The 60594-nt window shown below is 54.4% G+C and overlaps 3 protein-coding genes across 5 annotated transcripts in view; 2 read left to right on the top strand and 1 right to left on the bottom strand.

Moving 5' to 3' along the window:
* The window catches only part of LOC119922233 (HLA class II histocompatibility antigen, DM alpha chain), a 17401-nt gene extending 14912 nt beyond the window's left edge, over positions 1 to 2489 (bottom strand). Inside the window, exon 1 of the mRNA XM_038742194.1 lies at positions 2405 to 2489. Within this exon, the coding sequence (XP_038598122.1) occupies positions 2405 to 2489 (85 nt within the window). The remainder of the gene's footprint in view (positions 1 to 2404) is intronic.
* A 13670-nt stretch (positions 2490 to 16159) lies between these two features.
* BRD2 (bromodomain containing 2) lies at positions 16160 to 32993 on the top strand. Of its 3 annotated transcripts, none has more exons than XM_038742218.1 (12): positions 16160 to 16337; positions 19399 to 19702; positions 20305 to 20442; positions 21642 to 21780; positions 23203 to 23423; positions 23517 to 23933; positions 27076 to 27204; positions 27297 to 27566; positions 29020 to 29228; positions 29554 to 29927; positions 32593 to 32715; positions 32791 to 32993. In XM_038742218.1, exons 1-12 carry the CDS (start codon positions 16309 to 16311, stop codon positions 32922 to 32924), a joined length of 2487 nt encoding a protein of 828 aa, XP_038598146.1. In that variant the 5' UTR covers positions 16160 to 16308; the 3' UTR covers positions 32925 to 32993. The 3 variants fall into 3 exon arrangements, with proteins under 3 accessions (XP_038598146.1, XP_038598145.1, XP_038598147.1); XM_038742217.1 differs by having other exon boundaries at positions 28981 to 29228; XM_038742219.1 differs by lacking the exons at positions 16160 to 16337; positions 19399 to 19702 and adding an exon at positions 19981 to 20076 and having other exon boundaries at positions 28981 to 29228.
* Positions 32994 to 51510: 18517 nt separating this feature from the next.
* DAXX (death domain associated protein) overlaps positions 51511 to 60594 on the top strand; it is a 19912-nt gene continuing 10828 nt past the window's right edge. The window contains exons 1-3 of the mRNA XM_038742193.1: positions 51511 to 51563; positions 53918 to 54164; positions 59772 to 60594. The exon at positions 59772 to 60594 is cut by the window's right edge and continues 6 nt beyond it. Coding sequence (XP_038598121.1) covers positions 53934 to 54164; positions 59772 to 60594 — 1054 coding nt within the window. The 5' untranslated portion in view covers positions 51511 to 51563; positions 53918 to 53933. The remainder of the gene's footprint in view (positions 51564 to 53917; positions 54165 to 59771) is intronic.

Below are 60594 nucleotides of genomic sequence, written 5' to 3'. Positions count from 1 at the left end.
GGGCTCACAGTCCCGTGCTCTTTCCCTGTATAGATGTTTGTACATATTTATTACTCTATTTATTTTACTTGTACATATTTATTCTATTTATTTTATTTGGTTAATATGTTTTGTTTTGTTGTCTGTCTCCCCCTTCTAGACCGTGAGCCCGCTGTTGGGTAGGGACCGTCTCTAGATGATGCCAACTTGGACTTCCCAAGCGCTTAGTACAGTGCTCAGCACACAGTAGGCGCTCAATAAATAGGATAGAATGAATGAATGAATGAATGAATGAATGAATGAATGAATGAATGAATGAATGAATCATACGAAGGTTGCTGGGCAACGCACTGGAGATTTTTGAGGAGGGGAGGGACAGGCCCAGGGCGTTTCTGTACCATTGTCCTGAGCACTGGGCACTGTACTGAGCGCCGGGCACCGCACTGAGCGCTGGGCACTGTACTGAGCGCTGGGCACTGCGCTAAAGGCTGGGCACTGTACTGAGCGCTGGGCACCGCGATAAAGGCTGGGCACGGTACTGAGCGCTGGGCACCGTGCTAAAGGCTGGACACTGTACTGAGCGCTGGGCACCGTGCTAAAGGCTGGGCACTGTACTGAGCGCCGGGCACCTCACTGAGCGCTGGGCACAGTACTGAGCGCTGGGCACTGCGCTAAAGGCTGGGCACTGTACTGAGCGCTGGGCACTGCGCTAAAGGCTGGGCACTGTACTGCGCGCCGGGCACTGTCCTGAGCGCCGGACACTGTACTGAACGCCGGGCACTGCACTGGGCGCCGGGCACTGTCCTGAACGCTGGACACTGTACTGAATGCCGGACACTGTACTGAGCGCTGGACACTATACTGAGCGCCGGGTACTGTGCTGAACGCCGGGCACTGTACTGAGCGCCGGACACTATACTGAGCGCCGGGCACTGTGCTGAACCCCGGGCACTGTACTGAGCGCCGGACACTATACTGAGCGCCGGGCACTGTGCTGAACCCCGGGCACTGCCCTGGGCGACGGGCGCTGTCCTGAACGCTTGACACTGTACTGAATGCCGGACACTGTGGTAAACGCTGGGCACTACACCGGGCGCCGGGCGCTGTCCTGAGCGCCGGACACTGCACTGAATGCCGGGCACTGTTCTGAGCGCTGGGCACTGTACTGAACGCCGGGCACTGTACTGAGCGCCGGACACCGTACTGAGCGCCGGGCACTGAACAGGGCGCTGGGCACTGTGCTAAACGCCAGACACTGCACTGGGCGCCGGGCGCTGTACTGAGCGCCGGACATTGTACTGAGCGCCGGACACTGTCCTGAGCGCCGGGCACTGTCCTGAGCGCCGGACATTGCACTGAACGCCGGGCACTGTACTGAGTGCCGGGCACTGAACAGAGCGCTGGGCACTGTGCTAAACGCCAGACACTGCACTGGGCGCCGGGCGCTGTCCTGAGCGCCGGACCCTGTACTGAATGCCGGGCACTGTACAGAGCGCTAGGCGCTGTGCTAAACGCCGGACACTGCTCTGGGCGCCGGGCGCTGTCCTGAACGTTGGACACTGTACTGAATGCCGGGCACGGTACTGAGCGCCGGACACTATACTGAACGCTGGGCACTGTACTGAGCGCCGGGCACTGTACGGAGCGCTGGGCACTGTGCTAACGCCAGACACCGCACTGGGCGCCGGGGACCGTCCTGAGCGCAAAAACACTGTACTGAACGCCGGGCACTGTGCTGAGCGCCGGGCACTGTACGGAGCGCCGGGCACTGTACAGAGCGCCGGGCACTGTACTGAGCGCCGGGCACTGTGCTAAACGCCGGACACTGCATTGGGCGCCGGGTACTGTACAGAGCGCTGGGCACGGTACTGAATGCCGGGCACTGTGCTGAGTGCCGGACACTATACTGAGCGCCGGGCACTATACTGAGCGCCGGGCACTGTCTTGGGTGCCGGGCACTGTCCTGAGCGCCGGGCACTGTACTGAATGCCGGACACGGTGCTAAACGCCGGGCACTGCACTGGGCGCCGGGCGCTGTGCTGAGCGCTGGACACTGTACTGAATGCTAGGCACTGTACTGAGCGCCGGACACTGTACTGAGCGCCGGGCACTGTACAGAGCGCCGGGCACTGTGCTGAGCGCCGGACACTATACTGAGCGCCGGACACTGTGCTGAGCGCCGGGCACTATACTGAGCGCCGGGCACTGTGCTGAACCCCGGGCACTGTGCTAAACGCCGGGTGCTGTCCTGAGCGCCGGGCACTGTCCTGAGCGCCGGGCACTGTCCTGGGTGCCGGACACTATACTGAGCGCCGGGCACTGTACTGAGCGCCGGGCACTGTCCTGAACGCCGGACACTATACTGAGCGCCGGGCACTGTACTGAGCGCAGCTTCTGGGGGGAGGAAAGGGGGGGGGGGGGTTACCTTGCGGTCCGGACCCCCAGGCCGAGGTCAGCGGGGGCGGCAGGAGGAGGAGGAGGAGGCGGAGGAGGCGGAGAAGGGGCAGCATGGCCGGACAGGACAGGACGGGCCCCCCGCGGCGCCCCCCAAAACCGCTCACCCCAACTTCACACCTCGCCCCGGCCCCCGCTCACCCAGCCAATCACCGAGCGGGCTTTCCCAGGATTAGCCAATAGGATCCCGCCCTCTCGACCGCGTCATCGGTCGCCGGGTAGAAGGCCCTCCCGGGGAGCCGCTCGGCTGACTTAGGCTCGTGGGATCGGCCAATAGGATCCCGCCCTTTCCATGTGCGTCATCGGTCGCCGGGTAGAACTCCACGCCCGGGGAGCCGCTCGGCTACCTTAGGCTCGTGGGATCGGCCAATAGGATTCCGTTCTTTCCGTGCGCGTCATCGGTAGCCGGGTAGAACTCCCTGCCCGTGGATTGGGTAACTTCAGCCAATAGGAGCTCGCCCCGGCCCCCGCTCACCCAGCCAATCACCGACTGGAGTTTCCCAGGATTAGCCAATAGGATCCCACCCTCTCGGTCGCGTCATCGGTCGCCGGGTAGAAGGCCCCGCCCGGGGAGCCGCTCGGCCAACTTAGGCTCGTGGGGTCGGCCAACAGGATCCCGCCCTTTCCGGGCGCGTCATCGGTCGCCGGGTAGAACTACCCGCCCGGGGAGCCGCTTGGCGAACTTAGGCTCCTGGGGATCGGCCAATAGGATTTCGCCGTCTCCGGCGCGTCATCGGTAGCCGGGTAGAACTCCCTGCCGGTGGAGCCGTTTGGGGAACTTCAGCCAGTAGGATCCCGCCATTTCAGGGCGCGTCATCGGTCGCCGGGTAGAACTCCCCGCCCGGTTAGCCGCTTGGGGAATTTAGGCTGTCAGGAATCAGCCAATAGGATCCCGTCATTTCAGGGCGCGTCATCGGTCGCCGGGTAGAACTCCCCGCCCGAGGAGCCGCTCTCTGAGCCTCAGTTACCTCATCTGTAAAATGGGGATTAAGACTGTGAGCCCCACGTGGGACAACCTGATCACCTTGTATCCCCCCAGCGCTTAGATCAGTGCTTTGCACATAGTAAGCGCTTAATAAATGCTATTATTATTATTAACTTAGGCTCCTGGAGATCAGCCAATAGAATTCCGCCCTTTCCAGACGCGTCATCGGTCGCCGGGTAGAACTCCCCGCCCGTGGAGCCGCATGGGGAACTTAGGCTCCTGGGAATCGGCCAATAGGATCCCGCCCTTTTCAGGCGCGTCATCGGTCGCCGGGTAGAACTCCCTGCCCGGGGAGCCGCTTAGGGAATTTGGGCTCTCAGGGATCAGCCAATAGGATCCCGTCATTTCAGGCCGCGTCATCGGTCGCCGGGTAGAACTCCCCGCCCGGGGAGCCGCTTGGGGTACTTAGGCTCTCGGGGATGAGCCAATAGGATCCCGCCATTTCAGGACGCGTCACCGGTTGCCGGGTAGAACTCCCCTCCCTAGGAGCGGCTCTCTCAGCCTCAGTTACCTCATCTGTAAAATGGGGATTAAGACTGTGAGCCCCACGTGGGACAACCTGATCACCTTGTATCCCCCCAGAGCTTAGATCAGTGCTTTGCACATAGTAAGCGATTAATAAATGCTAGTATTATCATTATTATTATTATTAACTTAGGCTCCTGGGGATCAGCCAATAGTATTCCGCCCTTTCCTTACGCGTCTTCGGTCACCGGGTAGAACTCCCCGCCCGATGAACCGCTCTCTGGGCCTCAGTTACCTCATCTGTAAAATGGGGATTAAGACTGTGGGCCCCCGTGGGACAGCCTGATCACCCTGTATCCCCCAAGCACTTGGAACAGTGCTTTTCACATAGTAAGTGCTTAATAAATGCAATTATTATTATTATTATCAGCCAATAGGATTCCGTCTTTTCCTGACGCGTCATCGGTCGCCGGGTAGAACTCCCCACCCGAGAAGCCGCTTGGGGAATTTAGGCTCCAGGGGATCAGCCAATAGGATTCCGCCCTTCCTGCGCGTCATCAGTCGCCAGGTAGAAGGCCCCGCTGGGGGAGCCGCTATAGGTTGTCTCGGTGACGGAGTAGCCGCGATGGAAGGACGGGGGTGATGACTCCCCCTGGCGGCGACGCCGCGGAACGACAATCCATTCAGGCAGTCCTATTTGCTGAGCGCTCACTGCGTGCGGAACACTGTGCTAAGCGCTTGGGACAGTCATTTAGCTAGGCTTCCGTGTCCGGGTCCCTTCGCCTCGCAACGCCCCGCCGCTCCCTACTGTGCACCTCTCCCAAGCCCCTGCTCACTCAGCCAATCACCGAGCGGCCTTTCCCAGCATCAGCCAATAGGATCCCTCCTTTTCGTTGCGCGTCATCAGTCGCCGGGTAGAACGCCCCGCGTGGTTGCTGTGGGGGAGCCCCTTTGGGGTTTAGGCTGTCTGGGCGACAAAGAGTGCTCCCTCTGGCGGCGACACCGCGGAACGACAATGCATTCAGGCAATCCTATTTATTAATCAATCAATCAATCAATCAATCAATCAATCGTATTTATTGAGCGCTTACTATGTGCAGAGCACTGTACTAAGCGCTTGGGAAGTACAAGTTGGCAACATATAGAGACAGTCCCTACCCAACAGTGGGCTCACAGTCTAAAAGGGGGAGACAGAGAACAAAAACCAAAGATACTAACAAAATAAAATAAATAGAATAGATATGTACAGGAAAAATAAATAAATAGAGTAATAAATATGTACAAACACATATACATATATACAGGTGCTGTGGGGAAGGGAAGGAGGTAAGATGGGGGGATGGAGAGGGGGACGAGGGGGAGAGGAAGGAAGGGGCTCAGTCTGGGAAGGCCTCCTGGAGGAGGTGAGCTCTCAGTAGGGCCTTGAAGGGAGGAATGATGGCATTTATTAAGCGCTTACTATGTGCAAAGCACTGTTCTAAGCGCTGGGGAGGTTACAAGGTGGTCAGGTTGTTCCACGGGGGGCTCACCATCTTAATCCCCATTTTACAGATGAGGTCACTGAGGCATATGTATATAGGTTTGTACATATGTATTACTCTATTTTACTTGTACATATTTATTTAATTTATTTTATTTTGTGAATATGTTTTGTTTTGTTGTCTGTCTCCCCCTTCTAGACTGTGAGCCCACTGTTGGGTAGGGACCGTCTCTAGATGTTGCCAACTTGGACTTCCCAAGCGCTTAGTCCAGTGCTCTGCACACAGTAAGCGCTCAATAAATACGATTGAATGAATGAATAATAGAAATACCTTATTATTATCATTATATAGCTGGATTATTGGGAATTTGTCGGGGAAGGCGTCCTGGAGGAGGTATTTCAGGAGTCTTGATTCAATCAGATTATTCTTAATTCTTTCATTCAATTCAATCGTACTTATTGAAGGCTTCCTGTGTGCAGAGCACTTAACCAATACGCTAATAATAATGATAATATAGCATTTGTTAAGCGCTTACTATGTGCCAAGCACTGTTCTAAGCACTGGAGCCAAGCCCTTGGGGCAGGACAAGGCAACAATAAACACACACATTCCCTGATTTTACAGTCTAGAGGCCTAATCTAGGTTTTCTTCTCTGTCTTTTCTTATTTCTCCCAAATAACCACGTGTTAAACACACTACTTGACACCTTGGAAGCGCTTAATAAATACCTCAAAGATGGGGAGGACGACTATTTGGGGGTGAGGGAGGAGTTCCAGTTGAGGATGGGGAAAGGTGGGATTCGGCAGATTCCCAGCAGGAAAATGGTCCAGTTGAAGTTTGAGAGAGCTGAGGCCTGGTGGATTAAATAACGACGGGATAATTATAATAACGATGATAATAATAATAATGATTATTATTAGATTATTATTAGACTGTGAGCCCACTGTTGGGTAGGAACCGTCTCTATATGTTGCCAACTTGGACTTCCCAAGCGCTTAGTCCAGTGCTCTGCACACAGTAAGCGCTCAATAAATCCGATTGATTGATTAATGATAGCATTTATTAAGCGCTTACTATGTGCAAAGCGCTGTTCTAAGCGCTGATGGCATTAATTAAGCGTTTACTATGTGCCAAGCACTGTTCTTAGCGCTGGGGAGGTTACGAGGTGATGAGGTTGTCCCCCGTGGGGCTCACAGTCTTCATCCCCATTTTCCAGAGGAGGTCACTGAGGCCCAGAGAAGTGAAGTGACTTGCCCAAAGTCACCCAGGTGGCAATAACAATAATAATGATGGTATTTGTTAAGCGCTTCCTAAGTGCCAAGCACTGTTCTAAGCACTGGGGAGGTTACAAGGTGATCAGCTTGTCCCACAGAGGGGCTCACAGTTTTAATCCCCATTTTCCAGATGAGGGAACTGAGGCCCAGAGAAGCGAAGTGACTGGGCCAAAGTCACCCAGCTGACAGTTGGCGGAGCCGGGATTTGAACCCAGGACCTCGGACTCCAAAGCCCGGCCTCTTTCCGCTGAACCACACTGGTTCTGGGCAGAGCTGCGACCGGGTGGATTTATGGGGAGAGCTGGGATCCGGTGTATATATGGATATATTTATTATTCTATTGATTTGATTAATGATGTGCATGTATCAAGCGCTTAGTACAGGGCTCTGCACGCCGTAAGCGCTCAATAAATACGGTTGAATGAATGAATGAATTTATAATTCCATTTATTTATAGTGATGCTACTGAGGCCTGTCTACTTGTTTTGTCGTCTGCCTCCCCCCTTCTAGATGGCGAGCCCGTTGAGGGCAGGGATTGTCTCGCTTTATGGCTGAATTGTAGTCGCCAAGCGCTCAGTACAGTGCTCCGCCCACAGTAAGCGCTCAATAAATAGGATTGACCGAATGAATGAATCTGGCGGGTTTGCAGGGAGAGCTGTGATCTGGGGGATTTGCAGTGGGGGAGGACGAGGCCGGGGGAAGAGGCGTCATAACAGCATTAATAATAACAATAATTATAATATTCAATTCATTCAATCGTATTTATTGAGCACTCGCTGCGGGCAGAGCACTGTACTGAGCCCTTGGAAAATACAACACAGTATTACTTGTACATATCTATTCTATTTATTTTATTTTGTTTGGTTTTGTTCTCTGTCTCCCCCTTTTCGACTGTGAGCCCACTGTTGGGTAGGGACCGTCTCTATATGTTGCCAATTTGTACTTCCCAAGCGCTTAGTACAGTGCTCTGCACATAGTAAGCGCTCAATAAATATGATTGATTGATTGATAAAATAAATACAATAAATAGAGACAAATCCCGTCTACAACGGGCTCACAGTCTGGAAGCCAACTCGTACTTCCCAAGCGCTTAGTACAGTGCTCCGCACACAGTGAGTGCTCAATAAATACGATTGATGATGATGATGGAAGGAGGGAGACAGGCCTCTAATCGAGGACAGAGGCAACAGTGGCCTCAATATAAATAAATGAAATTATAGATATTGAGAAGCAGCGTGGCTCAGTGGAAAGAGCCCGGGCTTTGGAGTCCGAGGTCACGGGTTCAAATCCAGCCTCTGCCGATTGTTGGCTGTGTGACTTTTGTTAACAATCATCATCAATCGTATTTATTGAGCGCTGACTATGCGCAGAGCACCGTACTAAGCGCTTGGGAAGTGCAAATTGGCAACATACGGAGACAGTCCCTACCCAACAGTGGGCTCACAGTCTAAAAGGGGGAGACGGAGAACAAAACCAAACATACTAACAAAATAAAATAAATAGAATAGATATGTACAAGCAAAATAAATAAATAAATAAATAAATAAATAAATATGTACAAACATATATACATATATACAGGTGCTGTGGGGAAGGGAAGGAGGTAACAATGTGCATCTAGCTTTACTTCTATTTATTGTGACAATTTGACACCTGTCCACATGTGTTGTTTTGTTGTCTGTCTCCCCCTTCTAGACTGGGAGCCCGTTGTTGGGTAGGGACCCTCTCTATATGTTGCCAATTTGTACTTCCTAAGCGCTCAGTACAGTGCTCTGCACACAGTAAGCGCTCAATAAATACGATTGAATGAATGAATTGAATGGAAGTCACTTCACTCTCCATCCCTCATCTACCTCCTTCCCTTCCCCACAGCACCTGTTTATATGTGTATATGTTTGTACATATTTATTACTCTAGTTATTTATTTAATTTACTTGTACATATCTATTCTATTTATTTTATTTTGTTAGTATGTTTGGTTTTGTTCTCCGTCTCCCCCTTTTAGACTGTGAGCCCGCTGTTGGGTAGGGACCGTCTCTAGATGTTGCCAACTTGGACTATCCGAGCGCTTAGCACAGTGCTCTGCACACAGTAAGCGCTCAATAAATACGATTGATGATGTTGCCAACTTGGACTTCCCAAGCGCTCAGTACAGTGCTCTGCACACAGGAAGCGCTCAATAAATACGATTGAATGAATGAACTGAATGAAAGTCACTTCACTCTCCATCCCTCATCTACCTCCTTCCCTTCCCCACAACACCTGTTTATATGTATATATTTGTACAAATTTATTACTCTAGTTATTTATTTATTTTACTTGTACATATCTATTCTATTTATTTTATTTTGTTAGTATGTTTGGTTTTGTTCTCTGTCCTCCCCTTTTAGACTGTGAGCCCACTGTTGGGTAGGGCCTGTCTCTAGATGTTGCCAACTTGTACTTCCCAAGCGCTCAGCACAGTGCTCTGCACACAGTAAGCGCTCAATAAATATGATTGATGATGTTGCCAACTTGGACTTCCCAAGCGCTCAATACAGTGCTCTGCACACAGTAAGCGCTCAATAAATACGATTGAATGAACTGAATGAAAGTCACTTCACTCTCTATCCCTCATCTACCTCCTTCCCTTCCCCACAGCACCTGTTCATATGTATATATGTTTGTACGTATTTATTACTCTATTAATTAATTTATTTATTTTAGTTGTACCTATCTATTCTATTTATTTTATTTTGTTAGTATGTTTGGTTTTGTTCTCCGTCTCCCCCTTTTAGACTGTGAGCCCACTGTTGGGCAGGGACCGTCTCTATGTGTTGCCAACTTGTACTTCCCAAGCGCTTAGCACAGTGCTCTGCACACAGTAAGCGCTCAATAAATACGATTGATTGATTGATTGATTGATCGGCCCGGTGGGAAACGGGATCAGGAGCGGCAGCGGGGCCCACTGGAAAGAGCCCGGACCTGGGATCTAATCCCGGCTTCACCCCCGGCTGCTCTGGAACCTCGGGGAAGTCATTTCGCTTGATAATATTACTATTATTAATAAGAATAATGAAGTGAATGAAGTCACTTTGCTGCCCATAAATACCAAAATAATTATTTATTAGTGACTATGATTGAATGTTTTGGCTGAACTTGACAAATACCACAATTATTATTACTAAGAAATACTTTTGAATGTATGTCTTTACTGCGCTGAAAAAATTTCCTACTGGGAGCTCACCTCCTCCTGGAGGCCTTCCCAGACTGAACCCCCTTTTTCCTCTCCTCCTCCCCATACCCTCCGCCCTACCTCCTCCCCACTGCACCTGTATATATATATATATATATATATATATATATATGTGTGTGTGTGTGTGTATAGATTTATTACTCTGTTTATTTTACTTGTACATATTTACCATTCTATTTATTTTGTTAATGATGTGCATCCAACTTTAATTCTATTTATTCTGACGATTTTGACTCCTACCTGTTTTGTTTTGTTGTCTGTCTTCCCCTTCTAGACTATGAGCCTAGTACAAGCGCTTAGTACAGTGCTCTGCACACAGTAAGCGCTCAATAAATACGATTGAAGGAATGAATGAATGAGCCCCTTGAGGGTATGTTGCCAACTTGTACTTCCCGAGCGCTTAGTACACTGCTCTGCACACAGTAAGCGCTCAATAAATACGGTTGAATGAATTTCCACCATTATCATTATTAATAAATACGACTGAACAAACACCCCACTTATTGTAAATAATAACAAAAACGATTGGATGAATGAAAATTTTTGCTGCGCTTAATACATACCCCAATTTGAACAAACACCACACTTACTGTGAATAATAATAAAAACGATTGGATGAATGAAAATTTTTGCTACGCTTAATACATACCCCATTATTATTATATTATTAAGCACGCCTGTATGAATGCTTTTGCCGCACTGAACACCCCAATTATTATTATTATTACTAATAAGTAGGCCTGGATGAATGAATATTTTTGCTGCGCTTAACAAATTCCCTAATTATTTTTTCTTATTAAATACTGAGTAAATGAATTTTTTGCCTGCGCGTAAGTCCACGAGCATTATTTTTAATTATGATTAAATACGATGGGATAAGTGAATCTTTTTGCGTTATTATAATGATTACACACGATTGGATGAGTCAATGTTTTTGATTTATTATTCTGGTCCACGATCATTATTTTTAATGATGATTAAATACGATGGGATAAGTGAATCTTTTTGCTTTATTATAATGATTACACACGATCGGATGAGTCAATGTTTTTGATTTATTATTCTGATCCAATAGAGGCCTGAAGGGGTCAGTTTTTGCCGTGCAATGAGGCGTTGTAAACTGCAGGGGTCGCTGTTGCACCGCCGCGCCCGTCCACTCGGGCGCCACTGCGCCTGCGCGCCTCTCCCGCTCCCCCTCCCTTTCCACCACGAGCGTACGCATGCGCACACGCGCTGTGACCCACCCGCCTCCAGACCGGCCCGTTAGTGCGCCTGCGCGCCGCTCTTCCACGCCCCTTTCACTGCCACAGCGGACATGCGCATGCGCACATACGCTCTCGCCCACCCGCCGCCAGGCCTGTCCGCTCGTGCGCGTGCGCACAAACGCTCTCGCCCACCCGCCGCCAGGCCTGTCCGCTCGTGCGCCTGCGCAGATACGCTCTCGCTCACCCACCGCCAGGCCTACCCGCTTGTGCGCCTGCGCGCCTCTTTCCCGCTCCTTCTCCAGCACAGGTGTAAGCGCATACACACACAGACATATATACATATATGTGTAAATAAATATACATACATACATGTATATATGCTATATATACATATAGACTATATATGTACACATATAGACTATATATGTACACATATATACTGTATATACACATATACAGTATATATATACGCAAATATATATAATCGCGCCCATCCCTTGCCAGGCCAGCCCCCTCCCCTTCCACCACGAATTCACTCATCCATTCTCCCCCTTCTAGACTGTGAGCCCGCTGTTGGGTAGGGGCCGTCTCTCTATGTTGCCAACATGCACTTCCCAAGCGGTTAGTCCAGTGCTCTGCACATAGTAAGCGCTCAATCAATACGACTGATGATGATGATGACAGTAAGCGCTCAATAAATACGACTGAATGAATGAATGAGTTCTCACCCACCCTCCGTCGGGGTCACCCGCCCGTGCGCCTGCGCGCCTCTCCCTCCCCCCGCGTTCCTCACGGGCGCGCACGCGCGCACACTTTCATTCATTCCCCCCGTCAGGCCGCTTGTGCGCCTGCGCGCCGCTCTCCCTTCCACCACGAGCGCACGCGCGCAAACGCAACATACAGCCCCGCTTTCGCCCATCCCCCGCCAGGCCTGCCCGCTTGTGCGCCTGCGCGCCTTTCCCCCGCCCCTTCCACCGCGGCCGCACGCGCAACCCCTCGCCCAGGCATTCACGCGCCTGCGCGGCGCTCTCCCGCTCCCCCTCCCCTTCCACCCCGGGCGTGCGCACACACACGCACACACACTCGCCCCCACCACAGGCCTGCCCACTGGTGCGCCTGCGCGGCGCTCTCCCGCTCCCCTCTCCCCTTCCACTAGGGGCGCCCGCACTGCCCCCCTCGAGGCCCGCCCGCACGCCTGCGCACCACCCCCTCCCACGCGCGCGCCCCGGGCCGCCGCGCCTGCGCGTTCAGGGGGCTGCGGCAGCTAGGGTCATCCCAGACCCCGCCCCCCTTTCAGGTCCGGCCTCGCGCATCCGGGGAACGCGCGCGCGCGCCCGGATGGGGGGGGGAGCGGAGGAGCACGTGACGCCCGCGGACCAATGGGGAGCGTGCTGACGTGTCCGCGCGGCCCGGCCGCGAGCCAGGAAGGGCGGGGCCGCGCCCGTCCCCCCCCCTCCCCTCCCCCCACCCCTGCAGCTTCCGGGAGGGGGGGGCGACACCCCGGGTTGCACCACAACCCCTCCCCCGCACCGAGGGGAGCAGCGAGGCCCGGGGGGTTCCTTGAAACAGGTGAGCGCCCCCCAAGTCGCGGGGGGGGGGGGTCGGGGGCGTCCATCACATAGTCAGCCAGTGGGGCTGCGGCGAGGGGGACGCGGGCGTCCATCACATAGTTTCTTAGCCCGTGGGGGGGGGCGTCGAGGGAGTTGGGGGCGTCCATCACATAGCGTCTTAGCCACTGGGGGGCGTCCATCACGTAGCCCCTTAATTGGGGGGGCGCCCATCACATAGCCAATTAGCCAGTGGGGCGGGCCGACAGGGGCGTCCATTACATAGGCTTTTAGTGGAGGGGTTTAGCGAGGGGGAGGGTCGTCCAAGTGGCTTGTGGCGTCCATCGCGTAGCCTCTTATATAGCGAGGGGAGGGTCGTAAAGAGGGTTGAGGGGCGGCCACCCCATAGCGTCCTGGCTCATGGGGGTTCAGCGGGGGGCGTCCATTATGTACTCTCTTAGCCAATGGGGGGGCTGGGGCGTCCATCACGCAGCCGCCTATTTAAGGGGCGGCCCGCGTTGGAAACAGGGGGCGCCATCCCAACGGCTTCCGACCAATGGGGTTGCACAGAAAGGGCGGGAATGGGGGGGCCCCCCTTTGGCGGTGAGGGGGCGTCTAAACCCCCGCCTCTCGACCAATGGGAGGGCTTGGGGGGACCCCCCCCCACCAGGGTCCGGCCCTTCGGGGAACAAGCGCGGGGACACAGGTGAGAATCGGGGTGACTTTGTGGGGGGGGGGTCCGTTGTGTTGTATTGGACTCTCCCATGTGCTCAGTACAGTGCTCTGCACGAGGTGAGCGTCCAGTAAGTATGGTGCAATTGGGGGAGATCCCCTTCCTGGCAAAGAATGGGTTCATTGTTGCATTTTAGTCCCTCAAGCGCTCAGTACAGCGTTCTGCACGCTGATACGCTTCAGGGAGGGGGTTTTCTTGTTGGCAAAGACTGTTTATTGTTGTAGTCACTGAGGCATCTACTACAGAGTTCTGGACGCCGTGAGGGCCCAGTAAAAACGAAGCAATCGGGGAGGGGCTGCTGACTCGCAAAGAATGTGTTCATTGTTGTGTTTTAGTCTCCCCAGCGCTCAGTACAGTGTCCTGCACGCAGTGAATGGCCAGTAAATGTGCTACATGGATGGTTGGGCGGTTCCTTGCTGGCAAAGAACGCCCTTATTGGATTTTAGGCCCCTCATTGCAGTGTTTTGGAGGCCTAGTAAATACTATGCAATACGAGGGGGGGAAGGTCCTCTGTTGGAAAAGAATGTTTATTGTTATTTTAGTCCCCCAAACGCTCAGTACGTTGCTGTGCACGTAGGGAGCGTCCAGTAACCTGGAATGGGGGGGGGGAATCCATTGTTGGCCTTTGATGTGTCTTCTTTATTGCCGCATTGGCCTCACCCAATCGCTCAGTACAGTGCTTTGCACGTAGTAAACGCCCAGCAGATACGCCCGAGTTGGAAGGGGGGGGTCCTGGTGGTTTAGTCCCCCACCCGCCCACTTTTTGACCCCCGTTTTTGGGCCCGCATTGATCACGTGGCCCGAGGTTGTGGGGGGGCTTCATAGTGAGCGCTTACTGTGTTCAAAGCACTGTACTGAGCACTTGGCTGCGTGTCTTGGGGCCTGGTTTTGGTGATGGGGGGCGACATGGGGGGGTCCCCGCCCCCCAAAACCTGGTTGGGGGGGAGGGAAAGACTCAACAAGGGGGATGGGCAATTGATAGGACGCCCCTTTGGGGGCTTTTCTAAGCGCCCCCACCCCAATTTCCGGGCCCGGGAGGGCCTAAGTGAGGAAGGGGAGTGAATGGGGCTACTATTTTGGTGGGGGGGTCTCCGCTTTGTGCAGCTCCAATGCAGCATTTTGGGTGTCGCAGCAGCTGCGGGCGGTGACTCAGGCGTGGGAGGGAGGGAGGCCAGGCCCCCCCAGCCTGCGTTGGCGTGGTTTTCCAGAATTCCCGAGGAGTTGGGGGAGGAGTGCCAGTGTATATCCCGGCGCCCCCACCCCTTTTCCCACCTTGGCTGTTTCCCCCCCCCCCCTTGTTGCCCAAGATGCCGCGTCACGGGGGGCAAGGCCCGGCCCGCGGCCATCTTAGCTCCCCCTTGCACCGCCTCAGAGGGGGAGAATAGCAACCATAACAATGGTTTTTAGGCAACAACTGTGTGCGAAGCGCTGTTCTCGTATGGGGAGGGATCCCCAATCCCCCCCATCCCTCAATGGAGGCCTTCCTGGAGGGGGTGGGGAAGATGGGGGCGAGGTGGCTAACGCCCCTCCCTCCCTCCTGGGCGGTGGGGTTGGATTTGGGGGGGAAGGGGCGGGAGGAGGGGAGGGGTCAAGGAAGAAGGTGGGGGGGAGAGGGCAGAAGGACACCATGGCCCCCATTTTGGGGGGCCCAGGCCGACTGCTGAGGACCAGGCCCGCTTTGGTCAAGCACTTCCGGTGGTGAGGGCGTTGGGGGCTGCGGGCGCGGGGCCCCTTCAGGGGTGCCATTTTTAAGAATTGACCGTTTGGACCGTCTACCGTGTGGGGGGCGGTGTACTAAACGCCCACAGTGGGGGGGGGCGAGGAGGACGACCGCCATTTTTGAGGGGAGTCTTGTTGTCGTGAGGGGAAGGGGAAGGCGTTGGCTTGGGGGGGAAAACGGCGTTGCAGCGGGCGGGAAGAGCTTGGGGGTCTGCCTAGCCGGGGCGATGGCGGGGACGGGAGGGTTTATTTGTCATTTAGGCGTGTTTTTCTCCCTCCCCTCAGGGAGGCCTTGGGTTCTAAGATGGCGCCGTCTCCTTCCTCCCCCCCTCGCAGGGCGGCGCCGCCGAGGAGACCCGCCAACCGCCGCGGCGCGAGGCCGCCGCCCAATGGGGGAGCCGCGGTTGGCCCGGCCCGCCCGGCCTCCGCCAATGGGCGGGCGGGGGCGCGGGCGGCCAATGGGCGGCCGCCGCGGGTGACGTCACCGGCGCGGCCGGCCAATGGGGCGCCGGCGCGCGGCGCGGGCGCTCCCCGCGCGGCCCAATGGGCGGGGCGCGGGCGCGCGCGCGCGGGGACGCTCGGCGCCGGCCCCGCCCCCCGCGGGCGTATATAAAGGGCCGGCGCGGCGCTCGGCGGCGCCATTTCGCGCCGGAGCGGAGCCGTGTGTAGAGCGGCGGGGAGCAGCGGGCGGCGGCCGCCATTCCGATCCGCCTCCATCCGACCCGAAATGGGCCCCGCGGCGGCCCGGGACCGGCCCCGGCGGGGACGGGACACCCCCTAGGTCCCCCGGTTGCCCCCCGTTTGGCCCCGGCCCCTTGGGCGGGGCGCCGGCGGACGAATCCCCCCCCCCATCCCGCCCCCTCCCCCCCCCCCCCGTCAAGTTGGGTATCCAAGATGGAGGCGGCGCCGTCGGCCTGAGCCGCCACCGGCCGGCGCCATCCGTCGCCATCCGACCCCGAGGCGGAGCCGGACGCCGCCGGGACCGGCCCCGGAGGACGCGGGGGACCCCGCCCCACCCGCCTCGACTTATATTGGGGGCCCCCCCGCCCCCGGCCCGCCCCCGGCCCGCCCCCGCGGCCCAGCCGTCTAAGGGGCCTAGGCTGGCCCGGGGGGCGCATCCTCGGCCCCGCCGGACCCCCGACCCGGGGGATGCGGGGCCGGAGCTACGGGTGACGACGACGACCACCACGGAAGAAGAGGAGGCGACGACGGGGCGTCCTCCACAGCCACCATGCTGCAGAACGTGAACCCGCACGGCAAGTAGGTACCCGGCCGGGGCGCCCCCCCCTCTTTGGTCGCCGTGGCAACCGCCCCCGCATCCTTCATCCCAGCCGGGGGGCCCTGGAGGCCCGGATTCCCACGCCCCAGCTCGGGGAGGGGGGCTCAATCAATCCGTATTTATTGAGCGCCTACTGCGTGCAGAGCGCCGTAGTAAGCGGTTGGGAAGTGCAAGTTGGCAACATAGTCACCATCATCATCATCATTAGTCGTATTTATTGAGCGCCTACTGTGTGCAGAGCGCCGTAGTAAGCGGTTGGGAAGTGCAAGTTGGCAACATAGTCATCATCATCATTAGTCGTATTTATTGAGCGCCTACTGTGTGCAGAGCACTGTAGTAAGCGCTTGGGAAGTACAAGTTGGCAAGATGGTCATCATCAGTCGTATTTATTGAGCGCCTACTGTGTGCAGAGCACCGTACTAAGCGCTTGGGAAGTACAAGTTGGTAGCTTATAGAGATAGTCATCATCGTCGTCAATCGTATTTATTGAGTGCTTACTGTGTGCAGAGCACCGTACTAAGCGCTTGGGAAGTACAAGTTGGCAACATGTGGAGATAGTCATCATCATCAATCGTATTTGAGCGCTTACTGTGTGTAGAGCACCGTACTAAGCGCTTGGGAAGTACAAGTTGGCAGCATATAGAGACGGTCATCATCAATCGTATTTATTGAGCGCTTATTGTGTGCAGAGCACCGTACTAAGCGCTTGGGAAGTCCAAGTTGGCAACATATAGAGACAGTCATCATCATCATCAGTCGTATTTATTGAGCGCTTACTGTGTGCAGAGCACCGTAGTAAGCGATTGGAAGTACACGTTGGCAACATATACAGTCATCATCAATAATCGTATTTATTGAGCGCTAATTGTGTGCAGAGCACCGTACTAAGCGCTTGGGAAGTACAAGTTGGCAACAGATAGAGACAGTCATCATCATCATCAGTCGTATTTATTGAGCGCTTACTGTGTGCAGAGCACCGTACTAAGCGCTTGGGAGGTACAAGGTGGCACCATATAGAGACAGTCCCTACCCAACGGTGGGCTCACATTCAGTCGGCTGTATTTATTGAGCGCCCCTTTGCACTGGGAAGGACCAACCGGCCGCAGGCCGGCATTCATTCATTCATTCGTTTAGTCGTAGTGATTGCTTACTGTGCGCTTGGGAAGGACCAAAGCGGCCACAGGCGGACATTCATTCATTCGTTCAGTCGTAGTGAGCGCTTACACTGGGCTAAGCGCCTGGGATGGACCCACCGGCCACAGATGGGCATTCATTCGTTCAGTCGTAGTGAGCGCTTCCTGTGCGCTTGAGAAGGTCCAACCGGCCGCAGGCGGGCATTCATTCGTTCGTTCAGTCATAGTGAGCGCTTACGCTGGACTAAGCGCCTGTTTGGGAAGCACTACAACAGGCGGGCATCAATCGTGGAGAGCGCTTCCTGTGTGCAGAGCACTGGGCTAAGCGCCCGGGAAGGACCAACCGTCAACGGACGGGCATTCATTCGTTCACCCGTAGTGAGCGCCTACTGCGTGCAGAGCACTGGGCTAAAGGCTTGGGAAGTACCAATCGGCAAGGTAGTCATTCATTCATTCTTATTTATTGAGCGCTTACCGTGGTGAGCAATCAATCGTATTTATTGAGCGCTTACTATGTGCAGAGCACTGTACTAAGCGCTTGGGAAGTACAAATTGGCAACACATAGAGACAGTCCCTACCCAACAGCGGGCTCACAGTCTTAGCACCTGGCTAAGCGCTTGGAAAGTGCAATTCGGCGATAGATAAGGAGTCGTTCGTTATTCCACCGTATTGGTTGAGCGCTCACTGCGTGCAGAGCACTGGACTAAACGCTGGGCAAGTACCAATCGGCGACAGACTGTCATTCGTTCAATCAATCGTGTTGCGCTTACCATTGACCCGTTCTCTGTACCTTCTTAAGCACTCAGTACAGTGTCGGGTATGCAGTTTGTGGTGAAGAATGTTGCCAATTTGTATTTCCGAGCGCTTAGTACAGTGCTCTGCACATAGCACTCAATAAATACGATTGATGATGAAGAATGATAATGATGATGATGGTATCTGTTAGGCGTTTATTGCGTGCCAGGCACTGTTCTAAGCAATGAATTTGTTCGTCCTGCCGTTATTGATTGAGTGCCTGCTGAACCAACAGAGCAGCGTACTGAGCGCCCAGTCCACTCGACCTTGACCCGGTTCGGGGGTTTTCAGGGACATCGGCACCTGCCCCTCCCCCCGCCTCCGTGTGTGGCCGAATTGTACTTCCCAGTCGCTCAGTACAGTGCTTGGAATCAATCAATCAATCGTATTTATTGAGCGCTTACTATGTGCAGAGAGCACTGTACTAAGCGCTTGGGAAGTACAAATTGGCATCACATAGAGACAGTCCCTACCCAACAGTGGGCTCACAGTCTAAAAGGGGGAGACAGAGAACAGAACCAAACATACCAACAAAATAAGTAGGATAGAAATGTACAAGTAAAATAAATAAATAGAGTACACATCAAGTGCTCAGTAAATACGATTGAATGAATGAATGTTTTTTTTTTTCTTTCCCGGAGGGGAGGCGTGACCTTCTCTCAAATTAGTCCGTTTCATCGGATTTACCGGGCGTTCGCCGTGTGCAAGGCACTGTAGTAAGCGCTTGGAACAGCAGTTCTCATTCATTCAGTCTTTTAGTGGTGTTTATAGATCGCTTATCGCGTTTAGAACATTGCACCAAAGGCTTGGAAAGTATAATTCGGCAACAGAGGCAATTCCTAGTGGGGTGTTAGGAGCGGGGGAGACAAGCGTCCAAACAAGTAAACAGGCGTTGTTGTAAATGGGATGGCGGGGGTCCCATCTCCATCGGGGCGGGGGGCTCGTTCTAATGCTTTCTCTCCACTCGCTCGGGGTCCCCTCCCCTTCCCAGTTGCCCTGAGGTGGTGTCGCCACGGCAACCGCCAGCGGTCCTCCCATCTCCATCCCCGTGGGTGCATCCGGGGGTCAGCCCCGCCCCCCCATCACTGAGTCCGGGGTCTCCCCCACCCCCAGGATCCCCAGCGAGGGCAACCCGGGCCTCCTGGCCCTGGGCCCCGAGGCGGCGGCCCCCGGCAAGCGCATCCGCAAGCCGTCGCTGCTGTACGAGGGCTTCGAGAGCCCCACCATGGCGGCGGTGCCCGCCCTGCACCTGCTGCCCGCCAACCCGCTGCCGCCCGAGGTGTCCAACCCCAAGAAGCCCGGCCGGCTCACCAACCAGCTGCAGTACCTGCACAAGGTGGTCATGAAGGCCCTGTGGAAGCACCAGTTCGCCTGGCCCTTCCGGCAGCCCGTGGACGCCGTCAAGCTGGGCCTTCCGGTGAGTGCCCCCCCCTCCCCATCCCGCCCCCGAAGACCCCCCACCCCCGAACCCCCCCCGGGCAGGGACGGGGACGCTGCCGCGTGTGTGACTGAGTGCGGGGTGCCGGGGGAGGGCGCGGGGAGCCTAGAGCAGCCGCTGCGGCCCCGGGAGGACCCTCCCCCAGCCCGGGCAGTCGGGGAACCCGGCTCAGACCCCCCAAGTCCCCGGCCCCCTCGCCCTAACGTGTTGTCACCTGGCTCCCTTTTGCAGATACCCGCCCCTGGTTAGGAGAGGACCACGGTGGCCAAAATCCCTAGCTCCTCCTCTTCTTCCTTATCCTCCTCCTCCTCCTCCTCCTCCCCCTCCTCACACACGGATAGCAGGCCCCGGAGGTAATGCCCCCCCGCCCCGGAAAACGACGGGATGGGGAGAGCCACGGGGGTGGGACGAGGACCCCTTCCCGGCGGGGCGGGGGGAAGGGATGGGGCCGCAGCCCGGGGACCCCCTCCCCGGCGGAGGCAGAGCAGGGTGTGAGTGTGGGGCGGGATGGTGGGCTTCTGGGGGGGGGGGGGGGGTTGGCTTGACGTCTCACGGCGCCCCTTCCTTCCTCCCCCCCCTAGGACTACCACAAGATCATCAAGCAGCCAATGGACATGGGCACCATCAAGCGGAGGCTGGAGAACGGCTACTATTGGGAGGCCACGGAGTGCATGCAGGACTTCAACACGATGTTCACCAACTGCTACATCTACAACAAGGTGAGGCGCGGGGGTGGGGGCCGCCGGGGCCTACCATCCGTCCATCCTTCCCCCCCCCCGTCCGCCGGGGCGACGGCCGCCAGGCCCCCGTAGGCCCCCTCGGCTCGCCCGGACCGAGCCACGTGACCGCCGTGGGTCGCTTCTTCTGTAAATTGGGTGGCAAGATTCACAGCGGCGGTACTTGTCGAGCACTTACTACGTGCCCAGCACCGTCCTAAACCCCAGGGTAGATACGAGGTCATCAGGTTGTCCCAGGTGAGGCCCAGAGGCTTCATCCCCATTTGACAGAGGGAACTGAGGCCCAGAAAAGCTAAGCGACCTGCCCAAAGACACACAGCTGGCGAGCGGCGGAGCAGGGATTAGAACCCGCGGCCTCTGACTCCCGAATCCGGGCCCTTGCCACTGAGCCACGTTGCTTCTTAGCTGCCTTACTTCCTCTTCCTTCACTCTGGGTCCCTGAGAGAGCACGATTGTACCTGGTGCCCCCCAATAATAAAAAAAAGTGACAACGGGGGTAAGGATGATGAGGTTGTTAGTAAGAATTATAGTAACAGTGGCATCAGTTGAGCGCTGGGTATTTGTATTAAGGTGGATGCAGGGCAGTTGTGCCAGTTGTGGTGAGGAGAGCCCGGGCCTGGGCCCCAAAGATCATGGGTTCCGATCCCGGCTCTGCCGCTTCCCTGCAGTGTGACCTTGGACCGGTTGCTTCACTTCTCTGGGCCTCAGTGACCTCCTCTGGAAAATGGGGATGGAGACTGAGCCCCACTGGGGACTGTTTCCAACCCTCCACCTCTGTGGGACTTAGTGCTTGGCAGCCAGTGCTTAGCAAGTATTAGAAGCCCCCACCTTACGTGGGGCTCGCGGCTTTAATCCCTATTTCGCAGATGGGGTAACTGAGGCCCAGAGAAAGGAAGTCACCCAGCAGAGCCGGGGATTAAAATCCGGGTCCTTCTGATGTCCGGGCTCTGGCCACTGGGCTACAAGCAGCGTTTAGCACAGTGCCTGGCACGTAGTAAGTGCTGAAGAAACACCGTAGTTAATCAGGCCACGCTGCTTTTCAACCCAGGCCCCTGCTTGGCACCGTCCCAGTGCCAAGGCCGATGGGTTGGCATCGTTGGGGTGGGATTCGGGGGGGGGGTTGGCGGCAGGCGGGATCCTGCCCCCTCTTTAAGGGGTCTCTCCTCGCCCGTCCCCCGCAGCCCACGGACGACATCGTGCTGATGGCTCAGACTTTGGAGAAGATCTTCCTGCAGAAGGTGGCCCTGATGCCCCCCGAGGAGCAGGAGCTGGTGGTCACCGTCCCCAAGAACAGCCACAAGAAGGGGGCCAAGCTGGCTGGTACGTCCCGGGGTCGGGGGGCGGTGAGGTGAGCGCCTGCCGTGCGCAGAGCACTGTACCGAGCACTGGGAAGAGCCGGTGGAAAGAGCAGAAGGACCTGACTTAATCGGGCTTCTTCCAACTTGGCCGCGTGACCTTGGACGAGTCACTTCTCTGGGCCTCAGCCACCTCACCCGGAAAACGGAGGTGAAGACCTGGGACCGTCCAACCCGATTATCTTGAATCGGCCTGGCGCGTACTAAGCGCTTAACTAGTACCACTGCCGCTGTTCTCTGGGCCTCGGTTGGCCTTATCTGGAAAACGGGGATTAAGACGGGGAGCCCGTGTGGGATCGGGACTCTGTCTCCACCCCAGCGCTTGGTACAGCGCTGGGCACGCCATGAGCGCGTAACAAAGCACCACTGTCGCCTTTCCTATAACACGTTCCCCACCCCACGGTGAGTTTGCAGCCTAGAGAGGGAGGCAGATGTTCACGTGAAGGGAAAAACTGCATTATTGTCGTAAAGTTGCGTTACCGCTGCTAGAACGAGAACATTCTGTGCCCACAATGAGGTTACAATCCACAGAGGGAGATGGACACTGTTGTCAGTAAATCTCGTGTTATTGTAACAGATTCTCTGTCCTCAACGAGGTTACACTTCAAGCAGGCAGGCGGCTACTAGTGAAAATAAAAAAGGCACCCATTGTTATCTTCATGGCAGGACCGTCTTCTTCTCACAGTGGCCTTGTAGTCTAGAGAGGGAGGTGGACTAGCGTAAATAAGTTTTTTTTGTGTCAGCGTTGTAACTGGGTACGTTTTCCTCCCGCAGGGAGGGTACAGAGGGAGACCTATTAGTGTAAATAAATTGTGTATCCGTAAGAACAAGCACAGTTTCTACCTGCAGGGAGGTTGCAGTCTGGAGAGGTAGATCATCATCATCATCATCAATCGTATTTATTGAGCGCTTACTATGTGCAGAGCACTGTACTAAGCGCTTGGGAAGTACAAATTGGCAACACATAGAGACAGTCCCTACCCAACAGTGGGCTCACAGTCTAAAAGGGGGAGACAGAGAACAAAACCAAACGTACTAACAAGATAAAAAAAATAGAATAGATGTGTACAAATTAGAGTTAAAAAAAATACGTACAAACATATATACAGGTGCTGTGGGGAAGGGAGGGAGGTAAGGTGGGGGGATGGAGAGGGGGGCGAGGGGGAGAGGAGGGAAGGGGCTCAGTCTGGGAAGGCCTCCTGGAGGAGGTGAGCTCTCAGCAGGGCCTTGAAGGGAGGAAGAGAGCTAGCTTGGCGGATGGGCAGAGGGAGGGCATTCCAGGGATGACGTGGTCAATAGATTGTCAATTATTCCGGCCCCCGGGGAAGGGGGTGGGTATCAATACATGAGCGAGCGAAGGACACTGACGTCCCGCCGTCCCCCCCAGCCCTGCAGGGGAGCCTGGCGTCCCTCCACCAGGTCCCCGCGGTGTCGTCCATGTCGCACCCGCCGGCCCTGTACCCGCCCGCGGCGCCGGAGCTGCCCACCACGGTCCTCAACATCCCCCACCCGTCGGTCATCGCCTCGCCCCTCCTCAAGTCCCTGCACCCGGCCGGCCCCCCGCTCCTGGCCGTGGCGGCCGCGCCGCCCGCCCAGCCCCTCGCCAAGGTGAGCAGCCTCCCGCTCCGGGGGGGGACGGGCACGGGTGGGGGGCGGACGACGGCCCCGGGGCTGACCGCCCTCCCTCCGTCCGTCCGGCAGAAGAAGGGGGTGAAGCGGAAAGCGGACACGACGACGCCCACGCCCACGGCCATCCTGGCCCCCGAGTCCCCGGCGGGCTCCCCGGCGGCCCCCCCGGCGGCGGCGGCCTCGGCGGCGGCGGCGGCGGGGGGTCCGGAGCCCAAGGCGGCCCGGCTGCCCCCGGCCCGGCGCGAGAGCGGCCGCCCCATCAAGCCTCCGCGCAAGGACCTGCCCGACTCGCAGCAGCAGCACCAGAGCTCCAAGAAGGGCAAGCTGTCGGAGCAGCTGAAGCACTGCAACGCCATCCTCAAGGAGCTGCTGTCCAAGAAGCACGCCGCCTACGCCTGGCCCTTCTACAAGCCCGTGGACGCCTCCGCCCTGGGCCTCCACGACTACCACGACATCATCAAGCACCCCATGGACCTCAGCACCGTCAAGGTAACGGCCGGCCCCCCCGAGCCCCCTCGGGGGCCTCGCCCTCCTCGTCTGTGAAAGGGGAAGGCGCCGGGGTAGGCACAATCAATCAATCAGTCAATCATATTTATTGAGCGCTTACTGTGTGCAGAGCACTGTACCAAGCACTTGAGAAGTCCAAGTCGGCAACATCCAGAGACAGTCCCTACCCAACAGCGGGCTCACAGTCTAAAAGGGGGAGACAGAGAACAAAACCAAACACACTAACAAAGTAAAATAAATAGAATAGATATGTACAAGTAAAATAAATAAATAGAGTAATAAATACGTACAAACATATATACAGGCAGTGTAAAGAGCAATGCTACTAGCTGCTGCAGCAGTTCTGCTCCATTAAATGCCCCATACCTGGGTGGAGTTGGAGTCCAAACCAGTGCCTGCCTGCTGAGTCTGGAGTTGAGGGGGAAGAACAGCCGGAGAGGAAATAAAAAAAAAAAAGTGGGATAGCTGGAGCAGGATGTAATTTGATAATAATAATAATAATGGCATTTATTAAGCGCTTACTATGTGCAAAGCACTGTTCTAAGCGCTGAATCTTTCTACAACCCCTCTCCCCTTCCCCCCCAGCCTCCCTTCTGCAATATTCAGGCTTGCCTTAGGGCTGTTACCAGTGTCTGCCCTAGAAAATAGTGTATTCATTCATTCATTCATTCATTCAATCGTATTTATTGAGCGCTCGCTGTGTGCAGAGCACTGTACTAAGCACTTGGGAAGTACAGTACTAAGCACTTGGGAGGCACAAGAGAAGCGGGGCTCACGGGGACGTCGGGAGTTCGAATCCCGGCTCCGCCGGCCGTGTGACTGGGGGCGAGTCGCTTGCCTCGGTTCATCGGTCAGCGTGGCTCTGTGAGGAAGAGCCTGGGCTTTGGAGTCAGAGGTCATGGGTTCAAATCCCGGCTCCGCCACGTGTCCGCCGTGTGACCTTGGGCAAGTCACTTCACTTCTCTGATCCTGAGTTACCTCATCTGTAAAATGAGGGTTAAGACTGTGAGCCCCACGTGGGACAGCCTGATCACCTTGTATCCCCCAGTGCTTAGGACAGGGCTTTGCACATAGTAAGCGCTTAACAAATGCCATCATCATCATCATCATCATCATCGGGCAAATGGGGCCGTGACTGTGAGCCCAATGTTGGGTAGGGACTGTCTCTCTATGTTGCCAATTTGTGCTTCCCAAGTGCTTACTACAGTGGTCTGCATACAGTAAGCGCTCAATAAATATGATTGATTGACAAAGACCGGGGTCCCAAGCGCTTAGTACAGTGCTCTGCACATAGTAAGCGTTCAATAAATATGATTGATTGACAAAGACCGGGGTCCCAAGTGCTTAGTACAGTGCTCTGCACATAGTAAGCGCTCAATAAATATGATTGATTGACAAAGACCGGGGTCCCAAGCGCTTAGTACAGTGCTCTGCACACAGTAAGCGCTCAATAAATATGATTGATTGACAAAGACCGGGGTCCCAAGCGCTTAGTACAGTGCTCTGCACATAGTAAGCGCTCAATAAATATGATTGACAAAGACCGGGGTCCCAAGCGCTTAGTACAGTGCTCTGCACATAGTAAGCGCTCAATAAATATGATTGACAAAGACCGGGATCCCCAAGGGGGACAACTTGATGACCTTGTAAATAATAATGACGACACCGTCTATTAAGCACTTACTAGGTTTTAAGGGCTGGGGAGGTTACAAGTCGATCAGGTTGTCCCACGTGGGGCTCACAATCATAAACCCCACTTTACAGATGAAGTAACTGAGGCGTAGAGAAGTTTAGCGACTTGGCCAGAGTCACACAGCTGACGAGTGGCGGAGCCGGGATTTGAACTCGTATCCACTGTAGCACTTCGAACGGCGCTCAGCACGTAGCACCTAATGTACCATCGTTGTTTTCATTGTGTCTGCCGTGTGACCCTGGCCAAGTCATTTCGCTTCCCTGCACCTCATTTATCTCGTCTGTCAAATGGGGATTGAGACTGAGCCCCATGCGGTCCAACCTGACTTGCTTGTATCCACCCCAGCGCTTAGAACAGTGCTCGAACATAGACAGCGCTTAACAAATACCAGTATCCTTGTCCCCCATGGGGCTCACACTCTTAATCCCCGTTGGGAAGATGAGGAAACTGAGGCTCAGAGAATAATTATAACAGTGGCGGTGAAGCGCTTATTATGGGCCGGGCACTGTATTAAGTACTTGGGGTGATGGAGCAAATCGGGTTGGACGCGGGCCCTGTCCTGCCCGGGGCTCACAGGCTCGTTCCCCACTTGACAGATGAGGGAAACCGAGTCGAGAGAACCGAAGTGACCCGCCCAAGGTCACGCAGCAGACACCTGGTAGAGTTGGGATTAGAACCCGGACCCAACCCGGGGTTGGACATAGTCTGCGTCCCACGTGGGCCCGTAGCTTTAATCCCCATTCGTTCAGCCGGTTGTGCTTATTAAACGCCGACTGCGTGCCGAGCACTGCGCTAAGCGGTGGGGAAAGTACAATCCAACAATACAGGAGGATTCGCAGGCAAGAGAGGGGACACTGAGGCACGGGGAGCGAAGCGACTTGCCCAGGGTCACGCGGAGGGAAAGTAGCAGGGGCCCGGATTAGAAACCCGTGACTTTGGGCCTCTCGGGCCTGTGATTTAGCCATTAGGTAGTGGGGGTTGCACTCTTAGCTGTTGAGCACTTCATCATCATCATCATCAATCGTATTTATTGAGCGCTTACTGTGTGCAGAGCACCGGACTAAGCGCTTGGGAAGTACAAGTTGGCAACATATACAGCCCCTACCCAACAGTGGGCTTACAGTCCTTGACGGCTAAGCGCTCGGGAGAGCAGTTATTATCGAGTAAGTCGTATTTGTGACTTACCGGTAAAGATGCCCATCCTCCCCCTCTCTAGACTGTAACCCCGTCGCGGGCGGGGAACGCGTCCCGTTATTCCCTGCCGCATTTATCGAGCGCTTTCTGCGCGCAGGGCGCCGTACCGAGCGCTTGGGAAGCAAAACGGATGACATTGCTGCGGTTTGATCGCCTCCCAAGCGCTCCGCGCCCCGAGCGCTCAACACATAGGGCTGAATGAATGAACCGAGCGTGTCTCCCTCCCCCCCTTTGCAGCGGAAGATGGAGAACCGGGACTATCGCGACGCCCAGGAGTTCGCGGCGGACGTGCGGCTCATGTTCTCCAACTGCTACAAGTACAACCCCCCCGACCACGACGTGGTGGCCATGGCCCGCAAGCTCCAAGTAGGCCGGGGGCCGGCGGGGCCGGGCGGGGGGCCGGGGGCGTCCGGGCCCGGGCCCTGACCCGTCCCCCCCGTCCCCGTCCCTCCCTTTAGGACGTGTTCGAATTCCGCTACGCCAAGATGCCGGACGAGCCGCCGGAGGGGGGCCCGCTGGGGCCGGGGGGCGGGGGGCCGGGCCCCGGCCTGCCCAAGTCCTCGTCCGACTCGTCCAGCGACGAGAGCAGCAGCGACAGCTCCTCGGACGACGACGGGGACGACGACGGGGAGGACGACGACGAGGACGACGACGAGGACGACGACGAGAGCGAGAGCTCGGACTCGGAGGAGGAGAGGGCCAACAGGCTCGCCGAGCTGCAGGAACAGGTGATCCGCGCTGACCGCGGACGCAGCGGGGGTGCGGGGGAAACCGAGGCCGCCCTGGGGGGGATTAGAACCCGGGTCCGGGCTCATTCAGTCGTATTTATTGAGCGCTTACTGTGTGCAGAGCGCTGGACTAAGGCGACGTATAGAGGCGGCCCCTACCCACTAGGCCACGTGCTTGGCCTGCTTGGCCGAGGGTCTTGGGTGTGACCCCGCAGTTGTGGGCACGTTCAATCAATCGTATTTATTGAGCGCTTACTACGTGCAGAGCACTGTACTAAGCGCTTGGGAAGTACAAGTTGGCAACACACAGAGACGGTCCCTACCCAACAGTGGGCTCACAGTCACACACCAGTTGTGCGGTTGTCTAGCGGTTTTTGTCCAACCCTCAGTCCACGCCAGGTACTCAACTAGAAGCAGCGTGGCTCAGTGGAAAGAGCCCGGGCTTGGGGGGTCATGGGTTCTAATCCCACCTCTGCCTCTTGTCACCATCAATCGTATTTATTGAGCGCTTACTGTGTGCAGAGCACTGTACTAAGCGCTTGTCAGCAGTGTCACTTCACACAGGAAAACAAAAATGTGGCTCAGTGGAAAGAGCACAGGCTTGGGGGGCGGAGGTCGTGGGTTCTAATCCTACCTCTGCCCCTTGTCGTCATCAGTCGTATTTATTGAGCGCTTACTGGGTGCAGAGCACTGTACTGAGCGCTTATCAGCTTGTCAGCTGTGTCACTTCACACAGACAGGAAAACAAAAAGGTGGCTCCGTGGGACGGAGGTCGTGGGTTCTAATCCCACCTCTGCCCCTTGTCATCCTCAGTCGTATTTATTGAGCGCTTACTGTGTGCAGAGCACTGTACTAAGCGCTTGTCAGCTGTGTCACTTCACACAGACAGGAAAGCAAAAAAGTGGCTCCGTGGAAAGAGCCCGGGCTTGGGGGGCGGAGGTCGTGGGTTCTAATCCCACCTCTGCCCCTTGTCAGCCGTGTCACTTCACACAGACAGGAAAACAAAAACGTGGCTCCGTGGGAAGAGCCCGGGCTTTGGAGTCAGAGGTCGTGGGTTCAAATCGTGGCTCCGCCAGTCGTCAGCTGTGTGACTTTGGGCGAGTCGCTTCACTCCTCTGGGCCTCGGCGACCTCATATTGACAGTGAGCCCCACCTGGGGCCATCTGCTGACCTTGGGCTTAAAAATAACGCTGGGGACGTAGTGAGCGCTTAGTAAATAGCATTATTATTATTGTGCGCAAGTGGAGGATTGTCGGTCTCTCCATCCCACCCGGGTCCCCGTTTGACAGCCGGAGGGAAACCGAGGCCCAGCGAAGCGGCCGCGGCCCAGGTGGCGGGGCCGGGATTAGAACCCGGGTCCGGCGTGACTCCCCACCCCCCCCCCCCCCGACCCCCCACCCCCCTCCGTCCCCAGCTCCGAGCTGTGCACGAGCAGCTGGCCGCCCTGTCCCAGGGTCCCATCTCCAAACCCAAGCGCAAGCGGGAGAGGAGGGAGAAGAAGAAGCGGCGGAAGGGCGACCGCCACCGGGGCCGGGCCGGGGGAGACGAGGACGGCAAGGGGGCCCGCCCGCCCCGCACCCCGCAGCCCAAGAAGGCCTCCAAGAGAGGGGGCGGGCCGGGGGCCGCCGGGGCCCTCGGCTTCGGGCCCCCCGGGGCCAACAAGTGAGTACCCCGCCCGTCTCCCGAAGCGCTCCGTAAATGGCACTGCCTGGGGTGCGAGGTGGGGAGGGGCGGGATCCTCGCCCAAGTGCTCAATAAGTAGGGGGTATATAGAAGCGCTCAGTAAGTACCCCCAACGGGGCGGGCTGCCCGCTCCCCCAATTGCTGTGCCTGGAGTAGGTGCTCAAATAGCGCACCGATGGGGCGGGGGGCTCCCCGGGGCGCCCAGTACGGCACAGAAGCGCTCCTTCCGTGCCACCGATGGGTCGGGCGGGTGGTCGCGTCCCTTGGGGCCCCGCTGACCTTTCCCTCGGTCCTCGGCCGGCAGGCCCCCCAAGAAGTCGAAGGCGCCGCCCCTCCCCGCGGGCCCGGGGTCGTCGTCGTCGTCGTCGGGGTCGTCCTCGGGGGCCCCGGCGGGGCCGGCGGGGGGCCCGGGCTACGACTCGGAGGAGGAGGAGGAGAGCCGGCCCATGAGCTACGACGAGAAGCGGCAGCTGAGCCTGGACATCAACAAGCTGCCCGGGGAGAAGCTGGGCCGGGTGGTGCACATCATCCAGGCCCGCGAGCCCTCCCTCCGCGACTCCAACCCCGAGGAGATCGAGATCGACTTCGAGACCCTCAAGCCCTCCACCCTGCGCGAGCTGGAGGGCTACGTCCTGTCCTGCCTGCGCAAGAAGCCCCGCAAGCCCTACAGCGAGTCCGGTGAGACGGCGGGGGGGGGGTCACGGGGGGCCCGGGAGAACGGGGGGCCACCCTCGGGAGGGTGGAGCGAGGGGTCACCGGCCTTGGGAGAAATGGGCCGTTGGCGGGGCGGCGGGGGGGAGGTCACCGAGTCTGGGGTCGGCTGAGGGGAGTGGGGTTGGGAGGGGTCACTAGGCCCAGGGTAGTAGGAATAATAATAATAATAATGGCATTTATAATAATAATAATGACGGTGGTCGGCTGAGGGAAGTGGGGCGTGAGGGGTCACTACGCCCAGGGTAGTAGGAGTAATAACGATGGCATTTATAATAATGATAATGATGGTGGTCGGCTGAGGGAAGTGGGGCGTGAGGGGTCACTACGCCCAGGGTAGTAGGAGTAATAACGATGGCATTTAGAATAATGATAATGATGGTGGTCGGCTGAGGGAAGTGGGGCGTGAGGGGTCACTACGCCCAGGGTAGTAGGAGTAATAACGATGGCATTTATAATAATGATAATGATGGTGGTCGGCTGAGGGAAGTGAGGTGTGAGGGGTCACTAGGCCCAGGGTAGTAGGAATAACAATGATGACATTTGTAATAATAATAATGATGATGATGGAGGTCAGCTGAGGTAAGTGAGGGGTCACTAGGCCCAGGGTAGTAGGAATAATAACGATGGCGTTTATAATAATAATAGTAATGACGGTGGTCAGCTGAGGGAAGTGGGGTGTGAGGGGTCGCTAGGCCCGGGGTAGTAGGAATAATAATAATGACATTTATAAAAATTATAATAATAATAATGACAGTGGTCAGCTGAGGGAAGTGGGGTGTGAGGGGTCACTAGGCCCAGGGTAGTAGGAATAATAGTGACATTTATAAAAATTATAATAATAATAATTACGGTGGTCAGTTGAGGGAAGGGGGGTATGAGGGGTCTCTAGGCCCAGGGTAGTAGGAGTAATAATGATGGCATTTATAATAATTATAATAATAATAATGATGGTGGTCAGCTGAGGGAAGTGGGGCTTGAGGGGTCACTAGACCCAGGGTAGTAGGAATGATAATCATTGTGGCATTTATAATAATAGTAATAATGATGGTGGTCAGCTGAGGGAAATGGTATGAGGGGTCACTAGGCCCAGGGTAGTAGGAGTAATAATGATGACATTTATAATAATAACGATGGTGGTCGGCTGAGGGAAAGTGGGGTGTGAGGGGTCACTAGGCCCAAGGTAGTAGGAATAATAATCATTATGGCATTTATAATAATAATAATAATAATAATAATAATGACGGCAGTTAGATGAGGGAAGTGGGGTGTGAGGGGTCACTAGGCCCAAGATAGGAATAATGATGATATTTGTAATAATAATAGTAATGATGATGATGGTCAGCTGAGGGAAGTGGGGTGTGAGGGGTCACTAGGCCCAGGGTAGTAGGAGTAATAATGATGGCATTTATTATAATAATAATAATAATAATAATAATAATTATAATAATGGTCAGCTGAGGGAAGTGGGGTGTGAGGGGTCACTAGGTCCATGGTAGTAGAAATACTAATGATGGCATTTATAATAATAATAATAATGACAGTGGCCAGCTGAGGGAAGTGGGGTGTGAGGGGTCACTAGGCCCAGGGTAGTAGGAATAATAATGATGGCATTTATAATAGTAATAATAATAATGACGGTGGTCAGCTGAGGGAAGTGGGGTGTGAGGGGTCACTAGGCCCAGGGTAGTAGGACTAATAAGGATGACATTTATAATAATGCTAATAATAATAATGACGGTGGTCAGCTGAGGGAAGTGGGGTGTGAGGGGTCACTAGGCCCAGAGTAGTAGGTGTAATCATTATGGCATTTATAATAATAATAATAATGCTGGCATTTAAGTGCTTACTATGTGCAAAGCACTGTTCTAAGCGCCGGGGGATACAAGGTGATCAGGCTGTCCCACTTGGGGCTCTCGGTCTCAATCCCCGTTTTACAGATGAGGTAACTTGAGGCCCAGAGCAGAGAAGTGACTTGCCCAAGGTCACACAGCAGACGTGTGGCAGAGTGGGGATTGGAACCCATGACCTCCGACCCCAAAGCCCGGGCTCTTCCCACTGGGCCGCGCTGCTTCTCTTTATTAAGTGCTTACTGTGGGCAAAGCGCTGGGGAGGTTACACGGGGTGGGGGCTCACAGTCTTCACCCCCATTTTCCAGATGAGGGAAGTGACTTGCCCAAAGTCACCCAGCTAAGTGCGGAGCACTGTACTGAGCACTTAGGAAATACAGTCCAGCAATGAAGTGACTTGCCCAGAATCACCCAGCTAAGTGCGGAGCACTGTACTGAGCACTTAGGAAATACAGTCCAGCAATGAAGTGACTTGCCCAAAGTCACCCAGTCGACAAGGGCAGAGCACTGTACTGAGCACTTGGGAAATACAGTCCAGCAATAAAGAGACGATCCCTTCCCGCAACGAGCTTACAGTCTTAGAGCAGTGCTCACCGTGACCCCGATTTGAACCCGTGACCTCTGACCCCCAAAGCCCGGGCTCTCTCCACCGAGCCACGCCGCTTCTCTAGGCTAGACGGGGTGGGGAGCCGCCCCCGGGGGGAGAGGGGCTGTCGGGTCTGGTGGGTCGCCGCGGCGGCCGCCGCGTGACCCTGGCCCGGTCATTTCCCCCCGGGCCGCAGCCGTGAAGAAGCTGGTGGGCAAGTCCAAGGAGGAGCTGGCGCTGGAAAAGAAGCGCGAGCTGGAGAAGCGCCTCCAGGACGTCAGCGGCCAGCTCAACTCCACCAAGAAGCCCCCCAAGAAAGGTGGGTGTGCGACCCCCGGGCGGGTGGGCGAGCGGGATGGACGCCCGTTGACCGGCCGGCCCGTTGTGCCCGCAGCGAGCGGGGAGAAGGCGGAGTCGGCCCAGCACCCGGCCGCCTCCCGGCTGAGCGCCTCCAGCTCCAGCTCCGACTCCAGCTCTTCGTCCTCGTCGTCGTCCTCCTCGGACACCAGCGACTCGGACTCGGGCTGAGGGGGCGGACGGCCGGCGGGCGGGCAGGGCCGGGCGGCTCCGCGGGACCGGACCCCCCGGACGACGACGACGACGGACCCGCGGCGGGGGGCGCGGAGGGCGTCCGGCCGCTCGGAGCTTGTTTGTTTTTTAATTTATTTTAAGCGTAGGGTCGGGGGCCGGGGACCCCCCACCCCACCCCAGGCGCTGGCTGGGCGGGGAGGGGGGCAGCCTCTCTCGTTTTTTTTACGTTGTCAGTTTTTTTCCGTTTTTTTTTTCTACCGTCTGTCCCCGTTTCGTTTCCCCGATCCCGCCTCCCTCTTCTGGGGTCTCGGGGGGTCCAGGCTGTCGTTCTCCCCCCCCCCCCCACCCCCCCATTTGTTTGACCCCGATGACCTGTAAATAAAGAAAATATTATTCAACACGCAGAGGTTTCGGCTGGGGGGCGGAGGGGGGCTTCATTCGCTCGCTCATGTCTTGAATCGCGCCCTTTGCCGGGATGAGGGCTGGGGGGACTGACTGAAACCATCATCGTTTTTTATAATGGTATTAAGCGCTTACTACGTTCAGGGCACTGTATGAAACACTGGGGGTTGGGGACAATGGGGTCGGACACAGTCCCTGTCCCACGTAGCGATTGCCGTACTCGTTAAGTGCTCACCGTGTGCTAAGCACTGGGGAAGAGACGAGCCCATCGGGTCGGACACAGTCCCTGTCCCACGTAGCGATTGCCGTACTCAAGTGCTCACCGTGTGCTAAGCACTGGGCTAGAGACGAGCCCATCGGGTCGGACACAGTCCCCGTCCCACGTAGGGCTCACGGGCTCCATCCCCATTTGACAGAGGAGGAAACCGAGGCCCAGAGAAGACGAATGATCGTTACGGTACTTACTCTGTGCCAAGCGCTGTTTTTAATATAAAATATCTAGCTATAAGTGGTGGGGGGGTGAAGAAAAGGGGCCCAGAGAAGACGAATGATCGTTATGGTACTTACTCTGTGCCAAGCGCTGTTTTTAATATAAAATACCTAGCTATAAATGGTGGGGGGATGAAGAAAAGGGGCCCAGAGAAGACGAATGATCGTTACGGTACTTACTCTGTGCCAAGCGCTGTTTTTAATATAAAATACCTAGCTATAAGTGGTGGGGGGATGAAGAAAAGGGGCAAGCCAGGGGGGTGCACAAAAGAGAGGGAGAAGGGGGGCTCAGTCCGGGAAGGCCGCCTGGAGGAGGTGAGCTAGTTTGGTGGATAATATAGTGACATTTAAGTGCTTGCTCTGTGCCAAGCACTGGGGGGGATACAAGGTGATCAGGTTCGTTCATTCAGTTGTATTTATTGAGCGCTTACTGTGTGCAGAGCACTACGCAAGTTGGCAACACATAGAGACGGCTCCTACCCAACAGTGGGCTCACAGTCTAGAAGGGGGAGACAGAAGAAAACAAAATATTAACAAAATAATATGTACGAGTGAAATAAATGGAGTAATAAGTGCATGCGAACATATACATATATGCGGGTGCCGTGGGGAAGGGAAGGAGGTAAGGCCGGGGTGGTGGAGAGGTCCAAAGGGGGTTGGGGGGGGGGCTCACAGTCTTCATCCCCATTTGACAGATGAGGAAACCGAGGCCCAGAGAAGTGACTTGCCCCAAGTCACCCAGAATTGGCGGAGCTGGGGTTTGAACCCGTGACTTCCGACTCCCAAAACCCGGGCTCTTCTCTTCCCTTTGAGCCCGGCACCGGGAATCTCCGATCCAGGGCCTCCCTCCGGAGTCTCGGTTGTCCGTCGCCAAATTGGAAAGCAGCGTGCCTCAGTGGAAAGAGCACGGGGTTTGGAGTCAGAGGTCATGGGTTCAAATCCTGACTCAGCTGCGGGACAGTTGAGAACAAGGCCCGGTGAGGAGGTGAGGGGTGGGCTGGAGAAGGAAAGAAGGGAGGTGAGGTAGGAGGGGGCGAGGGGATGGGCAGCCTTGAAGTCAATCATTCAATCGTATTTATTGAGCGCTTACTGTGTGCAGAGCACTGTGCTAAGCGCTTGGGAAGGACAAGTTGAAGTCGAGAGTGAGGAGTTTCTGCTGGACATGGTGGATGGGTAACCACTGGGCAAGCCCTACGCCCTTCTGTATTAATTCTGCACTTGTCTGTGTACCTCTTCATTGCAATTACGGTATTAAGAGCTTACTATGTGTCGGGCACTGTACTGAGCACTTGGATACCCACGGCACTTAACGTACACATCCCTGTACCATTTTCCCCATCCCAAATTGGTTTCGATGTCTGGCTTCCCGGGGAGACGGCAAGCCCCTTTCATTCATTCGAATTGAGCACTTACTGTGCGCGGAGCAATCAATCAATCAATCGTATTTATTGAGCGCTTACTGTGTGCAGAGCACTGTACTAAGCGCTTGGGAAGTACAAGTCGGCGACACATGCAGTCCCTACCCAACGGCGGGCTCACAGACACAGTAGAGAGCACTGTGCTAAGCGCTTGGGAAGTGCAAATCGGTAATAAATCCTTGTGGGTAGGGGTCCCATCTACTGCCTCTACTCGATGATACTTTTCCCAAGCGCTTAGTATAGTCCCCTGCACACAGTAAGCGCCTTAATTTGTTAGTATGTTTGGTTCTGTTCTCTGTCTCCCCCTTTTAGACTGTGAGCCCACTGTTGGGTAGGGACTGTCTCTATGTGTTGCCAATTTGTACTTCCCAAGCGCTTAGTACAGTGCTCTGCACACAGTAAGCACTCAATAAATACGATTGGTGATGATGATGATGATGAGCACCACTGATTGATCCTATCCTTGTGGGTAGGGGTCCCATCTACTGCCTCTACTCAATGATACATTTTCCAAGCGCTTAGTATAGTCCATCTACTGCCTCTACTCGATACTTTTTCCAAGCGCTTAGTACAGTCCCCTGCACACAGTAAGTGCCTTAGAAGCACCCCTGATTGATCATATCCTTGTGGGTAGGGGTCCCATCTACTGCCTCTACTCGATGATACTTTTTCCAAGCGCTTAGTACAGTCCCCTGCACACAGTAAGTGCCTTATAAGCACCCCTGATTGATCATATCCTTGTGGGTAGGGGTCCCATCTACTGCCTCTACTCGATGATACTTTTTCCAAGCGCTTAGTACAGTCCCCTGCACCCAGTAAGTGCCTTATAAGCACCCCTGATTGATCATATCCTTGTGGGTAGGGGTCCCATCTACTGCCTCTACTCGATGATACTTTTTCCAAGCGCTTAGTACAGTCCCCTGCACCCAGTAAGTGCCTTATAAGCACCAGCGATTGATCATATCCTTGTGGGTAGGGGTCCCATCTACTGCCTCTACTCTCATACTTTTTCCAAGCGCTTAGTATAGTCCATCTACTGCCTCTACTCGATACTTTTTCCAAGCGCTTAGTACAGTCCCCTGCACACAGTAAGTGCCTTAGAAGCACCCCTGATTGATCATATCCTTGTGGGTAGGGGTCCCATCTACTGCCTCTACTCGATGATACTTTTTCCAAGCGCTTAGTATAGTCCACCTACTACCTCTACTCGATACTTTTTCCAAGCGCTTAGTACAGTCCCCTGCCCACAGTAAGTGCTCTGTAAGCCCCCCTGATTGATCAGAACTCACATCTCTCCCCAAAGATGGCCTTCCCCAATTTCTAAATGGGATTTTTATCACTTCCACCTTAGGAGGGATGAGAGTCTTGAAGAAAGAGCGCGGGAATAAGAGTCCAATCAGTCGGGTTTCATCACTTGGCTGCTGTTTCCTTGGGCAGCTGCTCTGTGCCTCAGTTTCCCCTGTTCTAAGGTGATACAAGGTGATTAGGGTGATAATAATGTTGGTATTTGTAAAGCGCTTACTATGTGCAAAGCACCGTTCTAAGCGCTGGGGAGGCTACAAGGTGGTCAGGTTGTCCCACGTGGGGCTCACAATTTTAATCCCCATTTTCCAGATGAGGTAACTGAGGCCCAGAGAAGTGAAGTGACTTGCCCAAAGTCACACAGTTGGCAGGGCTGGGATTTGAACCCATGACCTCTGACTCCAAAGCCCAGGCTCTTTCCACTGAGCCACAGCAGGGTCACCACGTGGTGTTCACAGTCTTAATCCCCATTTTACAGATGGGTAACAGAGGCTCAGAGAAGGGAAGTGACTTGCCCAAGGTCACCCAGCGGACCGGATTAGAACCCACAACCTCTGACTCCCAAGTCTGGGCTCTTTCCACTGAGCCACGGTGCTTCTCAATAATAACGACGGCCTTTGTTAGGCGCTTACTATGTGCCAAGCACTGTTCTAAGCACTATCAATAAATAAATTGATTGATAGGGGAGATACAGGGTGATCAGGTTGTCCCCCATGGGGCTCACGGTCTTCATCCTCATTTGACAGATGAGGACACTGAGGCACAGAGAAGTGAAGTGGCTTCAGTGCGAAAAGCCCGGGCTTGGGAGTCGGAGGTCACGGGTTCTAATCCCGGCTCTGCCACTTCATCATCATCGATCGTATTTATCGAGCGCTTACTGTGTGCAGAGCACTGTGCTAAGCGCTTGGGTAGTACAAATTGGACTTGTCAACTGTGTGACTTTGGGCCAGCTACTTCACTTCTCCGGGCCTCAGTGACCTCATCAGTAAAATGGGGATTAAGAGTGTGAACCTCACATAGGACAACCTACCTTGTACCCTCCAGCGCGTGGTTGGCACATAAATCATCATCAATCGTATTTATTGAGCGCTTCCTGTGTGCAGAGCACTGTACTAAGCGCTTGGGAAGTCCAAGTTGGCAACATATAGAGACGGTCCCTACCCAACAGTGGGCTCACAGTCTAAAAGGTGTAAGCGCTTCACAAATGCCATCATTATTATTAATAGAATAATATTAATTCAGAGAAGCAGCGTGGCTCTGTGGAAAGAGCCCGGGCTTTGGAGTCAGAGGTCATGGGTTCAAATCCCAGCTCTACCACATGTCTGCTGTGTGACGTTGGGCAAGTCACTTAACTTCTCTGAGCCTCAGTTCCCTCATCTGCAAAATGGGGATTAAGACTATGAGCCCCACGTGGGACAACCTGATCACCGTGTATCCCCCCCCCCAGCGCTTAGAACAGTGCTTTGCACATAGTAAGCGCTTAACAAATGCCATTATTATTATTAAATATGGCAAGGAATGAATGGAATCAGAAGTCATGGGTTCAAATCCTTCTTCCGCCAATTGCCAGCTGTGTGACTTTGGGCAAGTCATTTAGCCTCTCTGAGCCTCAGTGACCTCATCTGTAAAATGGGGATGAAGACTGAACCCCAAGTGGGATCACCTTGTCACCTCCCCAGCGCTTAGAACAGTGTTTTGCACATAGTAAGCGCTTAATAATGATCATCACTATTATTATTGAGTGGCCCAAGGTCACCCAGCAGCCTCTTATAGACTGTGGGCCCGCTGTTGGGTAGGGACCATCTCTATATGTTGCCAACTTGTACTTCCCAAGCGCTTAGTACAGTGCTCTGCACTCGGTAAGTGCCCAATAAATACGGCTGAATGAATGAATGGAGTCAGAGGTCATGGGTTCAAACCCCCGCTCCTCCAACTGCCAGCTGTGTGACTTTGGGCAAGTCACTTAGCCTCTCTGAGCCTCAGTGACCTCATCTGTAAAATGGGGATGAAGACTGTGAGCCCCAAGTGGGACCACCTGATCACCTTGTCACCTCCCCAGCGCTTAGAACAGTAGGCCCATTATAGACTTATAATATTATATTATTATTATATTATTATTATTAATAATATTATATTATTATTATAGACTGTGGGCCCATTGTTGGGTAGGGACCGTCTCTCTATGTTGCCAACTTGGACATCCCAAGCGCTTAGTACAGTGCTCTGCACACAGTAGGCGCTCAATAAAGACGATTGATTGACAAGGGGGCAAAGCGGACATGAGAACGCAGGAGCACCATGAAGCGACGTCACTTCCGGTGGGCTTCCGGTCGGGGAACGGGAGCTTCCGCTTCCGCTGGCGTCGGCGCGCGCCCTCCTCGTCAGCCAATCACAGCCCAGCTGCGTCCCCCCGCGCGCGCGGGCGCGGTACCTACTGCGCCTGTGCCAAAAAAGGGCGGGGGGGAAGAGGAGGGAGGGAGGAGGCGCATGCGCAGACCGGCCTCCTTGGAGGGAGGCGCGTGCGCAGACCGGCCTCCTTGGAGGGAGGCGCGTGCGCAGACCGGCCTCGTGGGGGGGAGGCGCATGCGCAGACCGGCCTCCTTGGGGCCTTGAGGAGAAATGGGTAACTACGACGACAGAAAGGCAGGCCGGAAGTCCCCATTTATCACCTCCTCCGGGGAGCCCTCCGGGAAACCGAGCTGCCCAAAGCAATCAGCAGCAGCATCACCACCATGGCTTCCATTTATTTTAGTCATGATGTGTCTCCATCTAGAATTCCATTCATTCATTCAGGCATATTTATTGAGCGCCTACTGTGTGCAGAGCACTGGACTGAGCGTTGGGAAGTACAAGATGGCAACTTTATAGAGACGGTCCCTACCCCACAGCGGGCTCACAGTCTAGAAGGGGGAGACCGACGACAAAACGAAACATATTAACAGAATAAAATAAATAGAATAGATATGTACAAGTAAAATGTATAGAGTAATAAATTCGTGCAAACATATATAATCAATCAATCAATCGTATTTATTGAGTGCTTACTGTGTGCAGAGCACTGTACTAAGCGCTTGGGCAATCAATCAATCGTATTGAGCACTTACTGTGTGCAGAGCACTGTACTAAGCGCTTGGGAAGGACAAGTCATGATGTGTCTCCATCTAGAATTCCATTCATTCATTCAGGTGTATTTATTGAGCGCCTACTGTGTGCAGAGCACTGGACTGAGCGCTTGGGAAGTCCAAGTTGGCAACATCTAGAGACGGGCCCTACCCCACAGCGGGCTCACAGTCTAGAAGGGGGAGACGGACGACAAAACAAAACGTATTAACAGAATAAAATAAATAGAATAAATATGTACAAGTTAAATAGAGTAATAAATCCGTACAAACATATATAATCAATCAATCAATTGTATTTATTGAGCGCTTACTGTGTGCAGAGCACTGTACTAAGTGCTTGGGAAGTACAAGATGGCAACTTATAGAGACAGTCCCTACCCAACAGTGGGCTTACAGTCTAAAAGATATAAATATACATATACATATATATATATGTATATGTATATATACATATACATATATATACATATACATATATATGTATATATATGTATATATGTATACACATATATACAGGTGATGTGGGGAAGGGAAGGAGGTAAGGTGGGGGGAAGGAGAGGAGGAGGAGGGGGAGAGGAAGGAGGGGGCTCAATTAATCAATCAATTGTATTTATTGAGCGCTTACTGTGGGAATAGATATGTGCAAGTAAAATAAATAAATAGAGTAATAAATACGTACAAACGTATATACAGGTGCTGTGGGGAAGGGAAGGAGGTAAGATGAGGGGGATGCTTCACTTCTCTGCGCCTCAGTGACCTCATCTGTCAAATGGGGATGAAGACGGTGAGCCCCCCGTGGGACAACCTGATCACCTTGTATCCCCCCCAGCGCTTAGAACGGTGCTTTGCACATAGTAAGCGCTTAATAAATACCGTCATTTTTATTATTATGATGATGATGAGCACATGGGGCCCGTCCCCTCCTCCTCCTCCTCCTCCCTTGTAATCCGGCTAAGCCAAGCGTCTCCCGCCTTGATCCTCTCGGGGGGCGAGGCCATGGCGGGCGCGGGTCTCTGGGATGAGGGGGACGTATTTCTGGGCTATGTACAGGACGCCATGCCCACCCCACGCCGGGGACCCCTGGTCAGAGCGCTGGACCGGGCCTTCCTCCTCTTCCTCGCCCTCTTCCTGGCCCTGCTGCTGATGGAGGCCGCGGCCAAGATCCTGGGGTGTCTGCCTTGGGGAAGCCCGTGGGAATGGATCCCGGGGGCTCCTCCCGCCCAGCGCGGGCCGGAGCTGTGATGGCCGCCTCCCCAAAGACCAGGTGAGAGGGAAGAGGAGGGAGACGAGAGACGGGCCCTAGAGAGCGGGGATGGAGCTGTGATGGCCGCCTCCCCAAAGACCAGGGGAGAGGGAAGAGGAGGGAGATGAGAGACCGGCCCTAGAGAGCGGGGCTGGAGCTGTGATGGCCGCCTCTCCAAAGACCAGGGGAGAGGGCAGAGGAGGGAGATGAGAGACGGGCCCTAGAGAGCGGGACTGGAGCTGTGATGGCCCCCTCTCCAAAGACCAGGGGAGAGGGAAGAGGAGGGAGACGAGAGACGGGCCCTAGGGATGTGATGGCCGCCTCTCCAAAGACCAGGTGAGAGGGCAGAGGAGGGAGATGAGAGACGGGCACTAGAGAGCGGGGCTGGAGCTGTGATGGCCCCCTCTCCAAAGACCAGGGGAGAGGGCAGAGGAGGGAGATGAGAGACGGGCCCTAGAGAGCGGGGCTGGAGCTGTGATGGCCGCCTCTCCAAAGATCATGGGAGAGGGAAGAGGAGGGAGATGAGAGACGGGCCCTAGAGAGCGGGGCTGGAGCTGTGATGGCCCCCTCTCCAAAGACCAGGGGAGAGGGAAGAGGAGGGAGATGAGAGACGGGCCCTAGAGAGCGGGGATGGAGCTGTGATGGCCCCCTCTCCAAAGACCAGGGGAGAGGGAAGAGGAGGGAGACGAGAGACGGGCCCTAGAGAGTGGGGCTGGAGCTGTGATAGACGCCTCTCCGAAGGCCAGGTGAGAGGGAAGAGGAGGGAGATGAGAGACGGGCCCTAGAGAGCCGGGCTGGAGCTGTGATGGCCGCCTCTCCAAAGACCAGGGGAGAGGGAAGAGGAGGGAGATGAGAGACGGGCCCTAGAGAGCGGGGCTGGAGCTGTGATGGCCCCCTCTCCAAAGACCAGGGGAGAGGGAAGAGGAGGGAGATGAGAGATGGGCCCTAGAGAGCGGGGCTGGAGCTGGGAGATAAACAGCATGTCTGTTTATTGTTGGATTGTCTTCGCCCAAGCGCTCAGTACAGTGCTCCGCCCATAGCCATCACATCATAAGTACGATTTATTGAGAAGCAGCGTGGCGTAGAGGCCTGCTCGCTGTGGCTAGCGAATATGTCTGTTTATCGCAGTATTGTACTCTCCAAGCGCTTAGAACAGTGCTTGGCACGTAGTAAGCGCTTAACAAATACCATTATTATTATTATCGTTATTATGACGGTGCTCTGCGCTGTATTATCATTATCATTTGCTGTTGCACCCTCCCAAGGGCTTAGCGGTCATTCATTCAATCATCTTTTTTGAGCGCTAACTGTGTGCGGAGCACTGGGAGAGGGCAACAGAGCACTAAACACATTCATTCAATAATATTTATTGGGCCCTTACTGGGTGCAGAGCACTGTACTAAGCGCTCCCAGCCCAGGAGGAGCTCAGTACTGTGCACACAGGCAGCAAGCGCTCAATAAATCCAATTGAGGGATTACCACGGCCTTGGCGGAGGACTTTCCCTGCCCATAATGAGCTTAGGTTAAGACGCAGGGGAGCCCGGAGGACGGGAAACGGGAATGCCGGCGTCCAGCTCATCCCTGCTTCCCACCCCAGGGCCACCGGAGCAGGAAGGAAGCAGGAGGCGCTCAGTTGGGGCTCCGGAGACGGACCCGCGCGGGCGCCCACGGTGGATTCGCCAGCCCAAGGGTCCACCGGGTTTGCTCAGCTCTTCCTTATGGTCGTGTTGTACTTCCCAAGCGTCTAGTACAGTGCTCTGCACACAGTAAGCGCTCAATAAATACGATTGATGATGATGTACCAAGTGTGGGCAGGGAATGCGTCCGTTTGTTGTTGTATCGTCCTCTCCCAAGCGCTCAGTACAGTGCTCTGCGGACAGTAAGCGCTCAATAAATAGGATTGAATAAACGAGGGAATGAATGTACGATTCATAAGCGCTTAGTACAGTGCTCTGTGGACAGTAAGCGCTCAATAAATAGGAGTGAATAAACGACGGAATGAACGCACCAAGTGTGGGCAGGGAATGTGTCCGTTTATTGTTGTATCGTCCTCTCCCAAGCGCTTAGTACAGTGCTCTGCACAAGTAAGCGCTCAATAAATACAACTGATGATGATGTACCAAGTGTGGGCAGGGAATGTGTCCGTTTATTGTTGTATCGTCCTCTCCCAAGCGCTCAGTACAGTGCTCCGCGGACAGTAAGCGCTCAATAAATAGGATTGAATGAACGAGGGAATGAACGCACCAAGTGTGGGCAGGGAATGTGTCCGTTTATTGTTGTATCGTCCTCTCCCAAGCGCTCAGTACAGTGCTCCGCGGACAGTAAGCGCTCAATAAATAGGATTGAATAAACGAGGTAATGAATGTACCATTCATAAGCGCTTAGTACAGTGCTCTGCACACAGTAAGCGCTCAATAAATACGATTGATGATGATGCACCAAGTGTGGGCAGGGAATGTGTCCATTTATTGTTCTATCGTCCTCTCCCAGGCGCTTAGTACAGTGCTCTGCGCACAGTAAGCGCTCAATAAATAGGATTGAATAAACGAGGGAATGAATGCACCAAGTGTGGGCAGGGAATGTGTCCGTTTATTGTTGTATCGTCCTCTCCCAAGCGCTCAGTACAGTGCTCCGCGGACAGTAAGCGCTCAATAAATAGGATTGAATGAACGAGGGAATGAATGCACCAAGTGTGGGCAGGGAATGTGTCCGTTTATTGTTGTATCGTCCTCTCCCAAGCGCTTAGTACAGTGCTCTGCGGACGGTAAGCGCTCAATAAATAGGATTGAATAAACGAGGGAATGAATGTACCATTCCTAAGCGCTTAGTACAGTGCTCTGCACACAGTAAGCGCTCAATAAATGCGATTGATGATGATGCACCAAGTGTGGGCAGGGAATGTGTCCATTTATTGTTGTATCGTCCTCTCCCAAGCGCTTAGTACAGTGCTCTGCGGACGGTAAGCGCTCAATAAATAGGATTGAATAAACGAGGGAATGAATGTACCATTCCTAAGCGCTTAGTACAGTGCTCTGCACACAGTAAGCGCTCAATAAATGCGATTGATGATGATGCACCAAGTGTGGGCAGGGAATGTGTCCATTTATTGTTGTATCGTCCTCTCCCAAGCGCTTAGTACAGTGCTCTGCGGACGGTAAGCGCTCAATAAATAGGATTGAATAAACGAGGGAATGAATGTACCATTCCTAAGCGCTTAGTACAGTGCTCTGCACACAGTAAGCGCTCAATAAATGCGATTGATGATGATGCACCAAGTGTGGGCAGGGAATGTGTCCATTTATTGTTGTATCGTCCTCTCTCAAGCGCTTAGTACAGTGCTCTGCGGACAGTAAGCGCTCAATAAATAGGGTTGAATTAACGAGGGAATGAATGCACCAAGTGTGGGCAGGGAATGTGTCCGTTTATTGTTGTATCGTCCTCTCCCAAGCGCTCAGTACAGTGCTCTGCGGACAGTAAGCGCTCAATAAATAGGACTGAATACACGAGGGAATGGATGCACCAAGTGTGGGCAGGGAATGTGTCCGTTTATTGTTGTATCGTCCTCTCCCAACCGCTCAGTACAGTGCTCTGCGGACAGTAAGCGCTCAGTAAATAGGATTGAATAAACGAGGGAATGAATGTATGATTCATAAGCGCTTAGTACAGTGCTCTGCACACAGTAAGCGCTCAATAAATACGATTGATGATGATGTACCAAGTGTGGGCAGGGAATGTGTCCGTTTATTGTTGTATCGTCCTCTCCCAAGCGCTCAGTACAGTGCTCTGCGGACAGTAAGCGCTCAATAAATAGGATTGAATAAACGAGGGAATGAATGCACCAAGTGTGGGCAGGGAATGTGTCCGTTTATTGTTGTATCGTCCTCTCCCAAGCGCTTAGTACAGTGCTCTGCGGACAGTAAGCGCTCAATAAATAGGATTGAATAAACGAGGGAATGAATGTACCACTCATAAGCGCTTAGTACAGTGCTCTGCACACAGTAAGCGCTCAATAAATACGATTGATGATGATGTACCAAGTGTGGGCAGGGAATGTGTCCGTTTATTGTTGTATCGTCCTCTCCCAAGCGCTCAGTACAGTGCTCTGCGGACAGTAAGCGCTCAATAAATAGGATTGAATAAACGAGGGAATGAATGCACCAAGTGTGGGCAGGGAATGTGTCCGTTTATTGTTGTATCGTCCTCTCCCAAGCGCTTAGTACAGTGCTCTGCGGACAGTAAGCGCTCAATAAATAGGATTGAATAAACGAGGGAATGAATGTACCACTCATAAGCGCTTAGTACAGTGCTCTGCACACAGTAAGCGCTCAATAAATACGATTGATGATGATGTACCAAGTGTGGGCAGGGAATGTGTCCATTTATTGTTGTATCATCCTCTCCCAACCGCTTAGTACAGTGCTCTGCAGACAGTAAGCGCTCAATAAATAGGATTGAATAAACGAGGGAATGAATGCACCAAGTGTGGGCAGGGAATGTGTCCGTTTATTGTTGTATCGTCCTCTCCCAAGCGCTTAGTACAGTGCTCTGCACACATAAGCGCTCAATAAATAGGATTGAATAAATGAGGGAATGAACGTACGATTCATAAGCGCTTAGTACAGTGCTCTGCAGACAGTAAGCGCTCAATAAATAGGATTGAATGAACGAGGGAATGAATGCACCAAGTGTGGGCAGGGAATGTGTCCGTTTATTGTTGTATCGTCCTCTCCCAAGCGCTTAGTACAGGGCTCTGCGGACAGTAATCACTCAATAAATAGGATTGAATAAACGAGGGAATGAATGCACCAAGTGTGGGCAGGGAATGTGTCCGTTTATTGTTGTATCGTCCTCTCCCAAGCGCTTAGTACAGTGCTCTGCACACATAAGCGCTCAATAAATAGGATTGAATAAATGAGGGAATGAACGTACGATTCATAAGCGCTTAGTACAGTGCTCTGCACACAGTTAAGCACTCAATAAATACGATTGAATGAATGAATCCCCATTTAATAGACGAGGTGACCGAGGTCCAGAGAAGTCAAGTGACTTAATAATAATAATAATCATCATCAATTGTATTTATTGAGCGCTTACTACGTGCAGAGCACTGTACTAAGCGCTTGGGAAGTACATATTGGCAACATATAGAGACAGTCCCTACCCAACAGTGGGCTCCCAGTCTAATAATAATGGCGTTCGTTAAGCGCTTACTATGTGCCAAGCACTGTTCTAAACGCTGGGGTGGATACAAGGTGATGAGGTTGTCCCATGGGGGGGCTCACAGGCTTCATCCCCATTTGACAGATGAGGGAACTGAGGCCCGGAGAAGCGAAGCGACTTGCCCAGAGTCACACAGCCGACAAGAGAAGCAGCGCGGCTCAGTGGAAAGAGCCCGGGCTTTGGAGTCAGGGGTCCTGGGTTCGAATCCCGGCTCTGCCAATTGTCAGCTGGGTGACTTTGGGCCTGGCACTTGACTTCTCCGGGCCTCAGTTCCCTCATCTGCAAAATGGGGGTGAAGATTGTGAGCCCCCCGGGGGACAACCCGATCACCTTGTAACCTCCCCAGCGCTTAGAACAGTGCTTGGCACATAGTAAGCGCTTAATAAATGCCATCATCATTATTATTATTTTTAGACTGTGAGCCCACTGTTGGGTAGGGACTGTCTCTATGTGTTGCCAATTTGTACTTCCCAAGCGCTTAGTACAGTGCTCTGCACATAGTAAGCGCTCAATAAATATGATTGATTATTATTAAGTGACAGAGGTGGATTCCTGATCCCCCCCCCGCCTTACCTCCTTCCCCTCCCCACAGCACCTGTATATATGTATATATGTTTGTACGGATTTATTACTCTATTTATTTTATTTGTACATATTTAGTCTATTTATTTTATTTTGTTAACATCTTTTGCTGTCTGTCTCCCCCTTCTAGACTATGAGCCCCCTGTTGGGTAGGGCCCATCTCTAGATGTTGCCAACTTGGACTTCCCCAGCGCTTAGTACAGTGCTCTGCCCACAGGAAGCGCTCAATAAATACGATTGATTGAGTGATTGATTAGCCCAGTGCTCCGCACACTGTAAATGCTCAATAAACACGGACGAATGAATGACTGGATGAATGAATGAATGAATGTCGTTGGCCTGACGGGCTGAAGTCTTCCCTCGCGTCCTCCAACGGCCCGGCACGCGCCGCCAGAGCGCTCTGCGCATGCGCGACCTCCCCCTCAGGCGACGACGGACGGGAGGCGCCATTTTACCGCGCGTTCTCCCGCCCGCCCCCTCCGCGCATGCGCACCCCTCGCTTCGCCATTGGCCCGCCCGTCCCGCCTCCGCACGGAGTCTGCGCGAAAGGGCTGGAGGAGCCCCTCCCACTCCTCCTCCAGGCAACCCTCATTCATTCATTCATTCATTCATTCATTCAATCCTATTTATTGAGCGCTTACTGTGTGCAGAGCACTGGACTAAGCGCTTGGGAAGTCCAAGTCGGTAATGCCTACCCAACAACAGGCTCACAGGCTAGAAAGGGGGAAGAAAGACAACAAAACCAAACATGGAGACAGGTGTCAAAAATCGACAGAACAAATAGAATTAAAGCAAAACAATAAAACAAAACATGGAGGCAATGTATTCTCATTTATTTATTTATTTTATATATTCATTCTAATTATTTTATTCTGTGAATATGTTTTGTTTTGTTGTCTTGTCTCCCCCTTCTAGACTGTGAGCCCGCTGGTGGGTAGGGCCTGTCTGAAGGTGTTGCCAACTTGGAATTCCTAAGCGCTTAGTACAGTGCTCTGCACACAGTAAGCGCTCAATAAATACGATTGATTGAGTGATTGATTAGCCCAGTGCGCCGCACACTGTAAATGCTCAATAAGCACGGACGAATGAATGACTGGGTGAATGAATGAATGAATGAATGTCGTTGGCCTGACGGGCTGAAGTCTTCCCTCGCGTCCTCCAACGGCCCGGCACGCGCCGCCGGAGCGCTCTGCGCATGCGCGCCCTCCCCCTCAAACGACGACGGACGGGAGGCGCCATTTTACCGCCCGTCTTCCCGCCCGCCCCGCCGCGCATGCGCGCACCGCGCTTCGCCATTGGCCCGCCCGTCCCTCCGCCGCACGGAGTCTGCGCGAAAGGGCTGGAGGAGCCCCTCCCCCTCCAGGCAGCCCTCATTCATTCATTCATTCATTCATTCAATCGTATTTATTGAGCGCTTACTGTGTGCAGAGCAGTGTACTAAGCGCTTGGGAAGTACAAATTGGCAACATGTAGAGACGGTTCCTACCAAACGGCGGGCAATTACTCTATTTATTTTACTTGTACATATCTATTCTATTTATTTTGTTAGTATGTTTTGTTTTGTTGTCTTGTCTCCCCCATCTAGACTGTGAGCCCGCTGTTGGGTAGGGCCTGTCTGTAGGTGTTGCCAACTTGGACTTCCCAAGCGCTTAGTACAGTGCTCTGCACACAGTAAGCGCTCAAATACGATTAATTGATTAGCCCAGTGCTCCGCGCACTGTAAATGCTCAATAAACACGGACGAATGAATGACTGGGTGAATGAATGAATGAATGAATGAATGCCGTTGGCCTGACGGACTGAAGTCCTCCCTCGCGTCCTCCGACGGCTGGGCACGCGCCGCCGGAGTGCTCTGCGCATGCACGCCCTCCCCCTCAGGCGACGACGGGCGGGAGGCGCCATTTTACCGCTCGTTCTCCCGCCCTCCCCCTCCGCGCATGCGCACCCCGCGCTTCGCCATTGGCCCTCCCATCCCGCCACCGAACGGAGTCTGCGCGAAAGGGCTGGAGGAGCCCCTCCCACTCCTCCTCCAGGCAGCCCTCATTCATTCATTCATTCATTCAATCGTATTTATTGAGCGCTTACTGTGTGCAGAGCACTGTACTAAGCGCTTGGGAAGTACAAATTGGCAACATGTAGAGACGGTTCCTACCAAACGGTGGGCAATTACTCTATTTATTTTACTTGTACATATCTATTCTATTTATTTTATTTTGTTAGTATGTTTGGTTTTGTTTTCTGTCTCCCCTTCTAGACAGTGAGCCCGCTGTTGGGTAGGGACCGTCTCTAGATGTTGCCCAATTGGACTTCCCAAGCGCTCAGTACAGTGCTCTGCACACAGTAAGCGCTCAATAAATACGATTGAGTGATTGATTCGCCCAGTGCTCTGCACACTGTAAATGCTCAATAAACACGGACGAATGAATGACTGGGTGAATGAATGAATGAATGAATGTCGTTGGCCTGACGGGCTGAAGTCTTCCCTCGCGTCCTCCAACGGCCCGGCACGCGCCGCCAGAGCGCTCTGCGCATGCGCGACCTCCCCCTCAGGCGACGACGGACGGGAGGCGCCATTTTACCGCGCGTTCTCCCGCCCGCCCCCTCCGCGCATGCGCGCCCCTCACTTCGCCATTGGCCCGCCCGTCCCGCCTCCGCACGGAGTCTGCGCGAAAGGGCTGGAGGAGCCCCTCCCACTCCTCCTCCAGGCAACCCTCATTCATTCATTCATTCATTCATTCATTCAATCCTATTTATTGAGCGCTTACTGTGTGCAGAGCACTGTACTAAGCGCTTGGGAAGTCCAAGTCGGTAATGCCTACCCAACAACAGGCTCACAGTCTAGAAAGGGGGAAGAAAGACAACAAAACCAAACATGGAGACAGGTAAAATGGCGCCTCCCGTCCGTCGTCGTTTGAGGGGGAGGGCGCGCATGCGCAGAGTGCTCAGGCGGCGCGTGCCGGGCCTTTGGAGGACGCGAGGGAAGACTTCAGCCCGTCAGGCCAACGACATTCATTCATTCATTCATTCACCCAGTCATTCATTCGTCCGTGTTTATTGAGCATTTACAGTGTGCGGCGCACTGGGCTAATCAATCACTCAATCAATCGTATTTATTGAGCGCTTACTGTGTGCAGAGCACTGTACTAAGCGCTTGGGAAGTCCAAGTCGGTAATGCCTACCCAACAACAGGCTCACAGTCTAGAAAGGGGGAAGAAACACAACAAAACCAAACATGGAGACAGGTGTCAAAAATCGACAGAACAAATAGAATTAAAGCAAAACAATAAAACAAAACATGGAGGCAATGTATTCTCATTTATTTATTTATTCTATATATTCATTCTAATTATTTTATTTTGTGAATATGTTTTGTTTTGTTGTCTGTCTCCCCGTTCTAAACTGTGAGCCCGCTGTTGGGTAGGGACCGTCTCTCTATGTTGCCAACTTGGACTCCCCAAGCTCTTAGTACAGTGCTCTGCCCACAGTAAGCGCTCAATAAATACGATTGGTTGATTGATTGATTAGCCCAGTGCTCCGCACTCTGTAAATGCTCAATAAACACGGACGAATGAATGACTGGGTGAATGAATGAATGAATGTCGTTGGCCTGACTGACTGAAGGCTTCCCTCGCGTCTTCCAACCGCTCGGCACGCGCCGCCGGAGCGCTCTGCGCATGCGCGCCCTCCCCCTCAAGCGACGACGGACGGGAGGCGCCATTTTACCGCTCGTCCTCCCGCCCGCCCCCCGCGCATGCGCACCCCGCGCTTCGCCATTGGCCCGCCCGTCCCGCCGCCGCACGGAGTCTGCGCGAAAGGGCTGGAGGAGCCCCTCCCCCTCCAGGCAGCCCTCATTCATTCATTCATTCGTGCATTCATTCATTCATTCAGACGTATGTATTGAGCGCCTACTGTGTGCAGAGCACTGTACTAAGCGCTTGAGAAGTACAAGTTGGCAACATATAGAGACGGTCCCTAGCCAACAGCGGGCTCACAGTCGAGAAGGGGGAGACAGATGACAGAACAAAACATGTGGGCAGATGTCAAGTCGTCAGAATAAATGGAATTAAAGCTAAATGCCCATTCATTCGTTCAATCGTATTTATTGAGCGCTTCCTGTGTTTGGAGCACTGTACTAAGCGTTTGGGAAGTACAAGTTGGCAACATAGAGAGACGGTCCCTACCCAACAACGGGCTCACAGTCGAGAAGGGGGAGTCTGAAGGCCATGCATTCACGATGGCATTTATTAAGCGCTTACTATGCGCCAAGCACTGTTCTAAGCCCCCTGTGAGCCCCCTGTGGGACAACCTGATGACCTTGTCTCCTCCCCAGCGCTTAGAACAGTGCTTGGCATATAGTAAGCGCTTAACAAATGCCATTATTATTATTATTATTATTATTACCATCATCTGGAAAATGGGGATGAAGACTGTGAGCCCCCTGTGGGACAACCTGATGACCTTGCCTCTTCCCCAGCGGTTAGAACAGTGCTTGGCACCTAGTAAGCGCTTAACAAATGCCATCATTATGATTATTATTATTATTATAGTTGTTGTAGTAGTTATTTCCCCGCTCCCCCCTACTTCTCCTCAACAATAGGCCCGCCCGCTTCCCCCTCCTCCCAGAAATGGTTTGGCCCGACTCACGAGGCCCCGCCCACTTCTCGGGGAGGGGTGGGGGGAATCCCGCTCCGTGATTGGCCGCGCCGCCCTCTTCCTGGGCGGTGACGTCACCCGCCCCCGGCCTCATGGCGGCCGCTTCCGGTCGTCGGGGAGGCGGGCGGCCTTCGTCCGTACGGCAAGATGGCGGCCCCCGTGGCGGGCCGCTTCCGGTCGTCGGGGAGTCGCGCGGCCTTCGTGCGTACGTCCGTCAAGATGGCGGCCCCCGCGGACGTGCGCGGGCGGCGCTTCCGGTCCTGCGCAGGGCGCGCGGGGGGAAGTGGGAGGAGGAGGGGGGGAAGGAGGAAGGAGGAGGAGGAGGAGGAAGAGGAAGAGCAGCAACGGCGTCCGTGTGAGCAAACGTTGCGGGGGTGAGGGGGATGATGGGGGAGGGGTTTGATGGGGGTGCTAGGGGGGTGGGGGGGCTTGGGGGAGGGGGATGATGGGGGAGGGGTTTGATGGGGGGTCCTAGGGGGGTGGGGGTCATTCATTCATTCATTCATTCATTCATTCAATCGTATTTATTGAGCGCTTACTGTGTGCAGAGCACTGGACTAAGCGCTTGGGAAGTCCCACTAGGGAAGGGGGATGGGGGGGAGGGGAAGGGTGGGGGGTCCTGGGGGGGAGGGAGGGGGCTGGGGAGGTTGGGGGATGATGGGGGGAGGGGGGAGGGGCTGAGGGGGTCCTGGGGGGGAGGGGTCCCACTGAGGAAGGGGGTTTGGGGGGGGAGGGGAATGGTGGGGGGTCCTGGGGGGGCTGGGGGGAGGGGCTGAGGGGTCCTGGGGGGGAGGGGTTTTACTAGGGAAGGGATCTGGGGGGGCAGGGGAATGGTGGGGGGGTCTTTGGGGGGGCTGTGGGGGGTCCTGGGGGGCGAGGGGTCTCACTAGGGAAGGGGTCTGGGGGGGGAGGGGAGGCTGAGGTGGTTTGGGGGGGGAGGGGGGAGGGGTCCCACTGAGGAAGGGGCCTGGGGGGGGGGGGGAAACTGAGGAAGGGGGGGGAATGGTGGGGGGGTCTTGAGGAGGGTGGGGGGGGTCCGGGAATGGGCTGAGGGGTCCTGGGGGGAGGGGTCCCACTGAGGAAGGGGGCTCGGGGGGGGGAGGGGAATGGTAGGGAGGCCTTGAGGAGGGTGGGGGGGGTCTTGGGGGAGACCTGGGGGGGAGGGGTCCCACTAGGGAAGGGGGCTTGGGAGGGAGGGGGGGCTGAGGTGGTTTGGGTGGGTGGGGGGCCCACTGAGGAAGGGGGCTGGGGGGGTGAGGGGAATGGTGGGGGGGCTTGAGGGTTGTGGGGTTTGGGGGGGACCTGGGGGGGAGGGGTCCCACTAGGGAAGGGGGCTCGGGAGGGAGGGGAGGCTGAGGTGGTTTGGGTGGGGAGGGGGGTCCCACTGAGGAAGGGGGCTGAGGGGGAAGGGGAATGGTGGGGGGGCTTGGGGAGGGAGGGGCTGGGGGGGTCCTGGGGGGGAAGGGGGATGGGCTGGGGGGTCTGGGGAGGGAGGGGTCCCACTGAGGAAGGGGTCTTGGGGGAGGAGGGGAGGGGTCCCACTGAAGAAGGGCGCTGGGGGGGGAGGGGGATGGTGGGGGGTCTTGAGGAGGGTAGGGGGGGTCTTGGGGGAGACCTGGGGGGGAGGGGTCCCACTAGGGAAGGGGGCTTGGCAGGGAGGGGAGGCTGAGGCTCGCTCTCTTCCTCCCTTCAAGGCCCTGCTGAGAGCTCACCTCCTCCAGGAGGCCTTCCCAGACTGAGCCCCTTCCTTCCTCTCCCCCTCGTCCCCCCCCTCCATCCCCCCCCATCTTACCGCCTTCCCTTCCCCCCACCACCTGTATAGATGTATATATGTTTGTACATATTTATTACTCTGTTTATTTATTTTACTTGTCCATATCTATCCTATTTATTTTATTTTGTTAGTATGTTTGGTTTTGTTCTCCGTCTCCCCCTTTTAGACTGTGAGCCCACTGTTGGGTAGGGACCGTCTCCACATGTTGCCAATTTGGACTTCCCAAGCGCTTAGTACAGTGCTCTGCACATAGTAAGCGCTCAATAAATGCGATTGATGATGATGATGATGATGGGGGGGGTCTTGGGGGGGAGGGGGAATGGGCTGGGGGGTCATGGGGGGGAGGGGTCCCACTAGGGAAGGGGGTTGGGGGGGGGGGGCTGAGGGGGTTGGGGGGGGGGGCTGAGGTGGTTTGGGTGGGGAGTGGGGGTCCCATTGAGGAAGGGGGCTGGGGGGGGTGGGCTGGGAGGTCCTGGAAGGGGAGGGGGATGGGGGAAGTCGAGGCTGGGGGGTCCCGGGGAGGGGGAGGAGGGACGGGAAGCGATGAGCGGGCAGGGGTACCGGGTGTGAAGCGCTCACTACTCACCAGGTATAGTAGTAGGCGCCCCGGTAGGCCCGCATCACTCGGCCACCCCTCTTGAGGGTCCCGCGGGTGCGCGAAGCGCTGTGCTGAGCGTCGGCGCCCCATCGGGCGGAGCCACCCCCCTGCCCTGAAGCGCTTAGTCCAGTGCCCCGCACACAGTAAGCGCTCAGTAAATAGGATTGAGTGAACGCCCCGCCCGCAGCGGCCCGCCCCCCGCCATGGCCTCCGCGGGCCTGACCAACAGCATCATCGTGCTGGACGACGACGACGACGAGGAGGAGGAGGAGGACGAAGCCCCCGCGGCCCCCGGGGTCCCGGCCCCCGGCCCGCCCGGCCCCCGCGCCAACGGGGCCGACCACGGCGCCCAGCACAGTGCCCAGCCCGGGGGCGCGGGCGACGGCGGGACCCGCAGGACCTACAAGCTGGAGAACGAGAAGCTGTTCACCGAGGTACCGGGCGCGGGGGGTGGGCGCGGGGCGGAGGGGATGGGGGGGAGACACCGTCCGCGGGCCCCCCGTGCTGTACTGAGCGCCTGGAAGAGGCCACGGCGGGCACGGGTGGTCTTCCCCTAACCCTGCCCTGTCTCTCCCTCTCTGTCTCTGTGTATCTCCCTCTCTCCGCGTCTCTGACTCTCTGCATCTCTCTGGGTTTCTCCTCTCTGTCTCTCTCTGTCTCTGTATCTCTCGGCATCTCTGTCTCTGTCTCTTTTCCCGTCTCTCCGCATCTCTGTCTTTATCCGTCTCTCTCTTTGAGTCTCTCTGTCGTTCTGTCTCTGTTTCTCTTTCTGTCTGTCTCTTTCTCCGTGTCTCTCTATCTCTGTGTCTCTCTGTGTCTCTCTGTCATTCTGTCTCTGTTTCTCTGTCTCTTTCTCACTCTGTCTCTCTTTGAATCTCTCTGTCATTCTGTCTCTGTTTTTCTGTCTGTCTCTTTCTCCATGTCTCTCTATCTCTGTGTCTCTCTCTTTGTGTCTCTCTCATTCTGTCTCTGTTTCTCTGTCTCTTTCTCACTCTGTCTCTCTTTGAGTCTCTCTGTCGTTCTGTCTCTGTTTCTCTTTCTGTCTGTCTCTTTCTCCGTGTCTCTCTATCTCTGTGTCTCTCTGTGTCTCTCTGTCATTCTGTCTCTGTTTCTCTGTCTCTTTCTCACTCTGTCTCTCTCTTTGAGTCTCTCTGTCGTTCTGTCTCTGTTTCTCTTTGTGTCTCTTTCTCTGTCACTCTATCTCTGTGTCTCTCTCTGAGTCTCTCTGTCATTCTGTCTCTGTTTCTCTGTCTCTTTCTCACTCTCTCTGTCTCTCTCTTTGAGTCTCTCTGTCGCTCTGTCTCTGTTTCTCTTTCTCTCTCTGTCTCTTTGAGTCTCTCTGTCGTTCTGTCTCTGTTTCTCTTTCTGTCCATCTGTCTCTTTCTCTGTGTCACTCTCCCTACCTCTCTCTCCCTCAATCTGTATCTCTTCTTCCATCTCTCCGTGTCTGTCATTATCTGTCTCTGTCGTTCTGTGTGTCTCTGTCTCTCTCCCTCTCTGTGTCTCACTTTCTGTCAACCTCTTTCTCTGTGTCTCTATCTCTGCCTCTCTCTTTGTGTCTCTGCCTCTTTCCCTTTGCCTCTTGCTGTGTCTCTGTCCTTCTCCATGTCTCACCCTCTCCATCTCTCCTCGTCTGTCTGTCTCTGTCTCTCCATGTCTTTCATTATCTCTCTCATTCTCTGTGTCTCTGTCTCTCTGTCAATCTGTCTCTCTGCCTTGCTCTCTCTGTGTCTCTTTGTCTCTCGTTGTGTCTCCGTCTTCATGTCTCTCCATCTCTCCTCATCTGTCTGTGTCTCTGTGTCTGTCTTTGTCTCTCTGTCTCTCTCTTTCTGTCAATCTGTCTCTATCTCTGCCTCTGTATCCCTTTGTCTCTTGCTCTTTCTGTCTGTCTCTTTCTCTCTTTTTTGTCTCTCCGTGTCTGTCTTTGTCTGTGTCTCTGTCTCTCTCCGTCAATGTCTCCTTCTCTGCCTCTCACCCTCTGTGTCTCCTTGTCTCTCGTTGTGTCTCTGTCTTCATGTCCCTCCTCCGTCTCTATCTGTCTCTGTCGTTCTCGGTATCTCTGTCTCTGTGTCTCTCTGTCAATCTGTCTCTTCCTCTGTGTCTCTGTCTCCGTGTCTCTCTGTCAATCTGTCTCTTTCTCTGTGTCTCTGTCGTTCTCTGTGTTTCTGTCTCTCTCTGCCAACGTGTCTCTTTCTCTATGCCTCTGTCGTTCTCTGTTTCTGTCTCTGTGTCCGTCTGTCAATCTGTCTCTTTGTGTCTCTGTGTCTGTCAATCTCTCTTTCTCTGTGTCTCTGTCTCTCTGTGTGTCTCTGTCAATCTCTCTGTGCCTCTGTCAATCTGTCTCTTTCTCTGTGTCTCTGTCATTCTTTGTGTCTCTCAATCTCTCTTTGTGTCTCTGTCTCTGTGTCTCTCTGTCAATCTATCTCTTTCTCTGTGTCTGTCAATCTGTCTCTTTCTCTGTGTCTCTGTGCCTCTCAATCTCTCTCTCTCTGTGTCTCTCTGTCTGTCTCTCTCTGTGTCTATCAATCTGTCTCTTTCTCTGTGTCTCTGTCTCTCTCTGTGCCTCTCTGTCAATCTCTGTCTGTGTCTCTGTCTCTCCGTGTCTCTCTGTCAATCTGTCTCTTTCTCTGTCTCTGTGCCTGTCAATCTGTCCCTTTCTCCGTGTCTCTGTGCCTCTCTGTCAATCTGTCTCTTTCTCTGTGTCTCTGTCGTTCTCTGTGTTTCTGTCTCTGCCAATGTGTCTCTTTCTCTATGTCTCTGTGTCTCTGTCGTTCTCTGTTTCTGTCTCTGTGTCTGTCTGTCAATCTGTCTCTTTCTTTGTGTCTCTGTGTCTGTCAATCTCTCTTTCTCTGTGTCTCTGTCTCTGTGTCTCTCTGTCAATCTCTCTGTGTCTCTGTCAATCTGTCTCTCTGTGTCTCTGTCATTCTTGGTGTCTCTCAATCTCTCTTTCTCTGTGTCTCTGTCTCTCTCTGTGTCTCTCTGTCAATCTATCTCTTTCTCTGTGTCTGTCAATCTGTCTCTTTCTCTGCGTCTCTGTGCCTCTCAATCTCTCTTTCTCTGTGTCTCTCTGTCTATCTCTCTCTGTGTCTCTCAATCTCTCTTTCTCTGTGTCTCTGTCTCTCTCTGTGTCTCTCTGTCAATCTCTCTTTCTCTGTGTCTGTCTCTCCGTGTCTCTCTGTCAATCTATCTCTTTCCCTGTCTCTGTCTGTCAATCTGTCCCTTTCTCCGTGTCTCTGTGCCTCTCTGTCAATCTGTCTCTCTTTCGGTGTCTCTCTCTCTCTGTGTCTCTCTGTCTCTGTCTCTGTGTCTGTCAATCTGTCTCTTTCTCTGTGTCTCTGTCGTTCTCTGTGTCGCTCTGTCCATCTGTCTCTTCGTGTCTCTCTGTCAATCTGTCTCTTGCTCTGTGTCTCTCTGTCAATCTCTTTCTCCGTATCTGTCTCTCTCTGTGACTTTGTCTCTCTCTGTGTCTCTCTCTGTCAATCTGTCTCTTTCTCCGTGTCTCTGTCTCTCTGTGTGTCTCTCTGTCTCTTCCTCTGTGTCTCTGTCTCCGTGTCTCTCTGTCAATCTGTCTCTTTCTCTGTGTCTCTGTCGTTCTCTGTGTTTGTCTCTCTGCCAATGTGTCTCTTTCTCTGTCTCTGTGTCTGTCTGTCAATCTGTCTCTTTCTTTGTGTCTCTGTCTCTGTGGCTGTCAATCTCTCTTTCTCTGTATCTCTGTCTCTGTGTCTCTGTCAATCTCTCTGTGTCTCTGTCATTCTTTGTGTCTCTCAATCTCTCTCTCTCTGTGTCTCTCTGTCAATCTATCTCTTTCTCTGTGTCTGTCAATCTGTCTCTTTCTCTGTCTCTGTGCCTCTCAATCTCTCTTTCTCTGTGTCTCTCTGTCTATTTCTGTGTCTATCAATCTGTCTCTTTCTCTGTGTCTCTGTCGTTCTCTGTGTCTCTGTCTCTCTCTGTGCCTCTCTGTCAATCTCTCTTTCTCTGTGTCTCTGTCTCTCCGTGTCTCTCTGTCAATCTGTCTCTTTCTCTGTCTCTGTGCCTGTCAATCTGTCCCTTTCTCCGTGTCTCTGTGCCTCTCTGTCAATCTGTCTCTCTTTCGGTGTCTCTCTCTCTCTCTGTGTCTCTCTGTCTCTGTCTCTGTGTCTGTCAATCTGTCTCTTTCTCTGTGTCTCTGTCGTTCTCTGTGTCGCTCTGTCCATCTTTCTCTTTGTGTCTCTCTGTCAATCTGTCTCTTGCTCTGTGTCTCTCTGTCAATCTGTCTCTTTCTCCGTATCTGTCTCTCTCTGTGTCTTTGTCTCTCTCTGTGTCTCTCTCTGTCAATCTGTCTCTTTTTCCGTGTCTCTGTCTCTGTGTCTCTCTGTCAATCTGTCTCTTCCTCTGTGTCTCTGTCTCTGTGTCTCTCTGTCAATCTGTCTCTTTCTCTGTGTCTCTGTCGTTCTCTGTGTTTCTGTCTCTCTCTGCCAATGTGTCTCTTTCTCTATGTCTCTGTGTCTCTGTCGTTCTCTGTTTCTGTCTGTGTCCGTCTGTCAATCTGTCTCTGTCTTTGTGTCTCTGTCTCTGTGTCTGTCAATCTCTCTTTCTCTGTGTCTCTGTCTCTGTGTCTCTGTCAATCTCTCTGTGTCTCTGTCATTCTTTGTGTCTCTCAATCTCTCTCTCTGTGTCTCTCTGTCAATCTATCTCTTTCTCTGTGTCTGTCAATCTGTCTCTTTCTCTGTCTCTGTGCCTCTCAATCTCTCTTTCTCTGTGTCTCTCTGTCTATTTCTGTGTCTATCAATCTGTCTCTTTCTCTGTGTCTCTGTCCTCTGTGTCTCTGTCTCTCTCTGTGCCTCTCTGTCAATCTCTGTCTGTGTCTCTGTCTCTCCGTGTCTCTCTGTCAATCTGTCTCTTTCTCTGTCTCTGTGCCTGTCAATCTGTCCCTTTCTCTGTGTCTCTGTGCCTCTCTGTCAATCTGTCTCTCTTTCGGTGTCTCTCTCTCTCTCTCTGTGTCTCTCTGTCTCTTTCTCTGTGTCTGTCAATCTGTCTCTTTCTCTGTGTCTCTGTCATTCTCCGTGTCGCTCGGTCAATCTGTCTCTTCGTGTCTCTCTGTCAATCTGTCTCGCTCTGTGTCTCTCTGTCAATCTGTCTCTTTCTCCGTATCTGTCTCTCTCTGTGTCTTTGTCTCTGTGTCTCTCTCTGTCAATCTGTCTCTTTTTCCGTGTCTCTGTCTCTCTGTGTGTCTCTCTGTCTCTTCCTCTGTGTCTCTGTCTCCGTGTCTCTCTGTCAATCTGTCTCTTTCTCTGTGTCTCTGTCGTTCTCTGTGTTTGTCTCTCTGCCAATGTGTCTCTTTCTCTATGTCTCTGTGTCTCTGTCGTTCTCTGTTTCTGTCTCTGTGTCTGTCTGTCAATCTGTCTTTCTTTGTGTCTCTCTCTGTGTCTGTCAATCTCTCTTTCTCTGTGTCTGTCTTTGTGTCTCTCTGTCAATCTCTCTGTGTCTCTGTCATTCTTTGTGTCTCTCAATCTCTCTCTCTCTGTGTCTCTCTGTCAATCTATCTCTTTCTCTGTGTCTGTCAATCTGTCTCTTTCTCTGTCTCTGTGCCTCAATCTCTCTTTCTCTGTGTCTCTGTCAATCTATCTCTTTCTCTGTGTCTGTCAATCTGTCTCTTTCTCTGTGTCTCTGTCGTTCTCTGTGTCTCTGTCTCTCTCTGTCAATCTCTCCTTCTCTGTGTCTGTCTCTCCGTGTCTCTCTCAATCTATCTCTTTCTCTGTCTCTGTGTCTGTCAATCTGTCTCTGTGTCTCTGTCATTCTCTGTGTCGCTCGGTCGATCCGTCTCTTTCTCTGTGTCTCTCTGTCAATCTGTCTCTTTCTCCGTATCTGTCTCTCTCTGTGTCTCTGTCTCTCTCTGTGTCTCTCTCTGTCAATCTGTCTCTCTCTGTGTCTCTGTCTCTCTGTGTCTCTGGGTCAATCTGTCTCTTTTCGTCCCCGTCTCTGTGCCCGTCGACCTGCCCCCCTTCCCCGCGTCCCGGCCGCCCCCCGTGTCTCCGTCTGTGCGCGCCCCCCCCCCCCCCCAGTTCCTGGAGCTGTGCCGGGCCCAGACGGGGGAGCACCCGGAGGTGGTGCCCTTCCTGGCGGGCCGCTTCGCCCGGGCCGGGCCCGCCTTCGTGGCGTCGGCCGAGTTCCGCAACGTGCTGGGCCGCTGCCTGGCGCGGGCCCGCACCCGCCACGCCAAGAAGCTCTACGTCTACATCAACGAGCTGTGCACCGTCCTCAAGGCCCACTCGGCCCGCCGCAAGCTGCCCCTGCTGCCCGCCCCTCCGCCGCCGGCGCCGCCGCCTCCGCCCGAGGCCTCGCCGGTGCCCGCCGTGCCCGCCGCCTTGGCGGGGCCGTCCTCCCCGCCGCGCCCGCGGGGCTCCCGGCGCCAGATCCGGCGTCTGGAGCAGCTCCTGGCCCTGTACGTGGGCGAGATCCGCCGCCTGCAGGAGCGGGAGCTGGACCTGGAGGAGCTGGACAGCCCGGACTCGCCCTATCTGCAGGAGGCGCGCCTCAAGCGCAAGCTGCTGCGCCTCTTCGTCCGGCTGTGCCAGCTGAAGGCCTGCAGCGCCCTGACGGGCCGCGTCACCGAGCGCCGCCTGGCCTACCGGGGCACCCGCTACCCGGAGGTCAACCGCCGCGTGGAGCGCCTCATCAACCGGCCCGGCCCGGACGCCTTCCCCGACTACGGCGACGTGCTGCGGGCCGTGCAGGACGCCGCCGCCCGCCACCGCCTGGGCCTGGCCCGCCGCCAGCTGCGCCTCCTCGCCCAGGACGCCTTCCGCGACGTGGGCACCCGCCTGCAGGAGCGGCGCCACCTCGACCTCGTCTACAACTTCGGCTGCCACCTCACCGACGCCTACC

The sequence above is a fragment of the Tachyglossus aculeatus genome, unplaced genomic scaffold (genome assembly GCF_015852505.1).
Source record: "Tachyglossus aculeatus isolate mTacAcu1 unplaced genomic scaffold, mTacAcu1.pri scaffold_101_arrow_ctg1, whole genome shotgun sequence".
In the NCBI taxonomy this organism is placed as follows: Eukaryota; Metazoa; Chordata; class Mammalia; order Monotremata; family Tachyglossidae; genus Tachyglossus; species Tachyglossus aculeatus.
This window is presented reverse-complemented; position numbering and strand designations above follow the sequence as displayed.

Bases quoted from the DNA above. Each gene is read 5' to 3' on its own strand.
- BRD2 (XM_038742217.1), top strand. From the start codon at position 16,309: ATGCTGCAGAACGTGAACCCGCACGGCAA. The intron at 20,443-21,641 runs GTGAGGCGCGGG...CGTCCCCCGCAG, and splicing joins ACTGCTACATCTACAACAAG to CCCACGGACGACATCGTGCT. The intron at 23,424-23,516 runs GTGAGCAGCCTC...TCCGTCCGGCAG, and splicing joins CCGCCCAGCCCCTCGCCAAG to AAGAAGGGGGTGAAGCGGAA.